Below are 67,978 nucleotides of genomic sequence, written 5' to 3' on the forward strand. Positions count from 1 at the left end.
TGACCTTTAAATAAACACAATGAAAGAGGTTGTCTTCTAAGTAAAAAACTACATTTTTTTAAATTATATTTATCATCTCACAATTACTTAAGTAGCACTTCAGATTACTTTCAATGCAGAAACATTATGAATATAGTCTAGATTCTCAAATACTTTGCATTTTCTTATCATAACTAACCTAAACAGAATTTATCAGTCATTTGGCAAACACAATAAATTATGTTGCATAACTTATCATTGAAAATAAATATCTATGTAAGTGTATGGAATTATTAGTTTGTTAACCTACTTAGTACACACAACACAAAAATATAAGCCAAGTTATGGGTGTCAAATTAGAACTGGAATGTTCCACTTAACCAAAGTATTAAAACCCAAACACTTTGTATCAAGTGCTACTATGGTAGCTGATAAGACATTAACGATATACATTCACTTACTTGTTGTTGTGTGTTGTGCTGTCCGATGTCAGTCAAAGCTCTGTCGATTTTTCTAAAAAAATTAATAAATTCTTGTAGCTTTCATAACAATGACAGAAACTGACAACTGTATTAACTTATTGGCAAAGGTGCACATACCGTTTTTTCCATCTGGTCAAAGTACGTGAAGGAACGTTTTTCCGCATCCAGTCTATTTCACTTGTGTCAGATCTATAATGTTTTCTTTTCGGCATCACTGGCTCTTAAGTTACAAAACTCAGTTGGAATGTCAGTATAGTCTATAATCTGTGAAAAACATATTCTACCGCCAAATAGAGAAAATACTGACGTAGAGCATGAACTCAAAAATTTGTTTTCAGCTGTGAGTGCCATGATTGGTTAAGTGTACGGTCAAATATGAGGATACACCAATCAAAGGCAAAGTAGGGCGGGCCATGCTGCAGCGTACAGGTGGCCAGCTTTCACCGCGAGACCTCACACGGTCCTCATCAGGTAACGGCTTCCTTACGTAATTTAACAACAAGCGGGAAATCGGTCTAATAAAGTGTGTCTTGCAAAGATGGAGACTACGGAGACGAATAAAACTAATATCAGAGGTAAGTCGCCTAAATGTTTTCGAATTTGAATGACTTAGCTTAAGCTAATAGCTTGCTAAAAGTGGTTTGATGTTTTACGGGTCACATAGAAACAAGTGACCAACGTGGAAATGCTCTCTTCAGAGAATTATGCATGCGACATAGCACTTGGTGTCATTAAAATGGTTCAAACGGTAAAAGTATGCCTATAGAAACCATGTCAAATAGAATATTTTTTGATAAGAAAAAGCCTTTATTAGCATATAGCCTGTAGCATTCTAGCTAGGAAAAAGCAATTCTTTTTTTCCTCCCCCCTTCATTTACTACAGAACACGAGGAGAGGAAGTTTGCAGTGGTGCAGTGGAGTGAAGGGGAGGACTATGGAAAGCTTAGTGAAGTAAAAACTGTTAACATACGGGGGTATGATGACTCCAAGATGGACCAGCATGGGAATCCCATTTCCACTTACTCGGCAGTTATTGAATGGCGCCATGGGAAGAAACAGCGAGGAGGGTGGCCACATTACAGGGGCACTGTTGTTTTTGTCTCTGGTAAGTAATTGTTAATGATTTGAAATGTAGAATGTCCTTCTCTACTTGAAAGTAGTTCTCTAAAGAAAAACTGAATTCACTCTTTAAAGTCATGTGCTTACTTCGTTTTTCCAGGGAGCTGAAGACTGTACTACATGTTTACTTAATATACATTAAGTATACATTACATAAAGTCGCAACAGTTTTGTATTTTATCACTCGTCTTTACTCTGCTCTAAGTAAAAGTTTACATATTAACACAGTAAATCTCCTAAATGTGGCTCCTACTCCTTTTAACCCTAACCCCTGACTAATGAGATGGTTGCTTTTAGATGTTGAATAGTTGTATATTTTATGTTTCACATGTATGGAAATTCTGTGAAATAGGAATTGTTTGTTTTTTTGCTAAATGCACTATGTGAATCGCAACTCAACACAAAACTAGACACTGTTACTGCTGTCTTCTTCTTCTCTTTCTCTATCCCATATACAAATGTTCTCTTTTCTTTGTTAGCTCTCTCTTTCACACAGGTCGAAGAACCATTCCAGTGTTCAGTTGTGTTTTTAGTCAGGAGTAAAAAATAACATTCATTACTGCAATTACCTGAAAACAGGACATAGTCTGGTGATTTAAAAAAAAAACACCTGTGGAGTAATGAGGGGATTGTTGTAATGTCTTTTTGTTTCCTCCTTTGTGCTCTAGCTACTCGTTTTGAGGCAGCTCGGAAAATTAATGCACTGCTGAAGGAAAATGAACCAGAGGACCTGACCAAGAGGGTATCTGTCCATCCTGAAAACTATCAGGATGATTCTGATGACTCCGATCCAAATGAGACTCTGATTCTGTCGCAGCCATTGCAACTCAAGGTGACATTTCACTTGGAACCATTTTGTAGTATCCGTGTTTTACATGTTATCTAAACACTCCATCTTTAAATATTGGCTTCTAGGCTAGTGTCAGTCATTAGGAAACCATTATATACATGTTTTCATGTGGAAAATGAAACATTTTAGGTGATGGCTCCTTTAAAAAGTTGACACTATTGTATTGTACATCTACCATTGGATGGAGTCTATGCAGGCTACAGCCTTATGAAACGGGACAGTGTAGCCTGCAAGTAGCATTTCCTGGTTATGTCTGAACATCCTCACCATCTTTCTATTATGTTACACACCATTTCTGTCACCAAGCAATGACTGTAGTACTTCTCTTTCCCTAAAAAAAAAAAATATATTTTACTGATTTTTACCTTTTTCAGATCAGATATAATTTTAAAACTGAAACGTATTTACATTTAAGAAAAGGAACTCCACCAGTGGTCCCCCTATTCTACTGCACACAAAGGTCATTTGTATACAATGATTGTCAGGATTTGTTAAAGGAAAAAATCACTTGTAGCCACCTAAATTGAATTATGGTAAACTTTTTTTTTTTTTAACTGTATTCAAATGAGCCCAATCTTTGGAACAGGCCTAGTTACAGTTCTGTGATGTGCAGTACCAGTTAAAAGTTTGGACACACTTTCCCATTATATTTAATTGTAAAATTGTACAAACTTTTGACTGGTACTGTATGTGGCTAAGAAATCAGCTCTTTGAAGTATGCACCCTACACTTTGTGGCACAGCTATTGAATCTGTTGTCTTTACACTTTAGATTCATAACTTTTATGGCAGCTTTGAGTATTTTATGTAAATTCCTCTTCTTTCTCGCTATCTTTTTTCATGTCCAGAAGTCAAAGGCTCCTTCAAAGAAAGACCCTGCACAGGAATTCCTTGCAATGTACAGTCATTCACCACCTTCAGTCGCTTATGGTGAAAAAAGTCCAAAAAAGACAGTAATTGGTCTAAAGCGGAAGATCCAAGACCTGAAACAAGAGAATGATAAACTGAAGGAGTTGCTTGTCCAAGGTATCACTTCCTATCACTAATTTAACAATTAAACAGCCAATATATTTGAAAAAGTCACTCTAGCCTATGTATAAACCATTCTGGTAATCATTTTTTTATTCATTTACTATATATAGATGTGCCAGAACTCATGAAGACGATGAAAAAGGTGATTAATTTGGCTGAACCTCTTAAGAGATCCAGTTTTGAGCTTCCCCAGATTTCTCCGCAGTCCACGCCCGGTTCATCATCAGATGGTTCGCTGCTGCCCCCTCCCAAATCCACTTCATCCTTCTCAACACCAGCATCTGTCATTCTATCAACAAAGGAATCCCAGTCATCAAAGGTAATGGAATTTTAAAGAATAAATAGATGAAGTGCATAAATTGGATCTACTGTCTTTCTACTTACAGTTGATCCAACCTTGAACACAATACCAATAAAAGTTTTGACGGACTTTCCTATTAGATTTAATGGGAAAATATGTCAAAACTTTTAAATTGGTACTCTACTTATTAGTATGATGGATCTAATTCAAGTGTTAAATTCATTGACTGTGTTTCTGCTGTGAAGTTTCCCTTCTTAACAAAGGAGTCTATGGGGATTGACTCTGTTTTAGAGCCAGCCCCTGGTGGAGCAGAGGCAAACTACAATTTTTCTACAAAAGCTTCACTTTTGCATGGGAATGCCTGTGCGAGTAACAAGTGATGCAGAAAAAAGTTTTGCAATCCAGTAGCTTAGCATCCGGACATTGCAGGTGAACGACGGCTCCGGGAATATACATAAATGTCACTGCCTTCAAAACTAGACGAGAAACAGAGTTTTAAGTCTGGAAAGGTATGTAGTTGTTCTTTACGTCTCTTATATTGATCAAAATGTCTTTTTGTTGGAACAGGTGGAGATTTATCCTGGGACTGGAGTCATGGTAGAGAAACTGGCCTGGGCCTATGCTACTAATGCAAATTCATCTACAACCTTTGTGAGGCATCTGCTCACAGCAGTCTTCCCTGTGGAAATATTGCTAGTGAGCAATCTTCGAGGGGGAAAACGAGGCAGAGGACATGCACGTTTACCGCTCGACAAAAATAAATTGGATGCCATCTACAGTAAGTTTTTAGCTTTTTATGGCATGTTTTCGCAGTTGTCCACACTTCTGGCATTTAAAGATAACAAAGGACCAATGAAAAACAAGGGCCACACATATGAAGAATATCTTCTTAACATTTATGCATATATTATTGTTGATGAAGAAAGGCCTCCACCAAATAGAGGATTCTAGTTGATCTTTTTTGAGTTATATCCAGATGAATGAATGGTCTTTTCATGACATACTATTGTAGGCCTTAGATTTCTCTGTAGGCCTTTCATTTCCTTTATGGTGCATTTTGTTTGTCCAACTACAAAGTAACAAATGATGGTAGATAAGTATTTTACATTCTGGATGTTCTTGCATTTGATGTATTTCAGTGACTGCGTTTACATGCAGCCGATAACCCATTCAAAACTGGAATGTTAGCAATAACCCGGTCACACATGGCTTTAAAATACCGGCAAAAATCCAAATATAAATCTTGGAGTTACCAAATATTTTTGTGAGAAAAGGGTCATGTAAAACCTCTATCGGCATATCGCCATCAGAATGAAAATGGATTTGTGTTTTGCACATGTTCTATTCCCGCGGAATCCTGGTCTTTTGAGTAGAGGAACTTTGTGTATGTGCCGTCTGGCTCTCTGTGACTCTCTCATCTCATGCATGTGAATGAGTTATTCCGAATGTTTCAGAACCCTGAATAGTGAGCCTAACTCGACCATAACCTGAATATTGGCTGTATGTAAATGTAGTCAATGTAGTGAACCGCTCCATGCATCGTCTGCAAATTTCAAAGCTGGCACCATTAGATATTAAGACTGATTAATGCAGGATCATTGCACTATTGTTTAAGATCATTGGGTTCTTTTACACTACTAATTCTGTTCTTGTCATCACCCCCCCCCCCCCCTGCATTTTTGTACATATATAGGTGCAACCCTTGAGAAGTGGCCTGGGACCCATCCTTCCAGCATTGGTACTACAATCAATGCCAAGATCACAGAACTCCGGGCCAGAAATAAAAATGTCTCTGTCACAGCATCCCCATAACTTGACTTTCGATGTCTCATTTGGCATGTTATTATAATGCCAATTCATGTTTTATCTATTAAAGATAGATTGTTTGTTTTGTTTTTTAAGTGGGCAGGTTTTTTGCCCTCCAAAGTTTTACTCATGTTAGCAGGTAAAAGTTCCACAAATTTGCAGCAAAAGGTATGCAGCTTAGCATGCTCTTTAAACAATAGAGCTTAGATTAGGTTAAATATTTCTGTGAAATATTAGTATGTGACTGTTATATCAGAATAATAAAAGTTAATTGAATTTAAAGATTGCCCAGTATTCATGTTTTTTGTTTTTGTTTTCTTCAGTATTACAATACATTGACTGCCGACCTGTCAAAGAAAGTTATGTTGGCTTACGAGTTTGTCTTTGCATTGCTAGTTTTTAACTGATGTTGGTCAAGCAGGGGCAAATGATACTGTTGTCTTTTTCATATGTGATAGATTTTTTTTTTTTTTTTCTAGTAATGTTAATTTGTATAAAATTAATAATTAAGTTTATAGGTTTTTTATGAGATGAGATTTAAGAATTCTTAGAAGAAAAATGTAAAAAAAAGAATAGTTTACCATAAAAATGTATTGCCGGAACATAAAGTGAAAACATATGTAATCTAACATATTCTTAGAATATATGTATAAAAAGCATTTAAAAAAAAGAGATTATTGCCCTGCAAACTACATTTACTTTACATATAAAAAAAAATTATCTAACATATTTTGTTCATATATGTAAAGCATATGTCTTTATGACAATTATGTACTAAAAACTATGCAAATATTATATGGAACATCTATGGAATACATACTTTGACATGTACTTTCCTTATATAACTCATACTTAGTTTTAACATGATCCTTATGTGATCCACTTTATTATCATGTATGAAAGTAACCCGAAAGTGGCCACTTTCAGGAGTAAATCATACAAGCCTTATATGATTCACTATATATGGAGCAAACTAAAGCTGATGCAAATCTTTTCTAAGTTTTTTATATTTCTTTAACATATGGGTTTTATACGTTTTTTATATTTCTTTTCCGTATGGGAACAAAGGAGTGGCTCCGTAAGAAGCATTTGAAAGTCCTGGAGTGGCCTAGCCAGTCTCCAGACCTCAACCCCATAGAAAATCTGTGGCGGGAGTTGAAAGTCCGTGTTGCTCGGCGACAGCCCCAAAACATCACTGCTCTCGAGAAGATCTGCATGGAGGAATGGGCCAAAATACCAGCTACTGTGTGTGCAAACCTGGTAAAGACCTATAGTAAACGTTTGACCTCTGTTATTGCCAACAAAGGTTATGTTACAAAGTATTGAGTTGTATTTTTGTTATTGACCAAATACTTATTTTCCACCCTGATTTACGAACAAATTCTTTACAAATCCTACCATGTGGATTCATGGATTTTTTTTTTCACATTCTGTCTCTCACAGTTGAAGTGTACCTCTGGTGCAAATTACTGACCTCTGTCATCATTTTAGGTGGGGAAACTTGCACAATCGGTGGCTGACTAAATACTTTTTTGCCCCACTGTAGATCAACTTACCTCAGAATATATACACTGTAAAAAAAAGGGCAGTGAAATTGACATAAAAACCATGTAAAACCCCTACAGAAATGTATAGTAAACCCCAAAACACAACTTTCCTGTTTCGATCACAGTGAATTATTGTAAACCTTTAAACAGAATGTTCCTGTTATATTTACAACATGAATGTGTGATTATAATCAAATTTATTGGTTAAAACTACAAATACTGTGAATAAAAACAGTGAAACACCGTAATACTCATAACCAAACAATCATGTTAATTTGACATGCAAATACTGTAAAAATCACAGTTTTAGTCAGTTTTTCTTAAAAACACATGACCTATATGTAAGTCACTTTACAACTGCATGGATGTACTGGGCCTACTTTTAACATGATTCATGAAATGATGCAAAGTCATGGATAGGACTAATAAAAATGTTTTCACAGAAGATGTCATTGTGAACCTGAGAGGTTGCCTCTCCATTTATAGGCTATATAAAAATATACAATTAAAATTGTTTACATCGTGTTTTTTTCTTAAATCATTCGGGCTATTTGCAGCCTATTGTAGGGTAACCAATAAGAAATTATTATTTAACGACTAAGTAATGCTTCTGTCATAATGCTTGTATTCTTTATGTTTCTTTTAATTGCAATGTGATACTTAGACTAGAATACTTTTTTGGGTTAGGTCAGCAATGTCTCATTATTACAGGCTAAACAAACTTACAGTGCCTCCCATAGGATCTCTATGGTGCCTCATCTCCACAGAGCTGTAAGCTACTTCAGGCCACTCACCGTTGCACTGAGCGCGCCTAATTTTGAATGTGCATCTGAAGCTCGTCTCTGATTGGATAATGACGTGAGGGCGGGAGGAGAAAAGCGCCTAGTTCACGACTATAGCTAACGAGCCAGCACGAGAGAGAAGACGGGAGAAGAAAACGTTGAACTTTCAGCAACTACGTTGTTAGGACAAATTACAAACATACGATTTCAAGTGTTTTTTGAGGATCTGTGTTTGTTCGTCAGAAAGTCTGCACGGTAAGTTCAATATCTTGGCGACGTTTTTTCGAGATAAAAGCACCAGTTGATATTTAGACCAATGCTCATAACCTAGCGCTAGCATGCTAGTTCAGCTGAAAAGCACAGGCAAACTTTTGAAATACTAAAAATGATCATCTGCGTCTTTTGTAAAAAGGTATTGGTCACATTAAGAGGCTATGTACTACATTGCAGAGTGCATAAGAATGAGCCTTGTTGTATTTTTAAATGTGTTGGCGCCAATTGCAGCCAAACATTCACCACGTACTCTGCTTTCAAGGGGCATTTTTATCGTGTGCACAATGCACCTGCACTTCAAGCTACTCCTAAAGCTCTTGTTGCAGATTTAAAATGTGCGGTTTCATTATGTGCCCGCCATTTTCAAACAGTGAAAGAGCTAGTGTCTCACTTAAACGATCATATTGCAGAGGGCAGGTCTGTGTCATGTCCAGTAAGTGGTTGTAAGCATATGTTTACAAAAAAGTCATCATTTACTTCTCACATGTGTAGGAAGCATAAAGCTTGTTCCCCAGATGGTATTGATGACATGTACAAGGAATCTCGTCCTCAGCCCCCAAATGACAGTACAGAATATTCAGAAAACACACATGAAACCATGGCATCTGCTAGTTCAGCCAGTGATATGCCAGAGAAGGATAGTCATTCTTATCTCAGAAACATGTGTCTCTTTTACCTTAAACTGCAAGAACAGCTGCTAATTCCTGCCTCTACTATACAGAGTATTGCTGAGGAAATGCAGAATGTGCACGAATTGGGTCAAGCCTACACAATTAATAAGGTAAGTTGTTTACTAAAAAATGAAATGAACCTATCAGATGAAGCAGTCACTAAAATCTGTGACTGCATTAAAGAGTCACACCAGAAATCAAATATTCAAAAAAAATGTTTAAATACACAGAACCCAAGAAAGTGCCATTGGGAATGGATGAAAACATGACAGAAAAATGTGCTTACTACATACCAGTTGGAGAAACCCTGAAGAGCTTTTTAGAGTCACAGTTATGGAGGAATACACAGTCACAACAGTTTGGGGGTCCTGATGTAGAAATTTTTAAGGATTTATATGATGGCAAAATTTTCAAATGTCACCAGTTCTTTAATGAAAACCCTGAAAGCCTCAAACTGATTTTGTACCAAGATTCATTTGAGGTAGTGAATCCCCTGGGTTCTGCTAAAAAAAACGCACAAACTTCTTGCAGTCTGTCATTAGCAAATTTACACATTCATTTGCGTTCAAATACAGATAACATGTTTTTAGTCTTGTTGTGTGTTGAGAATGACTTCAAGCGCTTTGGAATAGCCAAAGTTTTCTCAGAGTTGTTGGCAGATCTGAAATCTTTGGAGACAGATGGAATAGATGTAGATGGAGAAACAGTAAAAGGGGGTCTTTACTGTATTGCTGGGGACAACTTGGGTTCTCATTGCATAGGAGGGTTTACAGAAAACTTCAGCTGCTCTCAATATTTTTGCAGGTACTGTGAAGTAACACGAAGTGAGTTTTATGCTGATCCGAATGCCTGTGGTCCTCCACGCACTCCAGAGACATATGACGCGGCTGTTGCTGATCTCCAGTCTGAAACTATCCAAGACGTCAGAGGAATAAAGGTAAACTCCATCTTCAATACCCTTCAGTCTTTTCACGTATCCCAGCCTGGTCTCCCACCTTGTCTAGGTCATGACCTCTTTGAAGGAGTTGCGTCATATGATCTAGCACTGTACCTGAAGAACATTATAAAAAATGGTTCACATACTCCCTTCTAAACAGACGCATTAAACAGTTTAAATATAAAGGATCCGAAGCACTTACAAAGCCATGTACTGTCAAACCTGACGGATCCAAATTATCAGGGCAAGCCGTTCAAAACTGGAACCTTTTGAGATTGCTGCCAGTTTTGATTGGTGACAAAGTACAAAACCATGAGGATGAAGTATGGCAGTTAGCTCTCCAGTTGAAAGACATTGTGGATCTTATTTGTGCTCAGAGCATTTCCTTGTCCCAGATAGCATTCGCTGACATTTTGATTCAAGAATATTTGGAGATGAGAGAGATGTTGTTTCCTGGAATTAAACTAAAACCCAAGCACCACTATTTGCGCCATTATTCAGCATTGTTGTTGCAATTTGGTCCATTGATGAGGTTATGGACGCTTAGGTTTGAATGTAAACACAGTTACTTCAAAAGATGTGCCAGACACTTGAAAAGCTTCAAAAATATTTGTCAAACTTTGTCAACACGTCATCAGATGTATCAGGCTTATCTTTTAGCAGGGCAAGAATGCCGTGAACTGCTGCAAGTCAAGGAGAGCTGTGCGTTTTATCCCAACCTCTACAGTGACACTATTCAGCATGCGGTCAGGGAGTTAGCTTTTTCAGAAAGCAATACCACAGTTACCACAGACATTCAGTACAAGGGCACTGCATATAAAAAGGGACAGTTTCTTGTGTACAGAAATGACGAGTGTATGGAGTTTGGTGAACTTCTACTCATCTTGATTCAAAATGACACATCTGTGTATGTTCTAATGGATATCCACAAAGGCATCTTCCTCTCAGAATACCATCTGTATTCTGTGACAAAGGACAGTCTTGGGTTACAGTGCATCAACATTAATGACCTGCATGATTTCTATCCTTTGGTATCATACATTCTTCAAGAATACCGAGTCATTCCACTAAAGCATAGTATTGTGGCAAAATAATGTCCAACTAATAGCTCACTTCTCACTGTAAATAGTTTAACATTAATATAAGTGTCACCTGATCCCCACCCTGCTCCATCAAGTGTATGAACTGTATGTGATTTTCTATTTTGTTTGGATGTGGCATTTCTTCTTCAGTGCAAGTATGAGTGACTCAGAGCGAACCTTCCTAGATGTCGCCATCACGGAAGTCCTACCAGAACTTCAAGCTGTGAACAAAAACATCCTGGAGGAGCACTTGCAGTCCATTGGAGTTGAGACAAGTGATGATCTATGCTTCGTAACGGAGGCAGATTTGATGACAGTGTAGTGTTCTGTTGCAGAGTGTAGCAACTCCGATCAAACACCAAGCTAAACCTCTGTCAATGAATACACGAGTCCGAGTAGAGTTGACTTTTTACTCAGAATCTTCATTTGACAAGTGGTGAAAACTGTAGTTGAAAGGAAATACAGAATAGAAAAAATGATCGTTTACATAAATATTGCATCACGAAATAACTCAAAATGTGACCTTACACCTTCGTGTTAGCTTTAGCAACAGTAATGATCATCATCAAAACTGCCTTTTTTAACATGTACAAATCAACCTCCATGAATCACAAATAAAATGTAATTTTTCACAAATACCACTACTTATGCCTTTTTAACACCTTCATCGTGAAATATATACACTTACGGCGTTGCCTGAACAATGTTCCCAAGTGGATGGCTGTGGATAAGCCTCAGAGCAAGACCACATGTCACTCTCCCTCTTAGAGAACCAGGAAGAGGAATTAAACAGGAAATGAAGCAATACAGGTAACCCACCAGGAAGTGAGGTTATTAGCAAGTTCACCTTCAAAATTAAAGCTTCTTAACATTTTTAACTCTTTTTACTGTTCTTTCTAACTTAAATACATACAAAAGAATTACTTTAAGCAAACATTAAAGATAAATTAAATAAATGCCTTTGAGGCATCACAGACAGCATTAAGACCTGTACAAGCAAGAAAGCTTCTTTCTGCTTGGAAACAGAAATGTAAGTAAAAACAACAAACAACTATTCAAACTCAAAAGCAGAGATGGTCATGAACAGACATACAGTGTGAATCATAATTGTATTTGTTTTGTAATTTAAAGACCAAACTCCAGAGAACAGCTCGCTATCATCTGTGGAAGCCTCATCAACCCAGTCGCTGTCATTGCTCTCACTTTCACCCCAAAGTCTATCGTCGACCTCCTCCAGCAGCCCAGGATGTGACACACAATGGGATGACAACTTTGAAATTCCATGGAGTAAACTTCCTGCAGAAGTGATGCATTTTCTTGAGAGGGGGAAAAGGCCTCGCCCAAAACTGAGGAGGCAAATGGTCCGGATTGTTGTGACTGAGATGATGGAAAAATGCCCACATGTAGGTAGAAAACATTCAATTGACGTTGCAAGAAAAATGGTGGCAAAATATCCCAATTCTCTGCAAGATTTAATAGAGGGTGAGATTGTTGGCGCAGGCTACCTTTCACTTGTCAAACAGTTACATTTTCAATTCTGTTCTGCAAGGCGCACTTCAACACCCAAAATAAGAAAAAGAAAACATCAGACTGACTCAGACCACACAGACGAGATCCCTTTAGAAGAAAGAGCAGCCATGCAGGATACATACGGGTGCATTAAATGGAATGTAGAATTTCTGCCTCTTGAAGAAACTCCAGAGAGCCAACAGCAAAAGATGGAAAAACTCAAGGTGATGTTCCAGCAAGCTGACACCAATCCAGAAGAGGTAAAAAGTCTAATGAAGTCCACTTACTACACACAACGTCAACATGTCAATCAGGGGAAAAGTATCAAATGCCTTAGGGAGGAGTGGCCGTTTTGGTTTGATGAACTTGGCATGTCTGTCCACTTCAAGGAACTTACTGGGATTGACCTCAAAGAGACATTCACACGTAATTTGGATTTGAAGGGGAAAAGGCTACTGGACTACTTGACCACAGTTGCTGTCAGCAAAAGCAAGGTGTTCCTTCAGACTTATGCAAGGCTTCAGAGGATGCGGGGACCGCAGAGTGGCTGCTCAGATGATGTGAAAGAGATGGTCCTGCTTCTGCTCAGCTACTTTGAAGAGAAGGAGGAGTCCATGCTTCTCTGTGTTGAAGATACATGTCTGGCAGATGAGGTACAACTGGAGCAAGTGCCTCTGACACCCACTATTATCGTGTGTGGTAAGTCTGTTTCATAGCTCTCTCTCTTGTTAAGTGCACTTTTTATAGAATGTCATGTGACTGCCGTGTTTATTGATATAACCTGTTAAATAATTTGTTCACAGGACAGTCCTGCTATTCCTCAAGAAGATACATGCTGAGTATTGATCGGAACCTCGTCAGCACAAACATATCCTCCTTCATTTCTGCACTGTGCCTCATGTTCGGGAGCTACTACAATTTCAACATCCATTATCCATCTGAGCTGGCTTCCACTTTAGAGTTTCTTCAGAGGTGAACAAATATGGCTTTGTTATTTCTCATAACTGAGACTCTGGGATCTGGAGTCTGGCTTTGATGTGGTTCGAGTCCAGGTCTGGCTCTGAGTCTCGGTCGGCTTTGGAGCCGGTTTCAGTTGTTTTTTCTGTTTTTTGTTGTTGTTTTTTTTTTTTTTTTTGTTTGGTTTTTTAAAATACATTAACAGTCTGAATCCGGGTCCAAGCCTGGCCGAGACTCAGGGCTAGACCAAGCGTCAACTGACGTCTGACTACCTATAACCTTTGCTTTGGATTTTAACAATGCTAAAGTGTGACATATCACTGCATAAGACACTCGTGAAGGGTGCCAATACTTTTGACCATGCATTGTTCACTTCCCCACAGCATTTTGGTTATACTTTGTCTTGAACGTGGTCATGGCCATGACTGTGTGTATATATATGTATATACTTAATTTTTACTTACTTTGTACGTGTATTTTAACTGATCAATTATAAAAATGCTTAATAAACTTTTATATGATTGTTATTCTACAGGTGTTTCTTCTCCATAAACCCAGAAAAAGGAACCAAAGTAGAGAACAAAAACTCAAAGCGTCGTCTCAGTGTGAACCCTCGAGTCCTCACCCTGATTCAGGATCTTGCCGACCACAAGTGGCGCTAAGCCTAAATCTTGACTCTCTGTGGACTGTTAGTTTTACTTAGTTAATTTTGTTCCACAATGTGTACTGGAACCTTTTACTGGTCGAATGCATGAAGCCAATTCATGAAGATGTTCTTTCTTTGTAGGAATGTTCTTTATTTACATAAGAAAAGAAAAAAAACAACATGCTGCTACTGCAGTGTTTCTAGACCACATGTGTAGGTTTGTTTCACCACGTGGTTTTGCTGATGTTTTCTGACCAGGGCCATGGTTGTGGTGACAGCAGGGTGCGTGTCGCGTTGCACGGTGATTATGATCATTTTTGGCACAATATGTGTTTTTTGTTTTAAAGTCTTAACAGGTTATTTAACTTTTTCTGGTGGAGGGTCTAACAAATGCTTGTTTCATGAACATGGTTCTTGCTTTGCAGGAATGTTCCACAGCTTTTATAGCCTATATTTTGATTGAATTGTGTAGTTGCTGTGTGCCTTGCATATTGTGTTAGTTGGAAAAATGGATCCATTTGCTGTCATTTTGCTAATGTGGCTGCAAAATAAATTTCCCAAAAGTGATATTTTCCTCTCTTGTGTTTTCTCAAGATGTATTTTTGCATGTTTGGGTGTAGGCGTAGCAGTAAGAAATTTGCTGGGTTATGGTTAAAATTTTACATTAAAACATATAATATTCAGCATAGATTTTATGTATAATTTACAGAGCAGCTCCATTTAATATGCACTGTTTCACCGTAGTTCTACCATTTTAAATTAGTTCTTTGTACGATATTTCCCTGTTAATTTTGCAGTTTATGGATCCACAAAAAGCATTTATTACTTGTAAAAGATACAGGAAATAATGTATTTATATATCACATCTATGTGTGAAATTAACTTCTTTTTCCTGTAGATTTAACAGTTTTAATCTGAGATTCATTCACTGTAAATCAATTTACAAGTTGCATCTGTAAAGCGTTTTTACAGGAAGTCCCTGGTAACCCCAGCTGCCAGGGTTTTCCTGTAAAAACAGCACTTTTTTTTTTTTTTACAGTGTAAAGCATATAAACAATTACAGCAATATGATGCAACAAACACAGCAGTACTACTAATCCAAAATACTCAAAGCTTCATAGAACTGAAACAAACATTTATTTTTAGGTCCATTCTGCTGCTGATACTTTAGGTTTCTGAACATTAAACTGGTTGCTGCCTTTCATAGTGTTCAACTTGAAGGCCCTGAGTACTTTCTCCCACACTGAAAACACTGGAATGATAAAATTATTTGAACATTACCTAATAAGACTGATTCAGGACAAGCAATTAGTTATTTTAAACTTTCCTAGCAGTCCTTCACAAACAGGGAACAGTCTGTCTATTCTCTCCATCTGTCACCTGCTGCTGGCTCTTCCTCCTCCTCTTCCTCACACACTGCTGAGTTTGTCCTGGTGGATCATCAGGGGTGCAAAGCCTCACAGATGATGTGCAGCAGTGGGTCCTTCAGTCTGTCCTCACTCTGGACACTTGCAGTTGTCACACATGGAAATCAAATGTGTGATAAGCTGCAGGATTCAAACACAAGTGTAACTTATAAATACATGTTCATACTTTTATTCCACAATCAGAGAGAAAGAAAAAGAGAGAGAGTGCAGGACAGACAGATAGGTGACAGTCTCAGGTGTATACACTGCTACAAAACAGCACAAGAGAAGGAGGATTTAGTGTTTGTGTTATTACGAGTGCTAAACAAGAAGAGTTCCCAGATGGTACAGTGGACACATGTGTTTAAAGCATCTTTCTTTCAGCTTAACGAGTGAACCGTCAGCTCGTTCAAACACACGTTAAAGTCCGTTTGGCTCGACACCACCAAACAGAGGCAGCAATATAACATAGCTGACATTAACAGTGCAGGGAATCCTGCTTGTGAATTATCCATAAAATCATCACATTCTCTGTAAGATTAAGGTCAACTATTTAACGGCATATATTTTAAAGTAAAGGCTTTAAAACCAAGCTGACGCTGAAAGTACAAACATCACTAATGTCACATAACTTTGCCGATATGTGGCCAATGTTTTAATAATGTTATGTTTTAATGTTCTTCATTATTAAACATTCGCACATAAATAAGTGACATAATATTCAGCACTTACTTTTGAAAGTTTACTCTTTAGCCACCCCGCTTCAGGCATCCGCCGTTTTTTTCCAAACAAAATATCCACACCCACCGCCATGCTATGAATTGTGGGATATATGGGACCACGAAGTCTACATTGGACCACACTTCAAATTTGGGGAAATGAACTGCACATTTGTCAACCGCATTTGGAGTACACTTCGAATTGGGACACCCTTCCTCACGTCGCTGTGACGTAATCGGTCTCCAAATGCGCACTACGAAGCGTGCGGTCGCTGGATTGGGACACAGCCCTGAAGTCCTCCAGAAACCTGGTAATGAACATTTGATTCAGGTGTGATGACCCAGGGAGGAAACCTGCAGGACACTGGCAGTTGAGGCCTAGAGTTTCTCACCCCTGATCTAAACTAACAGCTGGGAAACAAAGTCATTAACATCTATCAGTATTGAAAGACAGAACCTTCTCAGGAGTTAAAGGATTACCAAAATGATTCCATTATTGTGTCAACAACTGATCCATGACGTGTCAAACGAAACCAGAACAACATGTGAAGAACTGTAGCCTCAGCTAAGGTCAGTGTTCATATTTCAACAGTATAAAGAGACTGGGCAAAAATGGCATCCATAGGAGAGTTTCAAGGTGAAAACCACTGCTGACTAAAAAGAACACAAAAGCTCATCTCATTCTTTTCAAAACATCATCATGTTGATCCAAGACATCGGGGGATCAACATGTTCTGTGCACTGACGGGACAAGTAGACCAGAGCATCAAGTTCACTCCCTGAAGCACCAGAAAGTTCACCTCTGAATGACTCAAAAAAAAAGAAAGAAAAAAAAAAGAAAAGAAAGAGTGACCTAATCAAAAGTGGGGACTGATTGAGTTGTTTTGACATGTTTTAAACATGACATTAGTGCTTTAAAATTCTCCAGTGTTGTTGAATTTATACCGTTCTACAAAGAAGGGTGGGCCCAAAAGACTTACCATTATTGCAAATACTTGATTGCAGTTCTTGCCGCCAAGGATGGCATGGTGGTTAGCACTGTTGCTGGACAGAAGAAGATCCTGAGTTCATTTCTACCATCAGACCAGGGTCTGTCTTTCTTTCTTTGGAGTTTGCATGTTCTCACCGTGTTTGTGTGGGTTCTCCCCAGGTACTTCAGTTTCTTCCCACAGTCCAAAGACATGCAGTTAGTGGGGATAGGTTAATTGATCAATCTAAATTGCCCATAGGTGTGAATGTGAGTGCAAATGGTTGTCTCTCTCTGTGTGTTAGCCCTGCAACAGACTGGCGACCTGTCCAGGGTGTACCCTGCCTTTCGCCGTATGACAGCTGAGATAGGCTCCAGCGCCCCTCGTGACCCTGAAAAGGGATAAGTGGAAGCGGATGGATGGATCAGGTATGTTTGGGTAGAGATTTTTAAAAACTTATGTCTAATAATATGTGTAATATAAAAATCTGTACATACATAAGCATCACTGGCTGATGTAGATGAGAGGAGTTTTTATTATCTAACATTTTAAATCTATGGCTATCCGGTTATTTCATAAGTAAAATAAATAAATAAAACCAAAGTCAGCAAAACTGATGAAGTGTTTTATGACCACCTGTCAAATACAGTAAAACAAGACTAAATAAGATCATACAAAATTATTTAAATGTTGGTACCTGTAGTCTGTTTGCTGAAACACTGTGCTAAACCACTGATAGAAAAAAAAAAGTACTATGTATGTGTAATATTTTATAGTATTAATGCGTATTTCTAATGTTTGAAACCTAGCACCTTGAGGCGACTGTTGTTGTGTTTTGGTGCCATATAAATAAAATTTTATTGAAAAATTGAATTGAATTGTCTGAAACCATAGATAATATCAAAAATGTTTTTTTAATCATGCCAAATCTATAACCTCAGTCAAAATGCAAAGTACTGAGAGGAGGCAACACACTCTTTTACTGACATTCTACCCCAGCACTAACTAGACTCCAATGAATGTAAAGAACACCATGTCCCAGATACTTTTTATTGGGTAATAAGGACTGGGAACAATGAAAACATGAGAAAGTTTGGATTTTTTTTAACACCATCAGAAAAGGGAACATTGGACCTCCTATGCACACACCTGGTTTGAAGGTTTAAGAGTACAGAAAAGGAAAATACGTCTTATAGTAAACATTGGTCTCAACAATACCAATAATATTCCCATGAATTCATCTTTTTTTTTTTTTTTTTTTTTTTTTTTTAAATCAGACATAAATTAGCAATGTGTGGATCAAAGTTAAATAACATTTACACCCAGCTCAGGTGATGCTTCCATCATTTGGATCCATATCATATACAATATCTATATCTGTACAAGCTGAAAAACTCAAGAAAATATATGTCTCAAAACATATTAATGTAGGGCAAGTGTACAGAGCTTTAAGGAGGACATCACACTAAAAGAGAGATATGGTACCTGGAAAAAACTGTGTGCAGATCTTTTTTTCAAGTGGCATATAAACCGTCATTCTATGAATTAAGTGGAAAATTAAATTATGTAAAGCAGTGTTTTAATGCTTCACTCTACAAAGGATGTTTAGCCAGCTGAAAATATATTGCCTGTTGAAAGCACACTCCTGCTGCTGGATGAGTCGTCACATTGACGATGGTGTCTTCTTCAACTTTTTACGATGAGAGCTAAGAGGGTTTTCACATATCCTTAGGTAATGAAATGAGCTCTATCTATGGAACAGCACATAAACCCTGGGTCCTGGTAAAGATTAGAAATTTAACAAAGTGGGAGATGAAGATTTGAATATTTAATGTGAGACCTGAGCCTCACTCCTGAAAGTCAATGGAGATCAAAATTTGTTTTAGTTTAAGACATTCGGATGAGATGAGGTTTTGGAGGTAAATGCTTCCACACAGCAGACTTTTTTTTCCCTTCCAAAAGTAAGGAACCTTGAGTTAATACAGAAGACTGCTACATCGATATCTGAAATGTGACTAATAGGACTGCTGTGCATGTCCATGCCTGCTGTGCTGCTTGCTTGGAGCTCCAATGTTAATCATTCCAAGTAAAGAAAGAACATATTAAAAAAAAAACAAAAAAAAACCCCTGCAATATATAAATACAGAATTCAGACAGCTCTGGTGGAAGAGGCAAGTGAAGGGTCAATTCTGGTCTGTCGAGTAATTTGACAGAGGGAAAAAGTGATAACTTGTGTATGATGTTGCCCTCAGGAGAAGAAACCTGCTAAGTAGGGATGGGTATTGATAAGATTTTAACGATTCAGATTCCATTTTCGATTCTGTTTAACGATTCGATTCTTTATCGATTCTCTTATCGATTCTTTTTTTTTTTTTTAAAAAGGAGAACACTAAGGTCGATTAGCTCAGAGCTTTGTTTTATATCTTCTCTTTGAACAAGATAGAAATTTAGGAGTAACATGGCCTTACAAACCCAACAGTGAGATCTTGAGAGATCCAGCCTACGGCTCTTCAATGGGGTGTCACAGGGTCCCCAGGAAAAAAAATTGTAAATGTAAAATAATAAAATAAATATTCTTGTGAGACATATCACATATTGACGAGGTCGGGTTATGTTAAAAAGTATAAATTGTTATACTTTGTTCATTGGTTCAAAGGTACCCCACACTTCTTTTTTTGTTTGCTTGTTTGTTCTGGTGTATTTTTCATTTGAACTGTTACTCTGCCAGAGTACTCATATTTACAAGATGGCATTGAACGCCCCATTGGTGTATCAGGAAAACTATTTTGTACGTATGTTCCTTGAAGGGGATTGAAGTCGTTCTTTTTTCCACCGCAGCGAAGGGCTAGGAGTAGGAGAGGAGCTGCTGTATGTTTTTGTTATCGAATCGATCTGATTGTGAAATAAAGCATATGCAGTGAGAAAGCAACTCCAGGAGTCATCCCTGCCTTAAAGCTGCAACATTCTTCTGTAGCAATAACAAAGTATAACATAAATTGTTCTCTGGCAATTACACAAGAATATCCAGTAATGTCCCTGCCCACAATTAAACACATTCACTTACCAAAAATCGGGGGCATGTGCTGTGGCAAATGGGTGCAAGCCTTTGACCACAAACTTAGACACTGCTCGGTGACATTAGTCTATCCTGGCCTGAAAGGAGACGCTACCGGTAGACTGCAGCGAGAACTGCCAGCATCTGAGCCAGACTCTGTCTGTCTCTCTCATCATGGTCACCTACATGTACAGTAATGGCAGGTCTTGTAATAAGGCAGATTGCGCTAACATAATATGCACTGTTAGTTGATTATTTACCTGCCGCATTAACGGGAGAGGACGTGCAAACGTTAGCGCTGCTGCTGGGTTGAGAGTCACGAGTCCGGAGCGGAATTAAAAACGCGTGTCATCGCGTGTTTTGTGAGCAAATGCTTTTGCATATTCGTAGTGTTTCCTCCCTTAAATGAAATATCTACTTTGCAAGTTGCCCTGTTGTCATCGGTTCTCATAAAGTATAATCAAACTTTTGAGCGTTTGAGCCGCTTAGGCGCCGTGTTCCCTGCCAGGTAAATGACGCTCCGCAACGTGGTGACGTCATTCGGGGCGACTGGAATCGATAAGGGAATCGTTTGCAAAAATGGCAAACGATTCCAAGGAATTGAAACAGTGGGAACCGGTTCTCAACAAGAACCGGTTTTCGATACCCATCCCTACTGCTAAGTGTTTTATGGAATGGAAGATTCGTGTTCAGTTTGTAAGTCACATAGGCAACAAAATGAACCGAGCCACAGAACTTGCAAATTTAGGATACATCAACACTGAAGTTTCAATTTTCTATTCCTGAGACATTTATAGCATATACAAGGCTTCCAGGACACATTGACACCACGTGGTCACCGGTGCTGATGTGCTTTAACTTGTTTGTAAAGACCGATTTATGCTTTCTCTGTCTGAGGTCCAGTGTTGGGTAATGTTACTTCTAAAAGTAACTTGTTATATTGCATAATTACAGCATTAACAACTGAAAACTAATTACCTTTAGAATATTTCTGCATTCAAAAAAATAAACCTTTCTATTTGAATTTAGTCTGGGTACACTAGTTATACATCTAGGAGTGTAATCTACTGTAACTCTGAATGTAGCTGATAGTGGCAGCTTGTGCTCTACCACATAACCAGAAACACACCTCATTTCCCTCAGAGTGATGGGTTATTGCAGGTGCTTCTTCAAAATGTGAACAGTAGTTCTCTAATGCCTCTGTGGTGTACTGGTTAACACCTTCACTTTACATGGAAGAGGAGCTACAAACACAGCCAGGGGGTCACAAGCTACTCCTAGTGCTGGTCCTCAGCTCGGATAAATCGGGTGTAAAATGTACTGCTTTGGGAATGGATAAGGGGCAGCTGAAAGTACCCAACTCTAATATGTGACTTTGCACTTTACAACACGATACACCCAACACTGCTGAAGGACTGATGTAGGGTTATATCTGTAGGCCATTTAAAAGATGGATGAGCAAACATGAGGGGGCAAAGGCTGCGGGTCCATATGTACTCCTGGTCCTGTAACAGTGTATGGGAAAATACCTAGGTGAGGGCCGAGGGTCAAACACTTTCCTGATGAGTTTATGTTTTCAGTCACTCATTTTGGGTCATATTTAGTCCTAAATTTGAGAAAGCAGGATTATCTGAGATATGCTCATTGATTAACAACAAGTTGGCAGCCAATAAGTATGTGATTTGTCCGATCCACACCGCACACCCAGCTTTAAAACACCAAGATGAAGATGGCCAAAAAGCCTCATCTCGAGGCTTCAAAACGGGTGGCATGACTGACCGTGTCAATTTTTTTATACAGGCTATGCTTGAACCAAAAATACCATAACTGATAGTTCTACTTTGTCCTCCCGACAGCAACAAAGAAAGGAGCCTGGTTCATTGTCTTTACTGGATGACATAAAGAAGTCCAGAAACTTAAACTGTAGACGCCCGCATAAACAAGGAAAGCGGCCCAAACATCCAATGAAAGACATCAAAAATGAAATACTCGTAAATCACAAACGAACTGAATTGTCCTCAGAATTAGAGTTCATGCTGTCTGCACCGTGAAAAACAAACACACTGTTGCTGTAAGTTCTGGATTTCCACAAAACTGTGAGCATGTTTGAGTACATTAAATGAGAGTATAACACGCCTAAAACGCAAACTCCCATAAAATCCTCCATTTGGTAGTTTTGCGTTCACACCTCCACCAGAATTGTCCTTTCCTCATGAAATCTCAGCCTGCACCAGCTTTAACAACACTTTTGAGCCAAACGGGCAGCAGAAACTGTTACCCAGGCCCAGACAGATGTGATGTTGAGGCAACCTTTGGATCATGGGGCCTCCGTTTGCTTCCAAATGAACTCTGGTGGCAGCCTGTGCTGTGAAAGCAAACTGATTTCTATCAAGCCTATCTACTGAGCATCAATGCTAAAGAAAGCTGCAAGTCTAAACCCTTTGATATAACATGTTGTGCTTGTGTCCTAATCCATGTGAATCTGTATGCTTGATTAGAAAGTGGGTGTAACAAACCAGCTACACTGGAAATATACTCATCTTTCTCTCCATTGTGGGTACTGACATTCAGGATGCAGGATGACATTCAACAAAATAAAAAAACCAGAAGCCCATTCCAGCAGACCAGAACTAAACGGCAACAATGAATCATATTGTTCCACTCATATCGGACAAAATGAACTGAACTACAAGCATGAAAGTGACCTTTTTTGAGAAATCAGGAAACTGGAAAAACCACCATCACTGTAGCTGTTGTAAAAGCCTTGAGTTTTATGCATTCTCCAAGAACTGAATTTATTTTAATGATAGCAAATTATTCCTCCTTTTTCACTGGAGCTCCTGGGAACCCCATAGGAGCCCTCAGGAGGTCCCCGATTCCACTTCTAGTAAGCCAACTCAGGCAGAGGCCACGTCCTGGGAGTCCTCCTTATTAGGCTGATAAATATCAGACAGCAAAGTGGCCGGAGTCCTTAGTTGCGGTTTGCTGTCGCTCTCAGTAGTATGTGCACCAGTTACTATAATCGCTGGGCATCAGTCCACCGGTGATAAGCAGAATTAGGTCTACAAACCACCAGATTCCCAGGCCTCCCAGAGTGAGCAGCTTCCCAACCGCAGTCCCTGTGTGGCCCAGGCAGAAACGATCAACCCCGAAACAGCCCAAGAAGAAGGAATACAGCAGTGTGGTGATGAAGTAGTGTCCAGTGTATCTGTAAAACACATGGCAAGAATTTAGATGAGTTGCAAAATGTATTTCATTTACACACCTGGACCTCAGCCAGGTTCCAAAGTTGGAAAGAGTTTAAATCGGCATCAGTTCACTTTATTTCAGATTGCAGCAAGTTACTGACATTTCACAGAGTCTGGTTACGACAATCTCATCCTTTGTGGATGCCCCATATGGCTCAAGAAGGTAATAAACAAACACATAAACAGATATATATTTTAATCATAATGATTAAACAAGCCACAAGATTAAAAAGAAAAGGTGTAGACAACCTGCAGTTGTGATCTACAAGGAGCGGACAGAATAAAAGAAACACCTGCTCTGTATTGTATAATTGGCGGACGGAGGCACGGGGGAAACTGAGCATTTGAGTTTATCTGAAGCCTGGGAGGCAGCACAGTCTTTGTACAGGTGCTGCTTTGATTGTGCCCGTTCACTGCAAATGTCTGATGTCTATGCAGTTACTATAGAGATTAGCCTGATGTGCTCATGAATGCTGTGTGTGGTGTGAAGTTATGAGGGCAAAAAGAAGTTGTGATCCTATGGCTAAACATTGCCATCTAGTGGTGAGCCTACGCTTTGTCACTGTGGAAAAGGTCTTTAAAGCACAAATGCGTTCCTCTATAAAAGATCCATGAGAGCAACTTGATTTTGAATTGATAAAATTCTTCCTGTGGAGAAAATTACTGAAGAGGCAAGGTGGATCATATTCATTTTGAAAATAATGTATACATCAAGAAGTGACCATATCTGAGTGAGATTGTGGAGTTCTGACTAATAAGGTAATGAATATGTGCAGGATCCACAAACTACATAACATACAGAGACGTACAGCTGCTAATAGACTAGTACACCAATTTCACTGACCAAAACCACAGCACAAACATCTACCACAGAGCAGACCATGTTATTTGTCAGACAACACTACCACAACAACCAGCTGGTCTGTGCAAAGTCAGGCAGAGTGCACATGAGGAAATAAATAACTACACATATGTATCGATACATATTTGTAGTATCGGTCAGGCTCTGAAGCAAGGTTATTATCGTTAACGAAAACTAACGAAATAACGAAAACTAGAAGTGAAAAAACATTTTCGTTAACGGAAATAAAAATAAAAACAAAAACAAAAAAAGTAAAACTAACTAAAACTGTAATGAGTGTTCACAAAACTAACTAAAATTAACTGAATTTATAGCAAAAATGTGTTTAGTTTTCGTAGATGTGTGTGTGTCATACAATAGTCAAGGGTGAAAATGAAGTTTAGTTTCCAGATTTTTTTCTTGCTGTGTCTCATTATGCCAGCAGGTGGCAAGTACGTTAGTCGAGTCGTCTGTGTTGCTGCTCCGTCCACGCGCAGAATCATGTCAGGAAAAGTCGGGAGAAAGCGCCAGAATCCAATTTGGGATTACTTTGAATATGACTGTGTTTTGGATAAAGCAAGTGTCTTGTAGTGGAAAGAGACAAATTATAAGGGACATTTCTAAAGGGAAAAAAAATCCCACAAACCTTAAAGTGCACTTGAAAAGTTCACACAAGAAGGCTAACCTAGCTTACCTTGAGAAGGGAGCACACTCAACCCTCATCCCCAGAAAACAGAAGCTAACCCCAGGCAAGGCAGCGTGATGCATCCCGAGACAACAGGACGGGGATATCTACATAACTGTGTGAGTCAATTGCCTTCAAAAAGTTTATCAATTCACTTGAACCAAAATTACGAACACCCGGTGCTGCAAGAGTTAATAGTCTCATTGGGGCCAAGATATAAATTTTATAGTTGCCTGGTATCAATGGTTGTTCATCTGCACTAATTTATTTATTTATTTAAAGAACCCATAGGTGGGAATGTGAGTTGTCTGTCTCTGCGTGTTAGCCCTGCGACAGACAGGCGACCTGTGCAGGGTGCAGGGTATGGTAGCTGGAATAGCAACATACCCAAGGATAAGCAGGGCCCTATTTCAGGAAGCCGGTTTAGTGCAAACTCTGAGTAAGTATACCCTGAGTTAACGAAAACTCTGGGTTTTCGGTTTCACAAAGCGAGTTTAGATTAATTCTGAGTGAGTTACTATGACGACACACTCCGTGAAGCTAACCTGCCCCCTAGCAGGTTTACTTCAACTAACCCCGACCTTCTCCGCCTCTTTGTCAGAAACCTGACTGTAGGAAGTGTCAGACATGGCGTGCCTCTTCCTTGAAGAGCCAGTAGATGTTGAAGCCCAAATTCTCCGCAGAGCTCTCCGCCGGGAGAGAGTGATTAGAGCGCGTTTGGACATTTGATCATTTCCTGATGATTTCCTGTGTGAACGTTACCGTTTTTCAGCACAATCTATAATTTATTTGAATAAAATCCTCAGGCCTAATATTGCTCATGTGACACATCGCGGACATTCTCTCAGTTCTGTACATATTATTTGTATTGCACTTCGGTCTTTTGCAAACGGGAGCTTTCTGTATAATATTGGTGACGCTGAGCACGTTTCCAAGGCTACCGTCTGTCGGGCAGTCAAGAATGTTACAGTTGCACTGAAACGTCTCCTGTACTCGTTTGTGGTGTTCCCCGGTCATAGACCCACAAGATTTATCAAAGAGGGATGCCACAAAATTGCAGGTAGCAGGATGAACAAAACTTAATACATGATGTGGTGATACTTGAACTACTACTTAAATTTTACATTTATTCTCACGGTTCCCAGGCGTGATTGGCTGTATAGATGGCACTCACATTCCAATCATTGCTCCTTCAGTAAATGAAGGAGACTATGTGAACAGGAAGTCTTTCCACAGCATCAATGTACAGGTACATAGTTCCCTGTAGCATTTCAAACTAACAAATTATTTCATTATAGTAATGGATGCTAATTTGTGTTCTCTGCACTGTGAAGATCATATGTGATGCTGCCAACATTATCACAAATGTGGAAGCCAACTGCTCAGCCTCTGTGAGTGGTGGTGGTGGAGGACCCTCACCTGTTTTTCGGGCCTCTGCTTTTTTTCTGTTGGCTATAACGGGTCACATTTGAGCATACAGAGTAAGCAAATATGTACTTGTAATGTGCTCAGATAATTCCAATTAGTGCTTACAGAAAGAAAATTAATGTAGCCTCTAACTGCAATTGATTTACATCGGACAAACAGACCAAGCACTATGGCTCATAATACAATTACACCTTACCTGTTTGGACTATATTTTTATATTTCATTTTTACTTGCTGCCAGGAACGTTTGGGGCCTGTTGGGTTGCACCCGCGCTCACATCACATCACAAAATAAAATGTATAAAATAAAAAATAAAAAAAAAAATAATAAAATAACGTGTTAAATGGGTGGAAATCCCTAGATCAATGTTTAAATTAACACTCACGCATTGACTCTGTCGGCTATGTTTTGCCATGCATGCTCCCTTTCTTTTGCAGCTGAGGCTGCTTTACTTTTTTTCCGCGGAATTTGCATGTTATCGGCATATGCTGCCATCAGAACTTCGGCCTCAAGCGCTGTAAAATACATTGACCGCGCCTTCTTTCCCTCCGTCTCCATGGTGACTCGCTTAATCTGTGCTCCACTAATCAGGGCTTTATGTATCCTCGTGCGCGCGCTTAATTTGGGGTTAAAGCAACTCCGCGTTGATTGAACTAATTGTTATCAGCCTTTCTGAAACCGAATATTCCGAGTTGGACAGTTCGGGGTTACTCAACCCCGAGTATCGTTTTTCACTCTGAGTTTTCTAAACCGGCTTCCTGAAATAGGGCCCAGAAGAGCATGACTGATATGATGAAACTGGGATTTTGTTACACTTAATTATTGCAAACACAATTAAAACTATAACTGAAACTAATCAAAACTAAACTGAAACTAAGGATTTTCAAAAAAATAAAAACTAAATTAAACTAGCAAACAATTGGTAAAAACTAATTAAAACTGATATAAAATTGAAAATCTGAAGTCAAAACTAAATAAAAATAAAAACTAATGAAAATTGCAAAACTATTAAAACCCTACTCTGAAGTCTATGGCTATCGACTCAATTTTGGAGTCAGCCTCAAGTGGCCATTAGAAGAAAATGCCCTTTTTGGTAGGGGTGCAACGATACACAAAATTCACGGTTCGGTTCGGTTCGATACTTTGGTGTCACGGTTCGATATTTTTTCGATACAAAAAAAATGTTCATGCATTTTTTATTTGTCATTTATTAAAATTATAAATATATATTTTAACTCAAAAGTACAGTTTTTAAATTTAACCCTAACCCTTGTGCGTGTTTTTTATTTTGACAGCGAATGCGCACCTGCGGACCACTTATGTGCAGCCCTGGTTATTTAGCTCATCATATTGCAGCCACAGAAATTCTTTTGTCCATGAAACCATAAAGCTGCACTTTCTTTTTGCCTTATAGTCTGATTTGTCATAACTTCTCCGTTTTGTGGTAAGCTTTTCTTTGGCTGTCACTTCTTCACCCTGACCTGTCTTATTTGGCTCAGCAGAACTGAAATGCTTTTACACATGCACTCACATAAGCTCAGCGATTCTCTGCGCGATCAACCTCTCACATGTTTAAGCTTGCTGCGGGAGATTTCACTTGTCATGTTTGCATAGTAAGCTAACGATTAATAAGACGATGTCAGAGGAATTGGTGCACAAATTATCATCACTCACAGATCAGTGCTGTCGCTCTCTATACACAGTTCGCACGATTGCAAAGTGAAAGCAAAAAAACAAGCGCAAATTCAAACGCGACTTCAATATGTCACATATTGACAGTGGCTCACCGATGCCAATGACATAATTACCCAGCTACATTTCTGAAAGAATGCAAAAGCATTGACATATATTTTTCCTACAATAGCCCGATGGGCTAGCGATATTGCGATATTGCGAGCCCTGTATCTGATTGAGGAATCACTCATCTTTGGAAAAGAGAGTTTATTACAGAGAAATGGCTCTTTCCAAAATAAAAGCTATACTATCCGCTTCTTCTGGGCTATATTCTCAGCAGCATAAGGAGAATCATGTGCTAACAGCTGTCTAAATGACTCGGCTAAAGTTAGTAGCATGCTTGTTGTATTTGTCTTTGCACTAGGATGATGTCGGCGTAAATGTGCAGTCATATTCGTTGTGTTCCCACTAGTGCTTTCAGGTTAATCTCGTTGAAATGACCTTAACGCCACAACACGGCAAATCTCCGTTAACGAGCTACCGCCGATCGCTCCGTGCATGGGGCTAGACGGCCAACACGTTAACGAGCTAACTGCGCTAACACACTAGTTCACACCAATGTAATTGAGCATTGCATGGCACATCCAACATACTGTTTTACTTTAGTCCATGACTCGCTTACCTTCAGGGTCATACGTCACATGAAAACCAAAATAATTCCAAACGCCAGATCTGAATGAGGTTCAATTTGCCTGTTACAAGGAGAGCTTAACTTCTGTCTCGCTAGCTTGCCCTGCGCTCTTCCTTCTGACGATGCTGTCTGTGTTGAGCGCTCAGTGAATCTGCATTCGACTACTCCGCCTAGGCTGCACTGTCGAGCCTAGGCGGAGTAGTCGAATGCAGATTCACTGAGCGCTCAACACAGACAGCATCGTCAGAAGGAAAATTGATAAAATAAATTACAAATGTTGTATTGTTCGATACATATGCGTACCGAACCGAAAGCACTGTATCGAACGGTTCAATATCGATACGAATATCGTTGCACCCCTACTTTTTGGTCCTTGTGTACTGGCTTCATTTTTCAGGTCCATAGGTTACTGCTTGGTTTCAGCGGCCGCAAGATGATGACAAATACACACCAATAAATAAATACATATATGCATACATACATTTTTAAAAAGTTCATTAATAGCCCGAGAAACACAACAAAGGTCTCAAGACACCGTTTAATTCTGTGTAAACAACTGTTATTCCAGGCACAGAGTGAGTCATCCTCTAGTGGAAGGTCAGGGGTTTGAGTCACGGCTTGAATTCCAGTCTGAATGTCAATATATTCTTGGACAGGATACTGAACTCCAAATTGCCCTGATGTATCCGTGATGGTGTGTGATGTTCTGTAGGAACGTCTTTGTGAATGTAGCCTGTAGTGTAAGACTGCGCAATTCAATTTCTAGAACAATAATTTTAAATTAGTCAGAATGTTATCTAAAACAAATGTTGAATTTCAAAGCTTCACAGCTAGAAGATCTCTAAAGGGGCAAAGAACGATATAAATATATGCTTTTCATGCCACACTATCAAGATATTGGCGCTAAGGGTCAGGTTGTTCACTGAGAGATAACTTAGAGCTGTAGATAATAAATATTACATTACACCTTCAAAATACGATTTTGGTTAGAGCTGTAACCAACTGTTATTTATCAACTGTGAATCTGTCATTTATTTTTAGATGCCGCAAGTTTAATCAGGATCATAAATAACCCAAAGAGTTCATAATGTGAAAAAGAAAAACATTCTCTTATGGGAGGCTGAATGAAATGGCTGTGGTAGTTTCTGAAAAAAATCTGACTTCGAATTAGGTGCCAATTCACTTCCTGTCAGTCAGATGATTAATTAGATGTTTCATCTCTGATTTGGACATATGAAGGTGTGTGAATAGCATGTTAATCATTCCTTAGAGTCTGACAGGAAGAGATCATGCCTGATCAGTGGCTTGAAGTCTAATTTATTTGCGGCTCCAGTCCTGGCTTCAACACCACCGCACAGCTGCTAAGAAATCGTAATCTTCTGATAATGTTAATCCTAGCTAGGTACTGAGGTCATGCCATTGTGTGTCAATTTCCTTCTGTCTGTCAGAAACTAAAGGCCAGCCAGACCTTATCATCCAGATAGCAGAAATGAAGTCAATTGATTTTTTGCAACGCTACAACCTTTCAGGTGCTGCAAACACCTTCAAGTCTTACATTTTCAAATGGAGCCTCTTAGTCATACAAAAACATCAGTCTAGCACAACCATCATCCCTTGCTCTGGCTTCTCTCATAGCCCCTTTCCATTAGTACTTAGATTGGCTGAACTTGTTTTCCATTTCAATAGAGTACCACCTAATGTGCGCAGGGTCGTTATAGCAACACGGGCGAATATCCCATTATACCGTGTATGAGTTTTTGTCAGATTCTGGGACGACGGTGTTGTTTTTTGTGCAGCCAATTCGCTCGTTGCCGGGTTTCAAAAAGGGCGGTTTTTTTTTTTTTTTGTGTCCCGTTTGGATCTTTAGCCATCAGAATTGTTGTCTTAAGGCCAAGAAAGATGCCAAGTGGATTTCTTTTACCAAGTGGATCATCATGGCCTTGCCATATTGGTCCATTTGATTGACCTTTATTATAATTATGAATTGATTTTATTTTCGGTTGCTACAAACGGGACAGACATGACTGGGAGGATAGGACCGGGAGAAAGAATGAAAGAAAGAGAGGGAGAGAAAGAAAACCAAAGGGGAGAAGAGACGGTGAGAAAGGGGGGAAGAAAGAAAGAAAAACAAACAAAACACCTGGATCACCTGTATGGAGAAAAAAAAAAAAAAACAGAAGAGAAAGCAAACAACAAAAAGAGCAACAAAGTAAAAAACAGCACCATCACAATAAACTAGCTAGCAGTAGATAACAGTAGATACTAAATATTAAACGATATTGTGCAGCACGCAAGATAGACAGCGCACAATGTGCTTTGAGGCAGCAGCCAAGAAAGGTGTAGTCTGCGTCTGTGAACACCCGTGTGTATACCTGTGTGCACACCTGTGTGGATCAGCATGCTTGTATTCCAAAGGTTTCTCCATGTAACGATCTGCTAGGGAGTGTGGGGAGCCATAGCCCCGTCCACCAGGGTATGAAGTAGGTATGGAGGAGATCCAGGCCCCAGATATCCAGAGGCCCCAGAGTACAAGGACCCGAGGAGGACCACCAAAAGGGGGGGAACCGTGCCACCCTCCTGGGAAGAGCTGAGTAGAGCCCCAAACGAGAGGTCACCCAGCAGCTACAGAGCAGAGGCCAGAGGGGGTTGCAGTGGCGTGCCTGCGGGCTCTGCCGGCAGCCAGCTGTGCCAGAGAGGACCGAGCTTCAGGCCCAGAGGCCAGAGGCCTGAGGGCATCACACCCCCCGGAAGGGGCCCAGCCGGGCCACAGGCGCCAGGCCCCGCCAATCGGCCACCAGAAGTGAGCCGGTACATACATGAGCGCCCAGCCCCAGACGACAAAAAGGGCAGTTTTGATTTTTGTGAGGGAGACACTCTCATGACTCGGGTGATGCCACTGACTAGTCAATCTTTGGTATACAGTAAGTTGACATTTTTGGATCCCTTGGAGTCCCAGCAGAGTTCAAATCAAATCAAAATTTATTCATATAGCACATTTAAAAACAACAATGTCAGTCAAAGTGCTTCACAAATTAAGAGCAAGTAAAGTAATTTACCAACAGTGAGACAACAGCAACACAAGACAAACATAGAAAAAAAAAAAAAAGTACTGCAAAAATATGTTACTTTTCTGAAAAGTAATGCAGTACATTACTTATTAATTACTCACTAAAGAAAACAATTTATTACACTACTCATTACATTACTTTCATGATACTCTGAAACATGACCTCCAATGCATTGGGACTAGAACCATCTGAGAAGCCTCACTGTGATCGCCACTGTATAAAGATATACGTGTAGAAGTGGAGGCTACAATGATATAAGCCTGACTGCTCATCACTGTCTGTGGGAGATCAGCTGGTACGGGGTCAAGAACCAAAGTTGTGTTAGCAGCATAATGATGTCATTTCTGTCCTGGATGCAGTTTGCACTTTACCACAGGGCTGTTGTCCATTAAGGCAATAAAATAAAAGTAATGAATAAGAGTAAAAAGTTCAGTAAAGCAAGTAATAAATGTCCTTATCACAACTCGTCAAAAGTTTGAGCATTTATTGTAGGAAAAGCGCACAGGAACAAACACGATTTTGATGTTTGTTCAGGTTTTTTTTGTCCCCGCCTGTGATGGCTGCCCTTATAGCCACACAGTGGTAATATCCACCATGTTAGTGTAGAGGCTTATACATAACATTGCATTCACATTTGTCTGTCTTTAAATATAGGAATTAATTTACAGGACAATAAATAACTGGTTTTGGTTTTGAATTAATTCACATATCCACATAACACTGCATTCTTAAATAAGTGCGCACATTTTAGTTTACACTGTTATGTATGATTAATCTTTTGTTTTCTGAGTTACCTTAGTTGAAGCTGTTCCAGTCCCTTAATTAAGGAGCCAAGAGGTGGAAAAGGGGCGGAGCGAGCTTCAAAGGAAGACTGCAAATTGGTTCATGCCATAACTCGGGATCATGGGGAGGAATTGGAGTTCATTATGTTAGGTTTAGTTAGGTTTTGTGTGTTTTACCCCTTCTCGTGTTTTTTGTGGGCTGATCAGCCACTATTTAAGTTTCCCCTTTGTCACGTTGAGTTAGGTCAGTTTGTTTGAGTTAGCAGTAGTGTTGTCAACTTTAAGTAGAGTTCTGTTATTTTGACCTATTTTATGGGCCCAAGATTTTGATTCTTTTTGCACGAGTTAACCAATTATGTTTTTTGGGTTAAATAAAAAAAATCTTTTTTTTGGACTTTAACCTGTGCCTAAGTTTCCTTCACTGCGCAGTCCAGATAGATACCTATAACACTAGCTCACCTTTGGTTCTAAGATGTTACCCAACCATTTGCTACTAGCTAGGACTGCAGCTCCACAGATTGCACAGTCCTTCTTGCTCAGTGTTATAGAAGGAAAGTTTGGTTCTGCATACACTGACTAGTATGTAGTTTGTATCAGCGTAAACTAGCACAACTACCCACAGAGGATAGGCTAACCATGTTCTGTACAGGAGTGTGGATGTTAGCCAGTAAGGAAAGAAGCCTGCTGCTGTAGAGCTGCCAGCATCATCTACACTCAGCAAACCAATGTAGAACGCTTTCACAGTAAGAGGTAGCACACATTTCAGTGGTATTTCAAATAAAACCGGGTTATTGAAAAATGAAATTAATGGTTTCAGTTTCAAATATGGAACGCCAGGACTGCCATAATGAATTAATTAAATACACCATTAATTAATTAAATGTGGCAATAATTAATTAAAATTGGAATTAATTAATTAAATAAATAGTTATGACACATGTAATTAATTAATTATTGACACATTTAATTAATTATTTATGTATTTCACATTTTAATTAATTATTGACACATTTAATTAATTATTGACACATTTAATTAATTATTTAATGATATATTTATTTATTTCATTTTGGCAGTCCTGGCACCTGGCTCTCATCATGAAATAATTTTATCTGTCAGCCTCACCCATCAAACTCAGGGGGCGGGGTTAACGCTGATCGAGTCAAAACCATTGCTTTGGCCTGGTGGCCATTGTTTCTAGCACACAACAACTGGCATGTGGAAGCTAACAGAACTGAGCTTTGAAAAACCCTGTTTGTGTGTTACCAAATACCGTTTTAATATTTTTTTAGCCGAGAATGTAGTGGTTTAATCTTCATGTGTCTGGTCGGTTTGTCAAGATACAGCCTCTTTGCAAAAGTGTTTCAATGATTTCGGAGATGTCTGCCCAGTCTCACGGCAAAGCGTGGGATAGACCCGCTCGCCTCGCAAGCAATCCCACCGACAAAGCGCAGGCCCCGGTACACAGCTGTAGTAACCCCCGCTGACTTCTTTTACTGAGGTTATATTTATCGGTGTTTTATTTCCTGATGTTCTTATGTGTCCTACGTGTTTCAGTCGCCAATTCTGAATTATAACTAACATTAAAAACATGTTTAAGGAGGAGAGAGAGCAAATAAATCTGTTTAACATCTGATCTTTGGGTTTTTGTTCAGTAATCAGCGTGACCTGTGTATAAACACATAAAAGAGATAACGTTGGTGTTTCCGTCATGTAGTAACTGCTGGCTTTAACTGTACAAAGGTTGTTCGACACTATGAAACACATACAGACTTCATGATGTTCGGCTAATATTTTTATTGTGAATATTAATCATGCTGACCTCGCTCTGTACACCACGCAGCGAGGTCAGCATATCCACGATATCCTCAGCTCCATGAGTTAACACAAAGTTTCCCAGCTGACTATCTAACTGCCAACTATTCCAGAGACGTGAAAATATACAGCATAAAGAAAAGTGTAAGAGACTCAGCAGCAGATTAGAATAACAGTTATACATTTAATAAATCACCAAATGAATCCAAGAAACGAGCAAACCTGTTCCGACAATTTGAATTTGTATTCCCTCAGCTGCAGACTCGCTGCTGTTTAAATGTTTGAAAAGGAAGATTAGATATAAAAAACGTCAAACATAGACTCAGTCTGCCTTCACATTTGATATGAGGCCAGCACGTATAGTGGCCTCAGCAGGCTATTACTGAAATACACGTGCTATATCATAAACTATGATATAAATAGGGAGGTCCTATTAACATGTTTAGTTTTAAAGGACACCTTCCTGCCTTTAGTCTCATTCATGAGCAGTATTAGTTTTCTTCTAACATCCAGAAGTCTGCACGATGTGTTTCATAGTTTGTAACAAGCCTTTGACAGGTAAACATAACATGACCGAAAAAGCAAAAACAAAAAAAAAAACAAAAAAAAAAAAAAGAGAGAGAGAGAGAGTGTTGAGATAAGAAGAGAAAATGCTCTCAATTATGGAGACAGGCAAATGTTTCATTTATGTTTGATGTGTGTTTATTCCTCCCTAAATATCGTCGCTGAAGTTTGCCATGCACGTCAGATTTTCCTGCGCATTTTTATACGTCTGCCAACAGAGAGAGAAAAAAAAAAATCACATTCTAACAGACAGCTGGTGCTTAGAATACAGTTGAATAACTATTAAAAAACAGATGATATTTAGATGATAGTTCAGTCTAACACATGTGCCAGTGAACCATTAAACGTCTGTGAAACTATGCAGTTATGAAACGTAACTTTAACCTCAGCCAAACCGATTTGCTCAGTTGTAAATAAAACAGCGAAGTAAACGTGACCCGACAGACAGAACCTGAGTGAATGAAGTCCAGCGTTTAACCACTGAGAGCTAAAACTCAGCTGAGGTTTCAAAGCTGTGTGCCGGTGATTGGACATCAGCCGCTGATAAAGCTGGCTCGCCTATAAAGTGCTCTGTAAGGAAACAAGCTCCAGCAGCTCTGCGCTCGGGGAAAACACTATATTTACTTATCTTGTGCAGAAAAATGCGCTGACATTGCGTTATATCGAGCACCGGCTGCCCAGTTAAACTGTGACTATCACCAGGTAACTAGGCGTGTTTCTTGAATTAGCAGCAGGTGTTAAACAGCTGACAGATGAGGAGGAGGATGCATGCAGGTAAACTGAGGGTCTGTTAAGCTGATCGCTGGTTTCGTGAGAAAAATGTCAGCTCGTTCTTTATGTTACGGAAGCACAGAGACACAAGACCAGGCGGAAAGAGACGATCGTTCGGTGAAAATGAGAATCTGCGAATGCAACATGTGGAACACGGAGAGTGGAATATGTAAACAAACCGGTTAACGTACCCCCTCGGTGCACTCTGCATGCTAATTGTTAGCAGAGCTAGTGAAATCTCTGAAAACATCTGAGCACTTTTGCAAACATGTTCTATGTTGACAACCTGACCAGACATACGTTGCGACATTCGCGGCTAAAACACTGTTAAAAGTGTAGCTGGTGACAGAAAAACGGGGTATTTTAAAACTACACCACCACCATTGCTGCCTGTGATTTGATCTGCATTCTGGGATACCTGGCTGCCCCAAGTCTACACAAGCAATCGATTTTCTAGGGTCGACCTGTTTTGACTTACTTTGCACGGCAACCAATCAAATGTTAGAGAAGCTGCATGGGCAGCGTTAACCCCGCCCCCTGAGTTTGATGGGTGAGGCTGACAGATAAAATTATTTCATGATGAGAGCCAGGCGCCAGGACTGCCAAAATGAAATAAATAAATATATCATTAAATAATTAACTAAATGTGTCAATAATTAATTAATTAAATGTGTCAATAATTAATTAATTAAATGTGTCAATAATTAATTAATTAAATGTGTCAATAATTAATTAATTAAATGTGTCAATAATTAATTAATTACATGTGTCATAACTATTTATTTAATTAATTAATTCCAATTTTAATTAATTATTGCCACATTTAATTAATTATTTAATGGTGTATTTAATTAATTCATTATGGCAGTCCTGGCGTTCCATATTCAAATGGCTCACAAGTGAATCACTGCAAAGATCATTTTAACCTCATCTGTTAGGTAAACAGTGAAAATTGAGCACACAGTGTTTTCTTGGTTATGTTAAGAGTGTTGTATTTTTTTTGTCCCACTTAGGTGCCAAGGAAATTAGTCAGCAGGAACATCTACGCTTTTGACACAGATTCTGTCTTAATCTGTCCGCTTGTTTATTTTCCACATAAACCTTTCACAATAAAGCTCAAGATCCTGTTGCCAAAAAAAAAAAAATGAATCATGTGAAAGAGTATGCAGAGTATTTAAGGATTAGAAGCAAAAAAGAGCCGCCAGGTGCTAAAAGATAAACCTTAGACTCAAACATTAGAACAGGCTTTTCCCCGCAGCATGCTGTGTAATAAATACTCACAAAGAAAACGGCAGCTGTTACAACTTATGTCTAAAAATGCATCGTTTCATGCATCGGTTAAAACACTTGACTCCAGGTACATGACGCCCAGCTGGAAACACTTCACGCAAGTCGAGCTGCCCGAGATTCACAGAATTTACAGAAAATGTTAAATTTTTGTGATTTATATCGTTATCGGGACGATAGATGTCTTATATTGGGATATGAGATTTTGGTCATATCGCACAGCCCTAGGTGTAAATATCAAAAACTATGACCATATGTGAGAACTCTACAGGAGAGTAAAACTAGAAAAAAAAAAAATTTACAGATAGGGGAAACTCAGGAACAGCCATTTATATATTTAAACACATGCTACCCATGTACGGACTACAAACTACTGCACAACACCCTGGCAATCATGTGCTGAAACTGGTCACAAACAAGGTGATGCAACGAAAACCTCCTCGTGACTGCTTTGGTCGCTACTAGATTTCCACTAAAACCCATAGTTTACATCAAAGACACTGACTTGTCAGGAGGGGCAAGTCAGGAAAGGCATCCAGCGTTAGGGCTGCTCGATTATGGCAAAAATGGTAATCACGATTATTTTCACTGAAATTGAGATCTCGATTATTTGACGATATTTATTTAACCCTTTAAGACCTACTATAGAACCAAGTCCACCAGAGCTTATATTATTTTTTTACATGTTGTAGTGCCATTTGTGGGAGCATTTCAAGTTGCTAAATAACTGTTATAGCCCATATTTTAATAATATGTATGCATTAAGTCCATAGTAACTACATTAATTGCAAAAAAGTGCAATAAATTACAAAAAAAATTGAAAATCGTTTTTGTTTTTTTTTTTTACATATATTTCTACTTGGAGAAATTTAAGAGGTTTATCCCTCAAAACTTTAAATACAAAAAAGTTGCAAAAAATAGTTTACAACAACAGGAAATTTATTTTGAGTGTCTTCATAGTTTTATCTTGGAGATACACCAATTTTTATATACTGCAGGAAAAACAAAAAAAACAATCCTATGATGCAAATTTGCAAAGAAAACAGCATGTGCATCAAAATAAACTATTTCCAGCAGTGCAATTCGAGCTCTAAGCATCCCAGCAACTATTCAGAAAAGTCAAACATGACCAGTGTAGGCTTTTAAGGCCTACAAGTAAAAAACTACATTTCCGCGAAAATGACGTCACTTCCGGTTTCGGCCAGGAAATGGCGGACATGCAACAGTTCGGGCTGACGACTTTTTCAATGTGGGAAGTGTTACGAACAGCTGATCGGATCGGCAAAGCGTGTTTCTGGAATATTATGTTTTTGTTCCTGCATGCGCTTTTTATGCAATTTTTGAAAAAGCTTTATGTGGAAGGAAACCGTGACCGAGGACAAGCTGATGGCATCAGATGTAAGTACAACTCCTCTGGTTTCATATGCAAAACAAATTATTGCGCTAGCTTACGTGGTTCAGGTTCTACAGGGATTTAAAAATAGTTACACAAAACGGAGCGTGCTGCTCTGACCGGATTTAAAGGGTTAACAATGACTTTAAAAAATAATATAAAATAGTGTGCAACACCACTGAAGTTTTTTTTTACCTCTCTTTTCAACCAACAGCAGTCACTCTCCTCTCCAAATAACTTCTGCTTAGCTTTCCGAGCTTCCTTCGGGTCCTCTTAATCAGCGGTCTCCAACCTTTTTTGCGCCACGGACCGGTTTATGCCCGACAATATTTTCACGGACCGGCCTTTAAGGTGTCGCGGATAAATGAGGGAGGGGCTAATAATCGGCTCAGTCATTTTTAATGATCGTTGAAAGCCCAGATCGTAATCGTGATTAAAATTCGATTAATTGAGCAGCCCTATCCAGCGTACAAATCAAGCCAAACATGCAGATTAACAAGAATGACATTCATATACTGGATCGCCCTGGGTTAAAAATGACTCCTTGGCATGCTGCTGCCAAACAGGGTTCCAGTGCAATGTACTTCTGACTAGGGCTGGGTGATATGGCCTAAAATCCATATCACGGTATAATTTGAAGCATGTGCGGTAATGATATATATCGCGATATATTCTTTTCTTCTGTACAACGTATTTTACACACTATAAGGCACACTTAAAATCCTTTAATTTTCTCAAAAATCGACAGTGTGCCTTATGTATGAATTCTGGTTGTGCTTACTGACCTGAAACCAATTTTATGCAGCACACGGCGCGCAGCAATCTGTCAAAAAATGTTCTAGTATGACTTTGGTAAGCTAAACATGATATGCCATGTTCTGACTGAGAGATTTCTGAAAAAATTTAAACGCACAGCTCTGCTATTACTTCCAACATAAATGAAGAGAGAAAACTAAACAGCAGTGATGTTTGTAGAATTACTGAAGTTGGACTAGCTGGTGTATAATGATGTCCTACGTGATTGCTACCAAAACAGCTACATTAGCATAACATTAGCACAGTGAAGCTGAAGGATGAACGCTAACATTTTTCCATTTGATAAAAGTTAACGTAGGGTTTCTGGTGGTTAGGGACAAATGCAACTGCATGGCAGGATGCTATAAACGGACCAAACTTCAGTCAGGAGGACAACTGAGATAATCCATTTACAATACGAGGTTAGTCATTAACATACTGCAAGAACATGGGAATAGAGCAGCTGCGAGAGAATTTAGCATTAATGAATCAATGGTACGGAAGTGGAGGAAGCAAAGTTTTTGGCTTTCCCCATATTCCAAAAGTGCGTCGTCTCTTTGCTATTACTGTCGCCCGGCATAATTTGCAGATGATATTGTTTGCAGCCGCTCCAATGCTTTCGACCAAAACAGGCGCCGCTTGGTGACACCATCAACACGTGCTATCGCGGTAGAGCGGTATAGTCAAAATCTCTACCGCTGGCCAAATTTATATCGTTTCTACCGTATACCGTTTATACCGCCTACTTCTGACCTAACAACACCGTCAGACAAAACACCCAAACACAAGCTACAAATTCATAGAATCATCTCAACAGGACAAGGCTCAGCTGTACATCTGCATCTAAAGGATAAAGGTCACTCTTTCCAGAATGCCAATGTTTGCATTTTGGACAGAGAAGTAAGGTTTGAGAGAAGTAAAGGAGCCTCATATAGAAGCTATGAGCCACCTACAGTGCAGTCTTAAGATCCCTTTTCTGGCATTTTGACCCCACTCATAACTTGCTTCAGGCGACCTTAATAGCTCACATGATGGCGGGGTGTGGCAATGTCTCACAGAGGTTTGACTCATTGGACCTGGAGACAAAAATGACATCCTTTTAAATACTTTGGCTCATTTGACAACTCACATGCTCAACAGTAGGTCAATAGTAGTCAACAACCCTTCAGAGACATTCTCCAAAGGGGTGCAACCATACTAAGAGTTAAGTAGCTGGCCCACTCAGCTTGTTGTTTTAGATCTGAAGAAGCCTGTTGGATGAGAGGTGAAAACTCTTCATAAACCTGAAGTGCAGCGGCCTTCGTTTTTCAAGTTCTCAAGACTACCATGACCTGGATAACTAAAAACCTGGACAGACATTCTTTTCAACATACATACTGTAAATCAAAGCCCAAGTGATTCATGTGTTCTGGTGTAATGGAAATACTGAGCAAAGCAGCTGATTCATGTTTACATTCACTGAACAACAATCTGTTTGTTCTACATATTTTGGATGCATATGGAAACAGAGGCAATGTTTGAACATTTAAATATGATGCAGATCCACTCTAAAATGAACCCAGAGAACTTAAGATGGTTTTATATGAGGTAACAGCTGTTTATCCAGTGTGGCATCTCTTACTTGATGCAGGGTACATTCTCTCTGAGGAACTCTCTGGGTCCGGCACATTCTATATCATCGAGTGCAGTGCAGAAAACCCGTGTGTGGTTCACCTCTTTTTGGGTCTGGCCACCCCACTAGGTAGAGATAAAAGGCGCAAAGTCAGACATGTTCTCGATTACTCAACACTAACTAACAGTACAATGTCCTAAACACCAACAATACCTACCCCGATGCAACCAACATGTTCCATCTCCTGATAGGCAGTGTAGTTGCCCGCGTGATCCACAGGGTCTTGACAGTAGATGAATTCCTCCGGTCTTCACCACACATTGAATTTAGAAAGAAAGCAAAAGACACAGAGGTATAGTTCAAAGAAACTACGGTGTGTAGTCAAGCCAAACTGAAATGTGTAAAGACAGCCCGAGTTTTGAAGATATTATATTGTAATCTATGAACAAATGTTTTTCTAACCAAAAATAAGTTTGGGGTGGGAAATGCGGTGCTTCCAGTTCAGTGTTACTGGTGCGTAAATAGGTATGAATTGACATATTTATAAACGTAGTCCTGTGTCAGTTTAGAGTTAGCATTGCCCAATGCTAACATGCTAATAGCTACTTCCAGTTAACAGCATCTGAGTTACTTACAGATAACTGCAGAGGACAACGGGTGACGGAGGTTTGTACTCGAGATCCGTATAGTTTGCACTGTCGGGCGGTTCGCTGGAGGGGAGCAAAGTAGAAACCGGACCGGGAGAAGAAGCAGGAGTCTCCGTTGTCGTCGAATTTTGCGAGTGGATTCCTTCCAAACATTGTAACAATATGGCCGTTAATAGCAGCAGGAACTGTCCGCACATCAGAATATAGCTGACCGAAATCATTGTCAACTCCAAATACTACTAAGCTATTCCTCAAAGCTGTTCATGGTAACATTTGGCTAGCCACATTCAGCTAAAGATGTTTGTTTGGATCTCGATGGCCGTCTCGTGTGAATGGCGTCATCAATGAGCGTCGGAGATGAAAGTCGTTTCCGTTGAGCTACTTTTTTTAAAAAAATCAAATTGGCTTCGTGTATATCCTGATATCCTAATATCACAATATGATAATATTAAGAATGTCTTGATTGTACGATATAGCTTTAGGTAGTTTATGCACAAATGTTTCTATGTCACTATATATATATATATATATATATATATATATATATATAAACATAATGACAGAGATACAATAGTGAGTTGTATCTGTAAAACACAGTGGAGGCTCTGTCGTGGTTTGGCTCTCTGTTTCGGCCTGTGGTGTAGGGGACCATGTCAAAATTGATGGAACACTGAAGGGATCCCAAACACACTGCAGATGCAGTAAAAACATACATGGATAGAGCAGGCTCATCATGACAGATCCAAGTCAGAATTTTCATTTGGTGTGCCTCCTCAACTCGTATCTATAAACAAGCTGCAGCTGTGTTTTTAAGTACAAAAAATGTATTGGTTTGTTTTGCTAGTGATGCTTGAATGGCTCTACATTGTTTGTTTGTTTTTTTGGTTTGTGAACTTGAATTGTTTTATGTGTGTATTGTATACGAGTATTGCATTGTATATAGTTAAACAACTTTTACAACTTTACTACCTGGAATAACGTTAACTGAAGATTGGGGAAGCCAATGCAGAAGTCCCTTAAACCTGTATTCTATCTGACGGCCACCAGATGGCAATAGATGTGGTTGTAAGAAAAACTTCTGGTTCTGTTGAAGTCTAGTGGGAAGTGGCTCTGTCTTAACCTCTGTAAACACTTTCATGCTGGGTTTATCAGTTCAGTCCCTCACTTGAATCATTTTGAATAAAAAAATCAAGTCTATTTTGTAAATCTTGGTGATATAGTGTTTTAACATGGAGGACTATTTGTGCAGAAAGACCTGGGTGAACACTGTGGGTAAATGACCCTTGGCTTCCTTTCTCTGTGACCTCAGTAAACACTTCCTTCAGAACTTTAGAGGCTAGTTTCATATTCTATTGAATAAAAAAAAAAAAAAAAAAAAAAAAAAAAGCAGTTCACATTATAAATTATGGTCATTATTAGAGTAAGAAACATGGATTACCCAGGGCATGCTCCTGGGCTAATGACTGGTCGATTACAAGTTGTGAGCATCAAGAAGTTCTGCATGTCTTTATAGAGTCATTAAATCATTACTCATGTAATACATCAGACAGCATATCATTTCAATCATGATCTAAGATGTTATTTATTAACTAATTTACATTTTACATTTCCACAACAAGAATACTAGATGCAAGGACAGTCAAGCTTCAATATTTTAATCAGTATTTAAGAACATGTAAATGAGCTGTGTCAAAGCCAACAAAGTTGGTTAGCAAAGTACGTAGATTTTACCACCATGCAGTATACTGCACATATAAAATGGGCAAAATCAAAATATCTTCAAAGAACTTCTAAATACTGAAGAACTCATCTCTGAATCCCCAGTTTCAGAGGCACTCATCAGAATGAATTGGGTCCTATGGAGCTGTAGTCCAAAATAAAGTAAATTTTATGAAAATTGTAATGTTTTCAATAGATGAGGTTGAAAGACGAGTTAGGCTTCCATTTTTTATTTTTAATCGTACTAAAATATATGTATACGAAACATTAAAAAAAACAAAACAAAAAAAAACTTAAACCTCAACACCAACTACCATTTTGATTTCAGGTATGAAACAAGCACCACCAAGGATCACCATCATTCACTACAACCAACTGTTTCTCATACGTACATGGAAGTTTGTTGTGATTTGAGGACTCTAGACAAGTGGAAGACAAAAGAAGTAGTGGCAGGTCTAAAAGAAGTAATGTCACTAAGATTCATCTACTGTTCTCTGAAACTTCATCAGATGTGATCCGAGTGGAAGGGTGGCTGTCAAAAAAATGTACTCTTAAGGAAAAGAAACAGGGAGAAAGGGCTGAGGTGTGCCAAATTAAACAAAAACAAACTAGACTAAAAATCAGCATCCAACGGTCTCACGGAGTGAGGAATCCAAATTTGGAATTTTTGGTTCATCATTTGTCAGTATGTAGAAAACATAATGACAGAGGTACAACAGTGAGTGTTTACAGCTATCTGTAAAACACAGTGGGGTCTCAGTTTCAGCCTGTGGAGCAGGGGACCATGTTAAAATTGATGGAACACAGAAAAGAGGGTTCAGATTATCATCCGCCATGCACAACCAATTGGAGAGGGTCTAATTGGCTAACCACTTTGTTTTTCAGCATGACAGGGATCCCAAACACACTGTAGATGCAGTAAAAGGCTCAAGTCTTTTAGACAGTGTGGTACGCTTACATTTGGGGTGAGCAAGAGGTGAGACAGAGAATACAGATCTGCGCCGAGTGGTTATCAGATTCTGATTACAAATGCAAAACAAATGTATTTAGATTTATGTTCTTTGGAGGGGAAAACTAACAAATGGAGACAGCCCCCATTGTTTCAGACATTGTGTTGATGTATTTTACTTTCGTTATTTGGCAAAACCTCATTCACAAAGCAACATGAACCTGCATTAAGGAGGCATTAGATAAGCATATAATGCATCAGACAGCAGAGTTTCTATAAAAACACACCCTAGAATATTGTAGGGTGTATTTTGTTGTAATGAAAAGTCTTTGTTACCTGTTCATCAAAGCTGCTGATGACTTGTGAGATACACAACCATTCCTTATGAGTTTAAAAGAGCACCAAATAAGGAATTTAGAAGGTTATGGAAACAACCTCAACAACCACATGCAGGGACACTAACAAGCAGCAGAACTCCCTCACAGGTCAGTAGACTCCCACTGTTCTTTACTTATCCTGGCTCCAGTCACTTCCTGCTCTGTCTTTTCCTCCATCTTAGGCCATGTAAGCCAATCGGGGGTGAGATATTTGAAACTGCCACTTGCTGCAGGAACAAATGAAAATATTGCCGGAGAGGAGAAGTAATCCCGACTGCGGATGCTTGGACAGCCTCTGAAATCCAATCCGGACTGCCCTTGTGGGTTGAGGTAGTGGGCCGATGTTGCTAAGAAGCTGGAATTAGGATAAAACAGAAATCCTCCAAAGTGTGAAAGGCTCATCAGGTCCTGATAACAAGAATAAGATAGATAGAAAAGATTATCCGAGGATCATGGACAGCAACAGCCCAGGTCAAGAGTGGTTTTCAGTCCAGAAAGACTGAAAAAAACCTACAACACACATAATGCTCTAGAAGTGTAAATACATTACATGAGTATTTATTGTATTGTGTATTATTTTTAAAAACCTAAAAGTACAGTAGATCAAGTAATAATAGGAATGGCTTTCATTTTAGTGTTAATTAAAAAAAAAATTCAAAGAATTCCTACTTGTACTTGTCTACTCATTTTTCCAGGGGTACTTAAATGCAGGTAATTCTGCAACTATAGCTATTCAGTTATATAGAGTATCTATATAGACGCATTTTTTAAAAATAGAAAACTCTGCAAATCCCTTTGGAAACTGTTTGAAATACTAAACTAAACTAAGGCATATCCACAGCCTCTGGAAACTTAAAAAGTAGTTCAAACAATATGAAGTTAAGTCAAAAAAAATACAGATGAAGACAATTTTCTCAGTTATCTATAGCATGAGTTAAAAATAAAACATGAGGGTACTTACAGAATGTAAAAAGCAGACACATTCTTCATTAAACTTGCAAGTAATTATGCTGTAATTTCTTTAAAATAATCCTTTTGATTTGTAGAAAAATATAATTTTTTATTATTTAAAATTATGAACAACATCCATCCATCCATTCTCTTCTACCCATCCTTTTCAGGGTTGCAGGGTGAGGGAGGGGGTGGGATGTCTAGTTATGCACAACTATGAGACATTTTAATAAAAAATGTACAACTTTGAAAATAAAATCTGACATCCTACTTTTCTGCTCTTCACTACATTAATTAATGGGCTATATTTACTTAAATTAGGATAACCAATGAGACCACAGTGAGGTAACACACTAGTTGACAGTGAATTATCCTTTCCAACCTTTAAGGTTCCTGTGCAGACAAACCAGCTATATATGTTGTTAAAACATAACCAGTGCTTTGTCCTTTGTGTTTCTTTTAGTATTAAATGTGGAGTGTGCCAGTCTGTACATGTATGACCGGTCAGAAAGACTCTTCAAAAAGTTGCAGTCACATGAGGGTCAAAGCGCCTCTCTCCAGCCTTTGGAAATACATTCTTTGGAAATGCTGACTGCATTTTTTAAACAGATATAAGACTTGTTGTGCATTCTGGGTAGTAAGCACCTTAAAAACATGACCAATGGAAAATGCACTAAGTTTTGCTATAAAAAACACTATTTGTGCTTCATGTGTCTGTTCATATTTACTCTGTAGTTGAATTAAAGTAAAAAAGATAAGTAAATAAAGTATAAGTTAACAGTTAAAATAGGCTAAATCTGCACTTTTTACAACAATTAAATGCTACCTACAGTAGTATGCATAATAAGTATTAAAACACACCATTCTTTAAGTTTGATTACTAATAATACTTCCTATGCTCTAAGTCTCATCATGTGAGCCTTAATGCCTCACTTTGACAGGCACTTAAAGGCTATGGGTGCCCTAATGGATTTTTTTAAGGTTATGCAGAAGTCATTGGATATAGCTTTCAAATTGTGTTTTGTGTTGCTATGTACCTGTGCCATTGCATGTTGTTGATTAATAGGAAGAGGAGTCAGTGCTGGACTCAATCCACATGGCACTACTCTGTCCACGTTGGCACAGCTGTGCCAGGTGTTCAGCCGAGATGAGTGGAAAAGGCCATTTGAAACACTGGGATCCCACAGATATCTGTTTAATTCTGGAGAATAAGCACAGCTGTATGCAAAACCGGTGGAGACATCAGACAGTTGTTCCGTCCTTGCGTCTTGTTTCTGGCAGCGATTTGCTTGGTCAGTTGTTAGGCTGCTGACATGACTTTGTCCGAGGTCCACATCTTTGTGGATCCTGGCTGTAGTCTGCATGGTTGCTTCTGTGATGGAAACCTTTGGCTCTGGTTCTTTTTCCTGGTGTGTTTCACACATCTCTTCTCCAGGAAACTCCTCAGAATTTGTGTCCTTATCACTGTCACTCTCGTGGGGATCTTGCAAAACCAAAATAAACAAGAAACAAGACATATTCATACTTGTTCAAACAACAAAAATTCAACAAAATTCCATTGTATGGGATAATGTCAGATCACTGTCTTAACACAGCCTATAAATATTGAATACAGGTTAAAAAATATATATATATAGGTCACTCATATACAAAGTTAGTTTAGCAAAGATAATTCAAGTTAAAATATGTTTAACTTTAAGTGTACTTATTTTTTTTAATCTTCTATTAAGTGTATATATAACTGAGCCAATCATATCGTATTAACAAAATTAAAATACCACGAAAACTGTGAAAAGTCAACGGTAATCATGGTCATCACGTTTTTAAACCCTTTTCTTAGTTCTGTAAGCTTTTGTGTTTTTTATAGCATAGGGGTTGCACTGACATTATGAATACTGCGCAGGTGAAGTGGTGAATTCGCTCACCTGAAGACTTGGAATTGTGTGAATGCTGTGGAGAGTCTTTTACAGGTTCATGTTTCACGTCAGTCAGCTGTGTCTCTTTAGAGCTGTGGGATGAGTGTTGTAGTTTCCTGATATAACCAAGAACAACACAATAAGAAGAAAAAGGTCACCCGTATCATTGCTGAGTAATAGTGACTTGTGGCAGTTTTGTTCAAACTGACATTACTTTGGTGTTCAGTCGTAAAAAAACGGAACTTCCGCAGTTTTGTTTTTAACTCAGAAGCTCAGAAACAGATTTTATGTGTGAAATTTGGCGTCCTAGAGTAAAAGAGACATTCTGTAAAGCAAAGCATGCAAAGACACATTTGACCTTTTTTAATGGGAAGCTAAAATTTATAGTAATATTCCGTAAACAAGATTAGTGGCTTACTGGGAAAAAATGTTCTTCTAAAGCAACAATTTTTTTTTTTTTTTTTTTTACAAATACTGATGGCTGCAGTTACCAAATTGAGGCCAAAGTGTCTGTGTTTTTTCAAGAAATGTGGGGATGTTAGCACTGAGTTTATAATTATACTCTGTGATTACTTCATGAGGTTTTAGATGCACATTTGACTCCTCTAGCAGTAAAAAGAATTGTCACAGCTACCTGGATTCAGATTTCTTTTAGTAGAGAACACTCTGAAATTGAATTTCCAGTTGAGAAATTAAAACTGCACAAACAAAATAGGATAAATAACACATAAAAAATACACTTGAGGAAATTTTGTTTAGGTTTTGTTTTGTATTTTCCTAGATGTCTCTAGGAAAGAATGAAAAAAAGTGTCCATAATGCTATAAGTAAAATTAATTGATGACTTTGTTTATTGTTTTAACTTTGTTTGAGAAAAAACAGTTATATAAGCACATGTTATCATGTTATTGGCATGATGTTTCATTTTTTAATATCATTGTTATCACCAATACATATAATTTTCATTTACTCCTTTTTGTACTTCTACACAACCACAACAAGGTACTGCAGGGTTTGGTTTCATATAGAAACAAACATGTACATAGTATTTTCTTTTTTTGTAACTTATAAGAAATAACTTGCCTCTTCTCTCTCCTTCCATTGCCAGTATCTCGGAATCCCTTGGCGAAAGGATTGTTGTCTATTTTCAGCTGTGTGATCTAATATTTGATACAAAAGAAACATTTCTTTATGATTGCAGACTCAAAGTCTTCACCTTCCTTTCCACTTTGTTCTAGGGAAGAGAATTCCTTACCTTGTCATTCTGGTAAGCTGTAACTGCGATGAATTCAGTCTCAGAGAACACATATGTCCTAAAAGTGCAGTAAGGCAGCGTTAGGATGTCGTGTGCCTTTACTATATGAAACCTGGGCTGGTACTTGTGCATCGAGTTGAGAATTGTCTGCAAATGAAAAGAATTAGAAAAACTCAAAATTGGAAGCATAGTGCATAGCAAAAATAAAAGGAAAGCGTTAGTAACACTTAAGTGAAAAGAATTTCCCAGCACCCCCAAGCTACTTTACGCATTGAGCGAATTTACTGGATTTCTGTGTTATTGCTCACTAAAAGACCATAAACAGCACGTCTTGATGCGCTCTTTGACAGCATGGTGGTTGTTCAAAGCCACCTTTAAAACAAGGTGTTAGGTGAAAACTTACAAATCCATGCTTGTCTGATATGTTGTTGGTTAGTTTCAGCTTGAGGAAGTTGACCACTTTGGACATCCACTGCTCTCCCGTAGCCGGACTGTCCGGGTGGATGTACATGCGTTTGGGCATCTCGGGGTCCGCCTTGCCAGCCACCATCCAGCGTGAGTTATGGAATTTATATCTACAGTCATCAGCTGCCACGATGTCCATGAGGAGAATATATTTGGCTTTTCTGTCCATCCCCGTGCACCTGGCCCTGAGCGGCGGAAACATACGTCTGCGAGGAGAAGAGACCGTGACAGGAAGCACGCATTCATCAACACCTTTCCATTCATGCGTAAATGTTAGAAAATTACCTCCCAGATTTTGTAATGACCATTTCTGTTCCGCATTTGTGGAACTGTCTCCAAAGCTCACTGGCTTCTAAATAAAGTTTGGGCTCATCTTCTGCTGTTTCCTCGATTTCCACAAGTTCACGAGGCCGAGAAAATAGCGCAGAGCTCTCCGGCGTAGATGTGCGAAGGATCGGATCTACACTGGAATCCAGGCTTCGGTTTGGCGGTCCTCCCGTGGATGCAATTGGGAACAAAGTGAATCCGGACAGGAGAGTCGCGCAGGGAGCCGGATCTCCTCCTGGAAAAGTTTGAGGCACCGCTGCTGAGACGCACAGCTCAGAGAAAGTGCGCATGGTTTCCAAAGAGAAACTTTATTAAGAAGACCTTACAATTTTATACAAAATAAAAACAGTTGCACATAAAAAAAAAATCAGCAAAGCGTGTTAGAGCAAACAGCTGTTATACTTGTTTATCAGCCGAAGGTCCACTACTCTCTAATGCCTCCCAGCTTGTGTCGAAGCCGATTTGCTTATTGACACGTTTGAACTCTTTGTGACACTCGGCAGTGGGTGGGGTTTATTTATGTGGAGAAAAGTGCTGTCCTATGTTGAGTGAAATTCAACTTTATTAATCACAAAACAAAACAGCACATTACACACGAACAACACTGAGATATACAAATAACCAAGACTTGGCTCACTTTAAAATTATTATTATTATTATTTTTAAGTTGCCATTTATAATACAGCACCAATATGCAACATCGCCATAAATATGAAATTATTCAAAGTGTCACTAAAAATTACTTTTTTTTCCTAAATAATTATTTTCCTATTTTATACTATTTTCTTATTTTAACACAAATACGGCTGTGACACAGGAGGAAAAAACTATTTAAGACACTAAAATGAGTGTATTTATTTGTGATTTACAGTTACCCTAATCACGTTATCATTTCTATAAAATTATATTTAAATCATAGCATTTTCCCGTATTAGGATTAACTTGTAGAATTCAGAGGTTAAAAAGGGGGATTAAGAGGTTAAGAACCCAACAATGGATCTGTGAGATCGCATCTTCTGTAAAAGATCATTTATGAGAAGTAGCATACAAACACACAAAAAATGTATAAAACCTTGATTTACAAGAGAACTCTTTTGTTCCATTCTGTGTTTGAATTGGGACAGGTTTTGTACTTGAGGGTGTGATTTGTCCATAGACTGTATAAAACTGGTTTCTGGACTTCAAAATGGAAGTCCAGAAACCAGTTTTATACAACATTTGGTCAAATTTGGACCAGGAGGTGGAGTGCTATTAGATATCGGCTAATTATATGGGTACAGCACACACACACACACACACACACACACACACACAGAGAGAGAGATGAACATATAACGATATATTACAACGTGCTGTCTATTAAGCACACCCATTATTCATACACTGGGACATGCACTCCTAGTAAGATTGGCAGCTATACTAAATGTTTTCCACTTCAAGGCACAAGAAAACTGTCAAAACGTCTGATTTTATAAAGTTGGTTACGTTTGCTACAGATTAATTAATTAAGTGCATTTGATTATCAGCTCCTGGTTGATACATATGGAATACATGCATTTAGTTTTTCACTGCTTTTGCATTTTGCTAATTTTTCTGTTAAATACATAATAACAAAGTATAATTTGTTTATCTGAGGACCTGATAAGGACCAGATTATGTTTGATTATGTTTTCATATATAAAAAAACTTCATCATTGAATTCATATAGTGTAAACAGCCAAATAAAACACAACAACTGAACTTATCAAAACTGTTGCACAAACTTCTTGAAAAAACTGTACTGCGCAGCAGGCCATATTATTTTCAGGTATTCCATTAAAATGCTCCAAAAGGCACCAACAACACAAACCCAGTGGAGAGGTCCAGTTCAGTGACCCTGATTAGTGGAGGTGAGGCCTAGCAGACCCGCTACCAGCTACAATTGCCTGTATCTGGACACCTGTCAATCAAAGAGGCTTTTGAGGCTCTCCTTTTTTTCTTTTGTCTTTGGTACTTCCATATTGGTTTCATTTGTCAGCTCCATGATTTGTCCATTCAGCCTTTTTGTTTTTTTACATTGTAGTGTAAAATCCATCTACTAATTAGAAGGTTGGTTGTTCAATCCTCGTCTGCTCCAGTCTGCATGCCAAATATCTGTACGAGATACTAACCCCAAGTTCGTCTCCAGTGCATCCATTGGAGTAGGAATGTGTAGGAATGTTAGACTGAAGCACGTACGGAGAAAGCATAGAAAAAAAGCGCTTGTGTGAATGTGTGTGAATGGGTGACTGAGGTAAGTTGTGTAAAGCGCTTTTAGTGCTCAGATAGTGTAGAAAAGTGTTAAAAGAACCAGTCCATTTACCATTTAGAGTGATAAGCCTAAAAAGCCTGCATCTACTCATCTATGCTTTCTTCAAGTTTTCTGCTGCTTCATGCGCTGTTTCATTTAGTTTTTTTTTATAGCTCAGGAGAAATTGGAAACACATCCTTACAGTGGTGCCCTATATTGACACCGCAGACAGTGAGCTACTTGATCAGAAAGGCAAGTACCTCAGACATGCCATAGAGGTTATCAGTGGAAGTTTCTTCAACAGGTCTGGGAGCATGAAGGACTGCATAATATCTTTGTAGGTGCCAGTGAATGCACAGTCCTGACAGTGAACCCTGAAGGTGAAAAGGTGTTGGGAGAGGAGCTCTCTAGATGGCATCATAAATGCCTTTTGATAAAGCAAACACTGACTGAAAACATGGCTTCTAGTCTTCAAAAAGGAAATATTCCAGATGCTCAATGGTGCTCAAAACACTAAAACACTGAAGTGTTTCTAAGAAGAAAAAAGTCAACACTTTTATCATTGCTGTGTGTGTTGTTGTGTCTTATAGTGGGCCTAGGTGTCTGAAATAAACTGTTTTAGCTCTCGTCCCTTTGAGCCAACAGAAGGTTTAAACCACAGTATAAAAGATGGGCATAGCTTCTGGGTCTGAACAATGAAGGCAGCATGGAAGTGCCTTTAACCTGCATTCTTTTTGATGTCTACCAAGAGGACGATAACTGTGGTTGCAAAAGACTTCCAGCCCTATAAAAGTCTATGGGAAAACAGCCCCCTGGTCTGACCTTAGTAAACTCTTCTCTAATGGGTTTATGGGCTCACTCACTCATTTCAGGTCAAATTGTATAAATTATAAAGTCCATTTTGTATAACACAGTCTGTCTTAGATCCTGCATTTAGGTTTGCATAGAGGTATACTCAATATTGTTGGCCGACTCAAGGACCCTAACCTCCACTCCCCACCTCCTATAAACACTGTAACAAACACCATAGCAGCACCACTAGTGAAATCTGTGTAACAAACAAACCTTCTGTCTTCCCACATCATTGCCGTGCCTTGTGGTTTCATTTGCTCCACTGATGTGGTCTCTCTGTACAGTGCTGCATGGGGACAGTGTGGGAGGATTCGGCTCTGTGGAGAAGCAGCCAGTGATTTTCCCGGCTGGATTAGACTCTAGATTTGGTTACAGACTTTTTATTGCTCAATGGTCCATGACACTGCAGGGAAAACTTTGTGTGAGTGAGGGCGGCAGGTTCGGGATACAGTTGTACCACACGTGTGTACAACACAGGAGGGGCTGGACAGCATGTCAGCATGAGGAGATAGCATTGAGTATGAAGTCACATAACATAGTTGTGTGTGAAATTTTACTGTATGTAGTCCTAATACAAATAACAACAACAGAAACATTATTAAAACCAAAGTTCTTGAAAATGAAAATGTCCTTTACTAGAAGTCCAGTTAGTCCAGGGTAAGGGGATTTTAAGAAGTATGTCCAGCTGACAGAGACATTATATCTTTGATGTCAGAACCTGCAAGACATCCAAGACAAGGCAGCAAGAAAAGGCCACCAGCTGACCATTATTCAGTGATGAAATGCTTGCTGGGGGCATTTTTTCCATTTTTAAGTCAAATATATAACTTAGTTTTAGGCCACTATGTTTCTACAAATTAATAACAAACTATTTGACAATGTACAACTGGTGCTATCAAAGACTGTGGCTAATTCAGACCGCTGAGAGTAACATTATGTTTGCAAAAGCCCTCAGCAGTTACTGTAGCCTACTAATACATTAGCATTAACTTGCAGCTGACTAGATGTAGAACAGGATTGCCAACTGTCCCGCTATTTTGCTCAATTTACGGGACATCCCATATAATGAGCAAAATTAGTTCGCCCCTTATTCTACCTTAAATGTCCCGAATATTGACCATTACCTATGATGTCCCCAACAGATGGCACTCTTACAAATACCAAATTAGATTTGACCACAGCTGTATCAGAGGAGAGCTTGTGTCCAGTCACCACCATCGCTGACGGCCCATCACACACACCAAATGTGAGGAGTAATATGTGATTTGTAAAAATGTGGTGGCATTTTGTCTGTGTAGCATAATAAAGTTTTGTTTGAATATTTTTTGCTTATTTCTCAAAGGAAATGGCCATGTGATTTCGGTTATCAGTTATTTTGTTTTTCTTTAATGTTTTGATGAGGTATTGATTAAACTAAATAACATTTTACTGCATTTTTATTATATTTACACAATTCCCAGCTGGCTGTGCATTGCTGCAAAAAATTACAACTGTACAACTGTAAAAAATTTTGCTAGCATTTCGTCTCATATTTACATCTCTGAACTGTTTTGTGCAATTCTAATGGTTTTTAAAAAGGTGGTCAAGAAAACACAGCCAGTGCAGAATTATTGAATTACAGCTGGCAATATGGCAAAGTCCAACTGGAGCTTCACAGAACTGCATGATGGTTTTGGGCTGAACTTAAATGAAAAGAGTTAATCTGCACTGTTTCATATAGTAGTGTCATCTAGCTGCTCCACCGCACTGTTGAACAATCATTTTAGGTGATGCACCACAGAAATAATAAGATAGATGCACTTAACCAATATCTATGTCAGTATTGCATAGGTCCAGATGGGCTCAAAATTTGATGTTTTGTAACACTAACATATGCACTTTGTATCATTTTAAACTGAAAACCATTCATATAAATGTTTCAGTGGAAACTTTTACCTCTCTAGGTGTATGATCATTGGGGCATTTTCAAATTGTAACAGATATATGCAAGTTTATTTTCCTTAGAACATAAACTATACCTGAAGCTCAGTATTCTGTGTCTGATAGTGTGCTACAACTTCAAGTTGTTGCCTTTGATGAAGCGGTAAGGCCAGTTTTCCAAAGGCAACACACTGAGGTTTGTAGTACAGTGAGGATTCTGCTGTGAAATCAGGAAATGCCTCACACTGGACCTTTTGTTACAGCTTCCCCAAGATTCTTTGATCAGATGCCTAAGTAAGCACACGTCTTAACCAGAGGTCATTCAAGATATGTGGTGGGTGGCAGAACTGTTGATGACCCAGTCTTTTTCTATCAGGGAAGCAGGGGAAAACCCTGTCTGTTCATCGGCCTACTTCAAAGAGTCAGCCAGTAATCTGAAACAGGCCAGAGAATGATGGCAAACAAGACGGCTGGTGTTATTTGTGGGTTTGGCCCATGAGTTGTGTGTAAAACCTGCCACTGCGGATAAACCCACAGATCTCCACTGGGTCACTGCCCAGTAACACACTCTCTGCAGTAAAACATCCACATTGCTGGATGGATCCTTTTGGGTGCCAATAAGGCAAGAGAAGCTTGATGAATAGGGAAAGGAAGTTCCATCACAATAAGCTTAAGTCCTGGGTTGGGTCAGTTTTCAGTGGGGTTATCTGACAGATTGTAACATTGTGGCAGGAGATCTGTATGTATAGTCATCAGACCAAATTGACCAAAATTTAATTTAATTCATAGAAATACAAAATCCAACCAGCAAGCTGAAACAAACAATCGCCATAACCTATGTCAGCAACATCCATCATCACATTATCAAGCAGTCAAAGATCAAAGACCCATGCTAAAATATTCATGAAATCAGGTTGAACCCAGTATGGTAAATGTGGGCATATTTTTCACTGGATGAGTAAATTCAAGGCCATCCACACTGACTGGTAAATGTCTGAGCCCAGAACATTAAAAAATTTTATACAGAAGATGTTGCAATAGCCTAAGAAGATGAGAATTTTGGTTTTCCTTTTAGGCTATGTACAGACAACAACCTTCACAAATAAGATAAGGCAGCCTACATGTCATATAACCAGTGTAACCTGTTTTGATCCTATCCATCTCTCCACTCATCCATTATCTTCCACTTAACCTAAGTCAGGTCATGATGACAGCAGGCTAAGCAGGGTTCTCCAGCCACAGTTTCCACTTCTTTCTGCGGCATCCAGAGGCATTATCAGGCCATACGAGATCTATAATCTCTTCAGGAGGTTCTGGCTCTATACTGGTCATATCAGCAGGCTGTGGCATGAAATGGAAAATTCACTTTAATTAACATTCACAATATATATCACTTATCAGTCCATGGGTATCTATTTTTATTGATGGTAGGATGGTGCATTGCTGCAAATTATGGGACAGAAACATCTTATGTCCTTTCATAAATGATGGTCTGGTGTGTTTTATGCTAACAGAGTTAATAAGGAAGAACTGAAGCACATTTCCTTAATATTTAGATCATTAGACCAGCTCTTATGGCTGCTGGATCTTCCAGATCACTTCACTGGCAAAGCTCCTGAGGAACACTGTCTAATCGACCATAGGCTTCTATGTCAAAACACAAAGCATGTTGTGGTACTTTTAAAACGGACCCCAGAGAGCCAAAAAGAGTAAAATAATATTTGCGAAATGAAAACATAAACACAGACAAACTTTAGAAAATGTTTTATGAAGACAGAATAAGTCTGACCACGTTTAGCTGACACATACTCACAGCCAGGAGCTCTGGAAACCCTCCAAACCTGTCTGCCCGCACTGTCTCCCCTAACACCTCTCGTGTTTGGACAGTTGAACGTTGATGAATGGCCTAATGGTAACGGGTTAGTGTGAGTGAACATATTTGGGCTTTGGAGGTGGGAGGAATGTAGTTTAGCAGCGGAGCAGAGGTGCTAAAAGAGATATCAAACACACTGTGACCACATGTCTCAAGGTGGCAAAAAGAGTCATGAGAAATTCAAGTTTGGCAAGTCTCCCTTCATTTCATATTCAGACAGCAAAGTGGTGTTATTTTTGGCACCTCTTAACCTCAGTGAACAACATAGAACAGGAGTTAGGTTGCTTGTTTTGCTACATGTTAAACAAGCATAGTTTCAAAAATATTTTTATCTTTCAGATGAACCTTTCCACATTTATCTTGGACCCAGTTCTTCTGTTAGAAGATTTCCATTTGCGTATACCATACAGGTGAAAATTCTATATTAAATGGTAAATTAAGGGGAAGATGTGAACCTAACTATCCAATCTTTACCCTAAACAGATCACTGGTGACCCACAGGCTATTAGGATGCTGAAAAGTGTATATAGGAAGTTGGAGTGAACCACAGTTCATGTGTCATGCACTTTAGAGCTTTGTTTTATTCTTTGGTTATGGTTACATTAGCCCTGCATGTTAAACAGGACCTTTAAAGGTACCCAGTATGCACGAAAGGTCCTGCCCAACCATCCATAAATGAGGATTTGTGAGAACCTTTTCGGTCATAGCCCCTTAAATACATCATTTACATGACTGTGACATTATATCTCTGAAGCAGTTCTGTTCCATCCTTAGCACAGCTTCAAATCCAACCAGGAACATTTCAGAACCAAAACATTCATTTTATTTTGAATGAATATTGGCTGGATTCTTTTTGAGTTTCTTTTGTGAGACCTCCTGTTTTTCTCTCCTGCTCTCTGCAGTTTCACATAACTTCTGTTAAAACAAAAAACAAAAAAAACCCTGTATAGATACATCAGCATGTGTTACTCAAACCATATATAGACTGATCGGCCTTCACAGTTGTGTGAAGTACCTCGATATGGGTGCTAAAATATGGGTAATTATTGGATTGATCGGTCCAGATCAAATGCATTTATGCAGAAAGGAGCTGCATTCACTAAAAAACAATTTCAGAACCTTTGCTGATCCTATTCACTAATTTCAAAGTACATAGGGTCATGCAAATTCTATCTCAAGGATCATGAGTGTCAAACTGATGATGCCTTAACATCATGGTCATATTCTGTTTGCCATATCCCTTGTCTAAAACAATTTAATAAATCTGTATTCCCTTCTTTCTACTCCATTTTAGGGGTAGAAAATGTTCTTTTCATTAGTATATTTAAAGTCCATGACCAAGAGTCACAGTCCTGGTTCGTGCATTTGTTGTATGTATCTGTAGGACATGATTCAACAGTTTCAGTTCAGGCATTAGTGTGGTTTACAGCTGAACTGTGTATGCAGACGAGTCTGGCAGCAGATAACCTTTGGGCTGTGGGGATGAGTGTGGGGGTTTGAAGCTGAAGATTCTCAAGGTGATGCGAAGCATTCTTCACATTTCCCGGATCTTCAGATCTCTGGAAATAGTCAAACAGTTAAGATGTATTTGCTCATTAGGCAAACAACAATACCCATGAGCACTTTTTTCTGTCTTCAGGTTTAAGGTGAGTTCTCTGAAGGTTAAAACATTTGAAAAAATAGGTGAAAAAATGTATATATGTCATTTAATCTACAGCTTTTACTGTAAACAGCTGCAAGCTTTTGTCCCATCCTCCCTATTTTCCTCTCTGTGAAGTTCAGTCTTGTTCCTGCATTTCTATAATTCAGCTTTTATGTTCATTTCCTGTGTTAGTTGGTAGCTTTTTGTCTCTTGTGTCTTCTGCTTAATTATACTTTTTCCCATCTCATTGTCTGGATTGTCATCCCTTGTTACTTGTTAGCGAGCTGAAACAACCACAGACACACAAAGAAAGATGTTACTAACATGAAATAGGGCATATGTAGATACAAAACTTAAACTAATCTAGGAGTCATGTTAATGGGGTGGACCGCTGTCAATTATAGGAAAACCCAAGGGTGTGTCATATCAAGCCAGGGTCTTTAAACCCATCTTGACTTCTAACATCCAAAAGATCTTACTATTTATACTTATATTACATTTATAGTTTTTTTTTTCTTAGAGTGCACACAGTGATGCATAAGTAATTTAAAGTAAAGCCAAATGTATTTATTTGCTTCCAGTTCATTCTGCTCAGACAGCAAATTTGACCAAAACCAGAGAGGTTTGTTAAAAAAGAATAAAACAAACAGAAAAAAACAACAGGGCCATAAATCAGCTAAGAATGTAAGTGAAAAAAGTGAATGGGAAAGAGTTTTGGAAGGAAGAGGCAGAAGGCCCCTAGAAATCAATTTTTGTCACTTTAAAACTATTGAGAGGTGAAAGATGGATTGAAGGCTGGACATTAAAGAGAGCTGTAACTGTAAAACAGCTTCTCTCTTGATTAGCTCTCTGGCAAGTGATGTTCTTTAAGTGAGCTCCACCCAAACATTTCTCCGTCATCACTTTATGTCTGTGGGCATACAGAATAAGACTCTGCTTCAAAGAGAGTCTAATATTTGTATGAAAGGCTACTGGAAGGTAATGTGAAATGCCATTTAAAATTGTTTAAGAAGTACAGGGAATTATGAATATTATATTCCATGTATAAAAATAGATTTCGTTGTGGAAGCACAATACAAAAGATGTCACCAAAGATGTCACTAACCCATTGATTAGTAAAGATGTCAGTAAAACCTTGAGCTGGTTTGTCTACTTTAGACACTTTGATGTTTTGAAGTTGGGTACAGGAGACTACATGCTCATGGGCTAAAACCTTATGACTGACACGTTGTGGAGCATACCCTGTATAATCCTCCTTTCCGACAATAATAAACGGACTTCATCTTTTTTATAATATGGCAGCTGAGACCCTAAAGCGATTAGGAAAGTGTTTTTGTGACCAGATGCTGACCATGAAAAATAAGGCTGGTTTAAGGCATTTCTACTTTTGCTTCACTTTTCATACCTGAAAGCTACACCTATCAATTCCCAGGTCATCATGTAGAGCAGGTCATCTGCCAATCAGCAGGGTGAAAATTTCATCTTGGGCTACTCCCTGGGTGTCTGTGAATGTTAGACAGAAAAGCACAGACAGAAAAAAGTGCTCTTATGAATGGATTAATACTATATGAAAAAAGGAGTTACACCCCAGGTCTTCTACTACTTGTAGAACCACCTTTAGCAGAAAATAACTTGAAGCAATAGTTTTCTCTATGAATGTATGACCCACCACAGCATTTCAATCAGGTTTGAAATTTGACTGTGTTATTTAAACACTTTTGTTATTATTATTATTATTATTATTATCCATCCATCCATCCATTTGCTTCCGCTTATCCTTTTCAGGGTCGCGGGGGGTGCTGGAGCCTATCCCAGCTGTCATAGGGCAAGAGGCGGAGTACACCCTGGACAGGTCGCCAGTCTGTCGCAGGGTTGTTGTTATTATTATTATTATTATTATTATTATTATTATTATTATTATTATTATTATATCATTCTGTTCTAAATAGGCTGGTGCTAGAGATCACTGACTGAATTTAACACTAGAATATTTTGGTATATAGAGTAAATTGTCTTTTTTTTACATGACTATTGTTTAAAATTATAAATTATATATGATAAATGTAAAACTATAGTAACAAAAAAGCTACACAAATTACTCCTGTATAAAAAAAAAGTAGAATAAAAGTAGGATAACAGAAAAATGCAGATTTGTTTGTGCTCTTGGCAGTATAGTTTATTAGTTACCTCCTCCAAGAATGTTGTGTTTTTATTGAGATTTGTTTTGTTGTCATCTTTTTCAGAATCAGAATCAGAATACTTTATTAATCCCGAAGGAATTGTATGCCTTTCTTCTTTTTGCTCAGTCTTCTTTAGGCTCGAGCCTCCAGGTGAACCTGATAACAATAAGTGGAAAAGAATGGATGAATATGACTATCAAAACAAAAGCACAATCTAAATATGATTATTTTTATATTGAGCACTAAACTGTTGGGTGTTGCTAAGCAACATAAAAGAATGTGATATCTGTAAATAACAATGACAAATGCCATCAGCCGCTCCAATTATCAGAAGTGTTTAAGTGATGGACACCATGGCTATCCATCAGCCCGTCTTTTCTCTCAGCTTGTTCAAGTTTAGAGCCCTACACTGACCACCAGTGCACTTTTCAGGATAATTTACAGAAGCTGGCAGACCACTGTTAATTTTCTGGAGTAGCTCCTGACTATGTGAGAAAGTCAATCTTTTTAAGAAGACGCATCCTCTGCATTTGCAAATTTGCTGTAAAACCAAACAACTTCCCGCTCTCTCTGTCTCACACCGGCCAGCAAAGCTGAGTCAATCCCCTGAAAACACTCCATCATGCGTTCTTTAAGGCTTTCTCTCCAGCAATATTTATATATTAAAGTTTAACTGAATAGTTTTTAAAAAGGAATGTATTCGTCAATATGTGATAAATGAAAATATGATCCCTGAGATGGCCTTCTAAATGCCCTCATCGAGGCTGTGAATTAAAGTCAGTAGACGTGTCAGAGTAATCCATCGCAAAGAGAAAATAGCTAGGAAATGAGTGTTTCAATTAAGAAGATGTGTTTTCCTTTTTGTCAGCACAAACGTGGGGGTTGGGAGGGTGAAGCGCCTATTAAAGTGTGTCTGACTATATTTCACCCTGCTGCTGACTGATGTGACAATATTGTCTCAGGCCTGTTCATTTGAATAGTGTGAATATTTATGTCCAGAGGTGTTTGCCTGTTCTTAATGCTTGCGCTCTTTAAGCAGGCAGTTATTGTCTGTTGTAAGTGGTCATTTACTAACAGAGGAATGCCCCGCCAGAGGAAGCATTAAGGTCTCCTCATTATTTAATCATTTGCTGCTTCCCTTTGCAGGAAGCAGGAGGCTGGATGTGTCAGGTTAGCTGTGTGCAGGACAGCATGCTCACATCTATTAAAGACAAAGCAGCATGATTGATGCTGATAGCTCATAGCTGTGATGACACTGCAACACATAATATGCTTTTTGGTTCATAGAATCCAGCTGCAGTATGTTGTATGAAGTATGTCAGATGCATATAGATAAATAAGATAATTATTCAGTTGGGGATGGAAACAGTTTGTTACAGTCACTGACATGATGAAGAAATCGGGGTAAACCAGTGATGGGTAACAGTTTGTTCAGTGAGCTCCTCTACACCACAGATTAAAAAGTATCCATTTTGGAGCCAATCAAAGATCCAGCTTTCCTAATATTTTTCTCCAGTCAATTGGTGTCACCAGTGCTAAAGCACATCACAGCAAAGTGTGCACTGTGCTTGCCACAAATAACTGATATAAAATCTCCATCATTTTACTGCACATGTTGAAGGATCTCACCTTCCTTAAGGGATAAATAGCACCCCTTTGTGTATGCAGCATCTGTGTGAGACTGTGTTGATCAGTTTAGCTTGCCCAGGTTCTTGTACTCGTCCACCACATCAGCATTCTGAAGCCATCCTGTCCCTTCCGAAGCTGAACACCATCTCTCTCATCTTATTCATACATCTTATTCATATTCAAAAGCAGATGATTCAGTCTCCCTATACTCTCTTTTTAATTTCTTTTTCCTATTGCCTCTCAACCTGTCACAGCAGATGGTTGCTCCTCCCTGAGCCTGTTTTCTGTTACAAGGGAGTTTTTACTTTTCAAGAATATTATACCTTACAGTATATAACACTTTAATCAGAATCAGAATCAGAATCAGAATACTTTATTGATCCCTGGGGGAAATTATTTTTTGTTACAGTGCTCCATTTTAAACCAACATTAAGACAAGACAGACAATACGCTAACTAAGAATAGTACAATATATACATATATATACATACATACATACATACATAAGTCACTTATAAATAAATATTTGGAAAAGAAACATGTGTAGTTGTAGCAGCAAACAGTGTGTTAAGTGGATGCGTTGTACAGGGAGATGGCCACAGGCAGGAATGATTTCCTGTGTCGTTCAGTGGTGCTTTTCGGTAATCTCAGTCTCTCACTGAACGAGCTCCTGTGGCTGACCAACATGTCATGGAGTGGGTGGGAGGTGTTATCCAACATTGTCTTTATCTTGGACAGCATCCGCCTCTCCGACACCACCTTGAGGGAGTCCAGCTCCATCCCCACAACATTGCTGGCCTTACGGATTAGTTTATTAAGTCTGTTGGCATCTGCGACCCTCAGCCTGCTCCCCCAGCATGCAACAGCATAGAGGATCGCACTGGCCACCACAGACTCATAGAAAATCCTCAGCATTTTCTGGCAGATGTTGAAGGACCTCAGTCGCCTCAAAAAATAGAGACGACTCTGGCCCTTCCTGTAAAGTGCTGTGGTGTTTTTAGCCCAGTCCAGTTTATTGTCAATGTGTACTCCAAGGTATTTATAGTCCTCCACAATGTCAACACTGACCCCCTGGATTGAAACAGGGGTCAAGTGTTTCCTGGTCTTCCTGAAGTCCACGATCAGTTCCTTGGTCTTTGCCACGTTGAGCTGCAAATGATTCTGCTCACACCACGTGACAAAGGAGTCGACCACAGCCCGGTACTCTGTCTCATCAAGATGATTGTTGTTGATCTGGCACTAGATGTACAAACCTGAACTGAGTTGAGTGAAATTAAATTCCTTCCAGACCACTCCAAAAAATGATCAACTAGTACTCTGTACTCCTCCTGCTGTCCATCACTTCAATTGCTGCAGAGTTATCACAGTGTACCTGTAGGTGGTATGACCTGGAGTTGTACTGAAAGGCTGGGTGTACAAGGTGAACAGGAATGAAGACAGCACCATTTCCTGTGGAGCGTCTCCTGTGGAGCTGATGTACTGCACATCACCAAATCAGGCAGAGCTGCCTCGTCTCACATATTGCAGGCTGTCATGTAATCAGTAATCCACGACATGGCAGATGTGATTACTGATTTTTCCTGGCAGTTAGCTCTCTGCAGCATGTAGACCGTTGTGTCATCCACCCCAAAATCAGGTGTGTATTCAGACTGCAAGGGATCGAGGGATGATCTCATCTGTGGTGCCTTCATGACATGCAATGTGAGAGCAACTGGTCTGATAGTGTTGACTGCTCTGGTGCAGGAACCAGAAAGGATGTTTTCCATAACATTGATATTCTCCTGCTTCAAACTCAGGTTGTAAATGTGATTCAGATTTCAGATAATATCACAGTAAAATCCTGCATTATTTTCATGGATGTCTTGTCTCTTAAGTCCAGAAGGGTTTCCTGCCGCAGAGAACATAAAGCTGTTTCCAACCAGATTTTGTTGTGTTGTTTCACTAACACTTTTTATGTTGTGTCAGATAGAAAAGACAAGTCACCAATATGATCAAACTCAACCTCAGAAGTAACAGGTTTATAAAATACTAGAATTTCACTCATCAAAACTGAAGCACAGTCTGTTTGGACAAGCTGTCCTCAAGAGTCCCACTAACCTGCAATAAAAAACATATTTACAGTGAAAAATACTCACCATGGATAGTTCATCTTTCACAACAACTCCCACAACAAGCCACTGGAGCCCAGAACTGTCCACTCGGCCTCACCACTGCCCACTGAGCTGAGCCTGCCAACACAATTGTGCTGTTTTTGGTTTTTTGGAGCACTTAAATAGAGATCTATGACTGACTTGCTGTGTACCACAGACTTTATAACATGGTTGTGTTTTAGGCCTGATTAGTCAAATTCTAAGGAGTTATTAATCTGTATGTTTTTCTTAAGTGCTTATTGTGTCAGTGTAGGGAACCTGTATAGTTTATGAATGCACTTCACTAACCAAGCTTGTATGTGGAAGTCTGGTGACTGACCCAGATTTCTTAAACCAATAATGTAACTTCATACCGATACTGTTTTGCTTGTTTGGTAACCTATCCTTCGTATTCTCATGGCAGAAAAGTCACTGGTGCATCTGCATTGTGTAATATATTGTTTCTTCCTTTACAAGCCTGGACAGCACATTTGAGCTACATTGCTAGAGGCCTGAGTGTGTGACTGTGTAAAAGTCATGCCTTCAGTCCTCCTGGGAGAAATTCGGTTCCAATTGTTTATAACAGGTGTGGACAGCTTTAATAAAGAGGAACACTGAAACTCACTGTGGCCAAGGGATATTAAAATATCACTGTGACCTTGCAAACAGGGATTAGAGTGCAAGTCTGCCACAGCAGGAGGCAATTGCACGCAGCATGCCGCGCGATCCTCTCCACTCAATAAGCTGGGGCAGAATTTATGGCCCCACAGACATCTCAGCGCTGTAGGCTTTGTGTCAGTCTCTGCTTATGGGACACACAAATGGTGATGTGGGGGTGTCAGGAGAGATGCTAGGGGCGGATGTTTCCAGTTTCAAGGTTCAGCTGGAATCCTGCAGCTTTCGATATGGAAGTGAATAATACCTTCCCTGGGGACACAGACAGGAAATACTATGAGCCCCAAGTCACCGCTGGGTCATAAACACCTTTATATTTGCAATCTTATTCCCACTCTATCTTTTTGTCTGTCTCTTAAGAGTAATAGCATCATCCTAAAGATGGCTGCATTACTGTAATTCCTCCGAGGGTCCCAATACAACCCTGGCACTCAGCATCACCTGCCAATAGTTCACTTGGTGTATTAATTGAACCAAGCATCATTCTTTTGTGAGACACAACAGGCTGGGTGAGCGAGCCAGCAGGTTAAAGAGATGAGTTGCAGTAATTAATAAATTCTGTGTTTATGTTATAGTGCCATGAAAAAGTGTTGTTTTTATGATTTGCTAATTATAAAACGTACATATTTCAGATCAGATTTATTAGATAAATAGAGAATATTAGAGACTGTCAACCTAAATAAATACAATATACAATTTTTAAATGATGATTTTATTTATTAAAGGAGAAAAACTATACAAGCCTACCTGGCCTTGTGTGAAAAGTAATTGCCCCTTAAACCTAAGAGCTGTTTGTGTGACTCTTGGCAGCAAGAACTGCAATCAGGTGTTTGCGATAACTGGCAATGAGTCGATAACTGGCAATGAGTCGATAACTGGCAATGAGTCTTTCCCTTCACAGTCAGGAAATTTGCCCCACAGTTTGCAGATCTATTCTAATTCAGGCGCGTTGGAGGGTGTTTGAGTTTGGACAGCCTGTTTAGGGTCATGCTGAAGAATCTCATTGGAATTTAAGTCTGTACTTTGACTAGGCCACTCCAAAACCTGCTTTCTTTCAGACATTCAGATGTAGACTTGCTGGTGTGTTTCAGATCATTGTCCTGCTGTATAATCCAAGTGTGCTTGAGTTTCAGGGCACAAACTGATGGCAGGATATTCTCCTTCAAGATTTTCTAGACAGCAGAATTCAAGATTCCATCAATTACAGAAAGCTGTCCAGGTCCTGAAGCAGCAAAGCAGCCCCAGAATATCACAGTGTTTTACAGCAGCTGCACTGTCTAGCACACTAGATGAAGCCTTTAATGAAGATAAATAAAGTGCTGTATGGATGTGCATAGTTGTGTAAATAGAGCTTAAATTAATCTAAAGTACTTCAAGTAGCTATTAAATCTCATTCTTTAGAGCTTATTCGTTGTGGAGCTGTTACAGGTTTTAAAAGTAAAAAAGAGAAAACGCATGATAAAATTGTAATACTCTAACCTTATTAGATGAAGGGATCAGAACTTTGATATTTTTTATGAGTTTAAAAAGGCTAATTTAATATAAACTCACCATTAATTATGGCATCATCTTATACAGAGTCTCCGAAATAAATCTTGAGAAAAATGGAATGAGTTTGAAAACATTAGCCTTTAAATTCCAACTTTACTGTCCTGTCAAAGGCTGTTATAGCTAGTAAAATAAAAAAATAAAAAAATAGATGAAGAGAAAAAGAAAATTTAGGTACAATAAATGTCACTGCTGGGGCAGCAGTTGTGTGGTGTTTGGAGAGGAAGGACCCAAGTTGCAGACAACAGCAGTGATGCGAGTGAGGTTTATTGATGACGGGTGACTGACACAAAGCAGTGATAAAAAATTACAAAGTAAACTGAACTGGGAAAGCTAGTAAGCTGACCTGAAACATAACACAAAGGGAGGACACGAGGCGAGGAGCAGAGAGACACAGAGAAACACAAAATAACACAGACGAACTGACGAGGAACACAGGCAGGACACCCTATAAATACACACAAGGCAATGAGGGAATGACACACCAGAGGGGAACACAGCTGGAACTAATGGCCATCACGAGACACAGACCTTCAAAGTAAAACAGGAAATTCACAGACTGTTTTCCAAACACAAACTCAGAGACACGAACAGAACACCGGGAGAGGACACAGGTAGGGATAACAGAAACACTAAACACAAAACACAAACCTTAAGAACTAATACAAAAACAGAAGAAACTAGAAAATAATAATAATAAACTCAAAACACTGGGTCAGCGACCCAGGACCATGACAATAAAGGGAAATAAATGTTGCTGATGTCAAAAAATTGTCTTTAAAATACAAGCATTAAAGTTCAAACTTGTGTTACAACAAAATAAAATTAAGACTCTAAACATTAGATGCATAATGTCCGAATTATGTTTTGGGCTGAATTGGAAAAAACAGAATGATAAAAAATATTGTTAATTAAAAGAAATCTAAATTTTGGACAATATTAAAGTTAAATGTTTGACCTAAAAGGTGAAACTCGAGATAAATTAAAAAATTCGTTTAAAAAGACAAAATCATTTTTAATATATAATTTTGATTTTATTAATAACAAAATTGACTTGATGGGACTCTGTTAAATCATCATTAGAACTATAAATGACAAAATCCTCACCACTGTTACTTCTTACTGGCATTAATGGACATTCATATACATCCCACTCAGGATGCAGTTGCTATGTAGTGTTGGTCGATACACTAGAAACCCATGTGCTCTTCTTTCACATTAAACACTGATCACATTCACTGTTTGTCCAAGTGTTAATAAATCCAACTTCAAATGTGTTATCTCCTTCCTTTGTGTCCTTTGTGGATTCAGCATGAGGATGAACTTTGTTACCAGATGATGGCGCTGTCTGCTACCAATTGACTCAGAACCTCCCACCAGAGATTATGGGGAACTATACCCCCCCCCCCCCCCCCCCCCCCCCCACACACACACACACACACACACACACACACACACACACACTCAGGCTCACACATGCAGCTAGATGTGGGTCATCATTTATCTTGGGTATTAAGAGGGCAGACTAAGTGTGTGTGTGTTTGTTTATTTTAGTAAACATTGTGGTTTTTTAAATTTTGATTTGTACCATTTCTAATAATTTAGGTCTGAGACTGCAGTCATGGATTCACACAGGCATGTCGTGTGACCAGTATTTCATGAATTTCCAGTTAGTTGTGAGAAACCTGTCTTCCTTGATTCTGCAGAGATTTTGTCACGTTTTCCAGCCTGGAGGCTTCTCTCTCTTTCACTTCTTTCATTGTCAGGTCTAGCAGCTTCCTTCTGACTTGAGTCGACTGAGTGACTAAACATTTTCACAGTTTTTGATTAGAAAGTAACCCCCCTCCTCTCCTCCCATTTGTATTATATACTTATATAGGTTA

At 38.9% G+C, this 67,978-nt stretch overlaps 4 protein-coding genes and 1 long non-coding RNA gene across 7 annotated transcripts; 3 read left to right on the forward strand and 2 right to left on the reverse strand.

Moving 5' to 3' along the window:
- Positions 1 to 486: 486 nt before the first annotated feature.
- LOC143421340 (uncharacterized) lies at positions 487 to 5,821 on the forward strand. The gene is made up of 7 exons (XM_076890454.1): positions 487 to 1,036; positions 1,345 to 1,566; positions 2,249 to 2,412; positions 3,278 to 3,455; positions 3,572 to 3,780; positions 4,330 to 4,540; positions 5,456 to 5,821. Exons 1-7 carry the CDS (start codon positions 1,000 to 1,002, stop codon positions 5,572 to 5,574), a joined length of 1,140 nt encoding a protein of 379 aa, XP_076746569.1. The 5' UTR covers positions 487 to 999; the 3' UTR covers positions 5,575 to 5,821.
- A 1,850-nt stretch (positions 5,822 to 7,671) lies between these two features.
- LOC143421453 (uncharacterized) lies at positions 7,672 to 11,147 on the forward strand. The gene is made up of 4 exons (XR_013101101.1): positions 7,672 to 8,152; positions 8,892 to 8,951; positions 9,646 to 9,778; positions 11,011 to 11,147. It is a non-coding gene; the product is annotated as an uncharacterized LOC143421453 (long non-coding RNA).
- A 689-nt stretch (positions 11,148 to 11,836) lies between these two features.
- On the forward strand, positions 11,837 to 14,539 carry LOC143421452 (uncharacterized). Its single transcript, XM_076890664.1, has 6 exons — positions 11,837 to 11,890; positions 11,992 to 12,263; positions 12,410 to 12,629; positions 12,759 to 13,068; positions 13,173 to 13,341; positions 13,862 to 14,539. Coding segments are annotated over exons 2-6 (828 nt in total). The 5' UTR covers positions 11,837 to 11,890; positions 11,992 to 12,261; the 3' UTR covers positions 13,989 to 14,539.
- A 3,421-nt stretch (positions 14,540 to 17,960) lies between these two features.
- tm2d2 (TM2 domain containing 2) lies at positions 17,961 to 41,774 on the reverse strand. Of its 2 annotated transcripts, XR_013101103.1 has the most exons (5): positions 41,410 to 41,774; positions 40,992 to 41,082; positions 40,784 to 40,899; positions 20,381 to 23,328; positions 17,961 to 20,302 (listed from the first exon to the last, which is right to left on the reverse strand). XR_013101103.1 is itself a non-coding variant. In XM_004565813.3 (4 exons), exons 1-4 carry the CDS (start codon positions 41,640 to 41,642, stop codon positions 23,115 to 23,117), a joined length of 654 nt encoding a protein of 217 aa, XP_004565870.1. In that variant the 5' UTR covers positions 41,643 to 41,774; the 3' UTR covers positions 17,961 to 23,114. The 2 variants fall into 2 exon arrangements, 1 of the variants encoding a protein (XP_004565870.1); XM_004565813.3 differs by having other exon boundaries at positions 17,961 to 23,328.
- Positions 41,775 to 42,960: 1,186 nt separating this feature from the next.
- On the reverse strand, positions 42,961 to 49,851 carry LOC101466675 (uncharacterized). 2 transcript variants are annotated; one of them, XM_076890665.1, is made up of 8 exons: positions 49,781 to 49,841; positions 49,337 to 49,613; positions 48,990 to 49,257; positions 48,587 to 48,733; positions 48,415 to 48,491; positions 47,343 to 47,449; positions 46,455 to 46,900; positions 42,961 to 44,874 (listed from the first exon to the last, which is right to left on the reverse strand). In XM_076890665.1, the coding sequence occupies exons 2-8, from the start codon at positions 49,357 to 49,359 to the stop codon at positions 44,569 to 44,571; spliced, it is 1,374 nt and encodes a 457-aa protein (XP_076746780.1). In that variant the 5' UTR covers positions 49,360 to 49,613; positions 49,781 to 49,841; the 3' UTR covers positions 42,961 to 44,568. The 2 variants fall into 2 exon arrangements, with proteins under 2 accessions (XP_076746780.1, XP_004565871.3); XM_004565814.3 differs by having other exon boundaries at positions 49,337 to 49,851.
- Positions 49,852 to 67,978: the final 18,127 nt, after the last annotated feature.

Source organism: Maylandia zebra, linkage group LG12 (assembly GCF_041146795.1).
Source record: "Maylandia zebra isolate NMK-2024a linkage group LG12, Mzebra_GT3a, whole genome shotgun sequence".
NCBI lineage: Eukaryota > Metazoa > Chordata > Actinopteri > Cichliformes > Cichlidae > Maylandia > Maylandia zebra.

Coding starts and splice junctions, on each gene's coding strand:
- LOC101466675 (XM_004565814.3), bottom strand. CDS start 49,668: ATGCGCACTTTCTCTGAGCTGTGCGTCTCAGCAGCGGTGCCTCAAACT. Junction 48,492..48,586: donor CAGCTTACCAGAATGACAAG/GTAAGGAATTCT, acceptor ATCAAATATTAG/ATCACACAGCTGAAAATAGA. Junction 46,901..47,342: donor ACACAATTCCAAGTCTTCAG/GTGAGCGAATTC, acceptor TGGTTTTGCAAG/ATCCCCACGAGAGTGACAGT.
- LOC143421340 (XM_076890454.1), top strand. CDS start 1,000: ATGGAGACTACGGAGACGAATAAAACTAATATCAGAG. Junction 1,567..2,248: donor CACTGTTGTTTTTGTCTCTG/GTAAGTAATTGT, acceptor TTTGTGCTCTAG/CTACTCGTTTTGAGGCAGCT. Junction 2,413..3,277: donor CGCAGCCATTGCAACTCAAG/GTGACATTTCAC, acceptor TTTCATGTCCAG/AAGTCAAAGGCTCCTTCAAA.
- tm2d2 (XM_004565813.3), bottom strand. CDS start 41,642: ATGATTTCGGTCAGCTATATTCTGATGTGCGGACAGTTCCTGCTGCTA. Junction 41,083..41,409: donor GTTGTCCTCTGCAGTTATCT/GTAAGTAACTCA, acceptor TGTGTGGTGAAG/ACCGGAGGAATTCATCTACT. Junction 23,329..40,783: donor GAGAATGTACCCTGCATCAA/GTAAGAGATGCC, acceptor TGTGTTTTACAG/ATACACTGGACACTACTTCA.
- LOC143421452 (XM_076890664.1), top strand. Junction 13,069..13,172: donor ACCCACTATTATCGTGTGTG/GTAAGTCTGTTT, acceptor ATTTGTTCACAG/GACAGTCCTGCTATTCCTCA. Junction 13,342..13,861: donor ACTTTAGAGTTTCTTCAGAG/GTGAACAAATAT, acceptor GTTATTCTACAG/GTGTTTCTTCTCCATAAACC.